Source organism: Anomaloglossus baeobatrachus, chromosome 4 (genome assembly GCF_048569485.1).
Source record: "Anomaloglossus baeobatrachus isolate aAnoBae1 chromosome 4, aAnoBae1.hap1, whole genome shotgun sequence".
NCBI classification, from domain to species: domain Eukaryota; kingdom Metazoa; phylum Chordata; class Amphibia; order Anura; family Aromobatidae; genus Anomaloglossus; species Anomaloglossus baeobatrachus.
Window position 1 is genome coordinate 395,572,974 of NC_134356.1, and position 72,089 is coordinate 395,645,062.

The 72,089-nt window shown below is 51.6% G+C and overlaps 1 protein-coding gene across 1 annotated transcript; it reads right to left on the reverse strand.

Annotated features, from left to right (window-relative positions):
• Positions 1 to 7,739: 7,739 nt before the first annotated feature.
• Positions 7,740 to 50,020, reverse strand: GNAI2 (G protein subunit alpha i2). Its single transcript, XM_075345280.1, has 9 exons — positions 49,717 to 50,020; positions 21,157 to 21,199; positions 20,042 to 20,183; positions 16,468 to 16,628; positions 12,050 to 12,178; positions 11,558 to 11,687; positions 10,352 to 10,505; positions 9,652 to 9,849; positions 7,740 to 9,239 (listed from the first exon to the last, which is right to left on the reverse strand). Exons 1-8 carry the CDS (start codon positions 49,832 to 49,834, stop codon positions 9,659 to 9,661), a joined length of 1,068 nt encoding a protein of 355 aa, XP_075201395.1. The 5' UTR covers positions 49,835 to 50,020; the 3' UTR covers positions 7,740 to 9,239; positions 9,652 to 9,658.
• Between the last annotated feature and the right edge of the window lie 22,069 nt (positions 50,021 to 72,089).

The following is a 72,089-nucleotide window of genomic DNA, read 5'->3' on the forward strand; positions in this document are numbered from 1 at the left end:
TGTATTTTTCAGTCTAGTATTCCCGTAGTTTAGCCTTTCATCATTCCCATATACATTGTGACTTGTGTTCAACTCTTATATACTCTACAATAGGATAAACAAGCCTCCTAGATTGTACAAAATGGGTTACAAATTATTTTAATTACAGATGTAAATCCCCCAGAATAGACATATACCAGGTTTTGTGAGACTGTCTTTGCCTGGGTGGGTTTTGGGCAGAGGCATTGGGCCTGGTCACAGCAGTTTTTGTAGTATTTCCACTGACACAGTTAGGGTTCATGCGCACGTTGCGGACTTATATGCATTTACGCTGCATATTGCACTGCAGCCTAAATGCATGTGTCCTCTGCACAATCTATGAAGATTGTGCATGAGACGTGCGCACATTGCTTTTATGAACGCAGCGATTTGGGTGCTAAAATTTTGACCCAAATCCGTGCGTTCATAAAAGCAGCATCCCGAGCGCATGAATTCAGCTTTTTTTTTTAACAAAAATACTGCAGTGTTTCTGCAGCGATTTGAAGCGCACATGTGCTGTCAAATCGCTGCAGAATATTATGCAGTTACGTGCACATGAGCCCTTACTTGTATATCATTAGTGATCTACACTTAAAAATATAAGCGCAACACTTTTATATTTACACTTATTTTTCATGAGCCCAGGGAGGGGGGGGGGTCAGAAAACCAGTCAGCAGCTGGTGTGACCACTATTTGCCAGTCTGCCATCTGCCCTGTACAGTAAAAACCGGGATTCATCCATGAAGAGAAGATTTCTCCAAATGTGCCAGACGCCATCGAATGTGAGCATTGGGCCACTCAGGTTGGTTATGACAATGAACAGCAGTCAGGTGGAGACTCCGATGAGGATGACCAGCATGGAGATTGTTGCAGCTGCTGTTCAGGTGGCCGGGCTCAGACGATTTTGGAGGTGAAGACGCTGGATGTGGAGGTCCCAGGCTAGGGTGAATACACACTTCTGCAAAAATCTCTGAAACGCCTTTGGAGACGCATATGGTAGAGAAATGAAGATTTAACTCACGGGAAACCGCTTTGGTGGACATTCCTGAAGTCAGCATGTCAATTACACGCTCCCTCAAAACTTGCAACTTCTGTGGCATTGTGCTGTGTGATAAAACTGCACATTTTAGAGTGGCCTTTTATTGTGGCCAGCATAAGGCACACCTATGCAATAAACATGCTGTCTAATCAGCATATTGATATTCTACAACTACATTGAGGTGGATGGATTATCTCAGCAAAGGAGAAGTGCTCACTAACACAGATTTAGACAAATTTGGGAACAATATTTGGGCACAAAAGGTCTCGTTTACATAGAAAGTCTTAGATGTTAGTGTTCAGCTCATGAAAAATAGCAGCAAAAACAAAAAAGTGTTAAGGGTGCTTTACACGCTGCGACATCGCTAGCGATCTCATTAGCAATGTTACACGCCAGATCGCAGATAAGATTCGCCAAGATCGCACATAGGTCATTTTGTAGCGCCGGTCACATGTGCGATCTCGGTAAATCGTATGTGCGATCTGGCTTCTTACATCGCTAACGAAATCGCTAGCGATGTCGCAGCGTGTAAAGCACCCTTTAGTCTTTTCTTAAGTGTACAAGGTGGGGTGAGGAGACGGTCATCTATTATTCTACAGCTGCTTTATCAGGCAAGGAAACATGTCTCTCCATTGGAAAGACGAAATGCCTTCTACAATAATTGAACTCATTCACAAAATTAATAAGATGCTTCATTTTGAAAAATACTTCTTTCAAAGGAGGACTACTGCACTTCGCTATGAAGGTCTATGGGTCCCGTGGCTGGATTTCCCCTGTCTGGTGACACTAACTTATCTTGTTATTTCTATGATGCCTCTGAGTGACTGTAGTGGGAGTCAAGTCGCTGTGCAGTACCAAGATGTCATCTACTACTGGTGTTACTTGTCTACCTCCTTATATAATGGCTTTGCTGCGTAATGCCTGGAAGCTGCAGGAACTTAAGGCCCCGTTACACGCTACGATTGATCTGACGATATGTCGTCGGGGTCACGGTTTCCGTGACGCACTTCCGTCATTGTTAGCGACGTCGTTGCGTGTAACACCTACATGCGACTCCAAACGATCGCAAATAGGTTGAAAATTGTTGACACGCCGTTCAGTTTCAAAATATTGTTCGATGGAACGCAGCAGACATATTGCTACGTTTGACACCCTGCCAACGACGAACATCCACACGACCGCCTTGGTCAAACAATGTATCACTGAACGATGTTGCGTCGTTTGTGAGATGTGTACGTGTGACCGCTAATAAACGACCTATGTGTGATCTCGGCAAATCGTAACTCCGATCTGGGCGTGTCACATCGCTACTGAGATCGTCAGATAAATCGTAGCGTGTGACGGGGTCTTTAGTCTTTAACGCTGATTACATGTAAATATAAGTTCAAAGTACATAGGTGTCCATATAGGCATCAACATTATCACAATGGCGGTCTCTAGCCTAAGGCTATGTGCGCACGTTGCGTACTAGCCTGCAGAAATTTCTGCAGCGATCTGAAGATCACACGTGCGCTTTAGATCGCTGCAGAAATGTCCGTAGTGAGCGCCGATTCCATGCGCTCTGCCTGCAGCTCCTGCCATAGACAGAGCAGGAGCTGCCGGCAAAGCGCAGGAAAGAAGTGACATGTCACTTCTTTTTGCGCAGCGCTTCGGCAGTAGCCGAAGCGCTGCGCTCTGAGACGCCACGTGCGCACGGCCCCTGCACAATCTCCATAGACTGTGCAGGGGACGCAGGACGCATGCAGTTACGCTGCGCTGCAAAGCGCAGCGTAACTGCATGAATTTACACAACGTGCGCACATAGCCTTAACCCCTTCACGACCGCGGGCCGTAAAATTACGTCCTATTTTAACGTGACTTAACGACCAGGGACGTAATTTTACGGCCTAAACTTCATTTGATTGCCGTGGCCATAGCAACGGCTTTCAAATGATGTCCCCTGCTGTTTCTTACAGCAGGGGACCTTTGCTTGACCCCAGGGGGGGCGGCATCGCCACCCCCTATCGACGATCGATGTGATTGGCTGTTCAAATCTGAACCGCCAACCACATCGATCGCACTAATTTCGGCAAAAATAATGCCCGAATTAGTGCGATCCTGTGAGATCCAGCTATGAGATACCGCAGCTGCAGCAGCATATCATAGGTGGACCTCAAACATGCCGCCCCCAGCCCCTGCAGCACTGATTGGAGCGATCGTGCTATGACGCGCAATCGCTCCAATCAGTGTGCAGTGGGGCGGTCTGATCTGCCGGTGGCCGCCCTCCCCAGGCCTGTGCTGGCCTGTGAGCCCTCCCCCAACATGTCTGCAGCGTGGAGTGGCTGGTACTTTTGGTACCACGCCACCGCTGCAGCTGCCGCCGCCGCCTCTGATGTCTCCGCCGCTGCAGCTCTAATGGTAAGTATTCCGCTCCCTGCGCGCTCCCGTGAAGGCCCCTGCGCGCTCCCGTGAAGGCCCCTGCGCGCTCCCGTGAAGGCCCCTGCCCGTGCCCCCCCCGATCTGCCCCCCTACGCCCCGATCTGCCCCCCCCGGCATCCCGATCTGCTACCACCGCTGCTGCTGCAAAGTGAGTACTGTGCTCGCTTTGCAGCCCGTGCGCGCTCCCGTGGTGCCCCTGCGCGCTGCCGTGATAGCCCCTGCCGTGCCCCCCCCGCGATCTGCTCCCCCCAACCACCCCCCCCCCCCCGACATCCCGATCCGCTCCCCCCCGCGATCTGACTGCCTCCCCCATTATTTCTATTCTGCTTCTGCAGCTCCCTCTCCGGTCTCCCCCTCTGCTCTCCCCCCCCTCCCCCTCTGCTCTCCCCCCCCTCCCCCTCTGCTCTCCCCCTCTGCTCTCCCCCCCCTCCCCCTCTGCTCTCCCCCTCTGCTCTCCCCCCTCCCCCTCTGCTCTCACCCCCCCCCCCCCCCTCTCCCCCTCTGCTCTCCCCCGACGTCCTCTTACCTGTCTTCACCGGCCTGATCACATCTGCGTCCATCGCTGGGTCCTTCCTGGGCATTCTGCTGATCTGCCTGCTGCTCCTGTAAAGCTGTCCATCTCTCTGCCATCTGTTCCTCTGCAGCTCTTCTGGTCAGTGATCCTCCTGCTAGTCCTGTGGGTACTGTGAGTATAACTTTTTTTTTTTTTTTTTCCGTATCCCCTGTCCATTTTTACACCTCATCCGTCCGTGCGTCCCGCCAAGCGCTGATCAGGGATGCAGATAACGGATCTGCATCCCTGCTCAATTTTTGTCGTGACTTTTTTTTCCGTATTCCCGACGCTTTTTGTATCGCATCCGTCCGTGCGTCCCGCCAAGCGCTGATCAGGGATGCAGATAACGGATCGGCATCCATGGTCAATTTTTGGCGTGACTTTTTTTTTCCGTATTCACGACGCTTTTTGTATCGCATCCGTCCGTGCGTCCCGCCGAGCGCTGATCAGGGATGCAGATAACGGATCGGCATCCCTGCTCAATTTTTGGCGTGACTTTTTTTTCCGTATCCCCGACGCTTTTTGTATCGCATCCGTCCGTGCGTCCCGCCAAGCGCTGATCAGGGATGCACATAACGGATCGGCATCCATGGTCAATTTTTGGCGTGACTTTTTTCCGTATTCACGACGCTTTTTGTATCGCATCCGTCCGTGCGTCCCGCCGAGCGCTGATTAGGGATGCAGATAACGGATCGGCATCCCTGCTCAATTTTTGGCGTGACTTTTTTCCGTATCTGCGACGCTTTTTGTATCGCATCCGTCCGTGCGTCCCGCCGAGCGCTGATTAGGGATGCAGATAACGGATCGGCATCCCTGCTCAATTTTTGGCGTGACTTTTTTCCGTATTTGCGACGCTTTTTGTATCGCATCCGTCCGTGCGTCCCGACAAGCGCTGATCAGGGATGCACATAACGTATCTGCATCCATGGTCAATTTTTGGCGTGACTTTTTTTTTTACGTATCCCCGACGCTTTTTTTTATCGCATCCGACCGTGCGTCCTGCAGCGGCCGATCAGTGCACTGCGTCTGTGCGTTTGAAAAGTCAAATGGCGCTCCTTCTCTTCTGAGCCCCGCCATGCGCTCAAACAATTACTTTCCACCACATATGAGGTATCTGCGTACTCAGGAGAAAATGCACAATACGTTTTATGGTGCATTTTTTCCTGTTACCCTTGTGAAAAAAAAAGCTACCTAGTTGAAGCAACCGTTTTGTGGTAAAAAAAAAAAAAATCTTTTCACGGCTCAACGCTATAAACTTCTGTGAAGCCCCCAGGTGTTCAAAGTGCTCACCAAACATCTAGAAAAAATATTTGAGGGCTCTAGTTTCCAAAATGGTGTCACTTGTGGGGGAGCTCCACTGTTTAGGCACCATAGGGGGTCTCCAAACGTGACATGGCGTCCGCTAATGATTCCAACCAATTTTGCTGTCAAATGGCGCTCCTTCTCTTCTTAGCCCCGCCATGCGCCCAAACAATTACTTTCCACCACATATGAGGTATCTGCGTACTCAGGAGAAAATGCACAATACATTTTATGGTGCATTTTTTCCTGATAGCCTTGTGAAAAAAAAAGCTACCTAGTTGAAGCAACCGTTTTGTGGTAAAAAATTTTTTTTTTCTTTTCACGGCTCAACGCTATAAACTTCTGTGAAGCCCCCAGGTGTTCAAAGTGCTCACCAAACATCTAGAAAAATTATTTGAGGCCTCTAGTTTCCAAAATGGGGTCACTTGTGGGGGAGCTCCATTGTTTAGGCACCTCAGGGGGTCTTCAAACCCGACATGGCGTCCGCTAACAGGTGCAGCTAATTTTGCACTCAAAAATTCAAATGGCGCTCCTTGCCTTCCGAGCACTGCTGTGTGTCCAAACATTTGATTTCCACCACATATGAGGTATCTGCGTACTCAGGAGAAAATGCACAATACATTTTATGGTGCATTTTTTCCTGTTACCCTTGTGAAAAAAAAAGCTACCTAGTTGAAGCAACCGTTTTGTGGTAAAAAAAAAATTTTTTCTTTTCACGGCTCAACGCTATAAACTTTTGTGAAGCCCCCAGGGGTTCAAAGTGCTCACCAAACATCTAGAAAAATTATTTGAGGCCTCTAGTTTCCAAAATGGGGTCACTTGTGGGGGAGCTCCATTGTTTAGGCACCTCAGGGGGTCTTCAAACCCGACATGGCGTCCGCTAACAGGTGCAGCTAATTTTGCACTCAAAAATTCAAATGGCGCTCCTTGCCTTCCGAGCACTGCTGTGTGTCCAAACATTTGATTTCCACCACATATGAGGTATCTGCGTACTCAGGAGAAAATGCACAATACATTTTATGGTGCATTTTTTCCTGTTACCCTTGTGAAAAAAAAAGCTACCTAGTTGAAGCAACCGTTTTGTGGTAAAAATTTTTTTTTTTCTTTTCACGGCTCAACGCTATAAACTTTTGTGAAGCCCCCAGGGGTTCAAAGTGCTCACCAAACATCTAGAAAAATTATTTGAGGCCTCTAGTTTCCAAAATGGGGTCACTTATGGGGGAGCTCCATTGTTTAGGCACCTCAGGGGGTCTTCAAACCCGACATGGCGTCCGCTAATGAGTGCAGCTAATTTTGCGTTCAAAAATTCAAATGGCGCTCCTTCCCTTCCGAGCTCTGCCGTGCGCCCAAACAATTGATTTTTACCACATATGGGGTATCAGCGTACTCAGGAGAACATGCACAATAAATTGTAGGGTGCACTTTCTCTTTTCTCCCTTGTGAAAATGAAAATTTTATGGCTAAAGTAACATTTTTGTGTTAAAAAGTAAAATTTTCATTTTTTCCTTCCACATTGCTTTGGTTCCTGTGAAGCACCTAAAGGGTTAATAATCTTATTGGATGTGGTTTTGAGCAGTGTGAGGGGTGTAGTTTTTAGAATGGGGTCACTTTTGGGTATTTTCTGTCACCTCGGCCTCTCAAAGTCACTTCAAATGTGATGTGGTCCCTAAAAAAATTATTTTGTAAATTTTGTTGGAAAAATGAGAATTTGCTGATGACCTTTGACCCCTTGTAACTTCCTAACGGAAAAAAAATTTGTTTCGAAAATTGCGCTGATGTAAAGTAGACAAGTGGGAAATGTTATTTAGTAACTATTTTGTGTGACATATCTCTCAGATTTATGGGCATAAATTTTCAAAGTTTGAAATTTGCGAAATTTTCAAAATTTTCGCCAAATTTCCTAAATTTTCACAAATAAACGCAAAAAATATCGGCCTAAATTTACCACTGACATGAAGCACAATATGTCACGAAAAAACAATCTCAGAATCGCCAGGATCCGTTGAAGCGTTCCAGAGTTATAACCTGTCAAAGTGACACTGGTCAGAATTGCAAAAAATGGCCCGGTCATTAGGGTGTTTTAGTGGCCGGGGGTGAAGGGGTTAAGGGCATGAAGATCGGGGGCTTGTTTGCTGATGACTGTTATATACACCTGTGTGCAGTGAAACTTTCCTCTGTGGTCTGAGTGTTGGCGTGTGAAGTCTTTGGTTGGGGTGAGTACCTTATTTTTTCTTCCGTTTTACACTATAGTTCTGAAAAAAAGCTATAAAGTGAATTAAAAAAAACATACCCCTGAAGGATCTGGAGGTCACGACAGCGGCGACCGTAAATCAAGAGTCCGGAAACCCTGAACTGTCACCTGAGCTGTGAGGGCACGACAGCCTGGACCGTAAATGAAGAGTCTGGGAACAGTTTCTACATTTTATTATTTAAAACTTTGTGAACAATTTCAGAGAAAAAAAACAAACTATTAAAAGACAGTTTAGTAGGGAAGCGGCAGGAATAAGTAATATACATCGCACTCGGTGTAAGGAACGACCGGCCATACATCAGTGATGGAGGCCACAAAACAGCACAACCGTTTAGTGGACACTATGCGGAGGATCCACGGACCTCACACCTCAACGGCTGCAATTGTCCACTGAACCGACGAGCCGTACGACGGTGCATCACGAGGGGACGTAGCTTTTGGTCCAAGTCTCATTAGTCACTTTCACCCCTCTGTTATGAGCCGCGGGGCCCACACGACCAAAGGAAAATAAATTAAGCTCAGGGAGGGTCTCCCATCTGATTAACCTCCTCATTGTCAGACTGGCCAGATACCATGATCCTGACCAATGAAGAGCTGAACCAGATGCCACTGGCCCGGAGATTGGGTCTGACGAAGGGGGTTCAGGTCTGGAAACGTGGGGAGGGAAAAGCAGGGTGTGGTGGGATTTCATTACAGCAAAGAATGCAAGATAAGGTGGAGGGGAGGGAAACCTCAAGATGGAGGCAGCTCTTATAATCTCCTGTTATGTGCTGAGCTACAGTTATAATATTAAGATACAACATAAAATATTAAAAAAATAAAAACCACACAGAACAGCTGAAGGCACAAAAGCTACAGATAATGATCTCCAAGGGCCCAAACACCAGCACCCCCGCGGGCGGAGGAGCGATGCTGCCGGCCCCACGTCTACAGCCTAGATTCTCTTACTTTTCTCTATTACACCCTTTTTCTTACAGGAATGCGAGTTTTGGCGGACAGGGTGAACCACCATTGATGAGGTGCGGCGCACACACAGTAACGAGCGGGGAGGGGAGACCACAGATTGGATGTTGCTCCTGATCCCCGTCAGGTAAGGAAATGATGATACAAGAATAAAAAAGGCAAAAAAAAAAATCTGCAAACCAGGAATCTGCGCAGGTTTAACCCACCCTTGGTCAAGGATGAGTTAAAGCTGCGGGCACTGCATGGTTCTGCACTTATGGCCGCCGTGTGCTTCCCCTTGCAATCAAGGAGTTAATAGTTGTCATGAAACCGTTACATGCACATATAACGCCCTGCAGCCGAGGACGAAAGTAATGAAGTCCGAGGCAATCCAGGAATAAGGCTGTGGGAAATTCAACCCCCTGCACCAAATCTGCCGCTCCGGGACACAGGCTGTGCTATTAACATATGCAAAAATAAAAAATGGCCACTGGTACAGGAGGCAGAAGGGGGGGAATGCAGGCAAAAGGGTTAATAATCCAATGCGGCCAAGATGGCAAAGCTCAGCCTTTCATAGAGTGCTGCTCCCCGCAGCAGACTCCATCCAGCAGAGGAAAGGTTAATTACAAAATGAGACACTCGGGATAAAAACTGTAAAATCCAGAGGAGGCGGCAAATATGTGCTCCCCCGTGTCCTGCTGACGTCACCACCGGCCCTGCAAGAAGAAGCGCAAGATGCAATCAGCCACCTGTAGAGGAGGAACAACCACCATCAGCCGAACACATAGGGATACAATAGGCCGGGCCACAACACCGGAGGAGGCACCGGCCGTCACATTTATTGAGGGGTTTCTTGCACCTCACTACACAGTTTTGACAATGAAGGGGCTTAATATTTGTCAAAATTCTGATGTAAAGTCATCCAATCAGGAGGAGGCATAAGATGCGCCAAATGCATCACTGCGAATGGCACTGAGAATTGTGGCGCATATTCTGCTCTCACCTGTACATAAGACCATAACAACCTCCCCAGTGTATAATACACGCGCACACATCACTTGCCGACTAGGGTGTATAAATCACAGAATATATTGGCCTTGGAACCAATGTAACCAGTAAGACCCTCACCCAGAGCTTAGAAAAGACCACAATCTTTCAGGTTATTCTTGATGATCACATCCGTCACCGCGTCAAACACAAACTGGACGTTTTTGGTGTCGGTGGCACAGGTGAAGTGCGTATAGATCTCCTTGGTGTCACGTCTCTTGTTCAGGTCCTCAAACTTGCTCTGGATGTAGCTGGCGGCTTCATCGTACTGGTTCGCTCCTGTGGGGAGACACGGACATTATGGGGAGGTAATGATAGAAGGGGACAGCGAAAGACAGTGATCCCCCAAACACTAATATGAACAAGCCCTGTGCTAGGTGCAGATTGTGTTAGTGTTAGGTGCCACATGTTATAACCTTTACTAGAGAACAAGGCTTTAATGTCATCACAGAGGGGGTGTCCCAGCTCACAACCCCCTTTATGGGCCTTAAATATACTCTCCAGGACCTGCTCCAACAGCAGAATGTTTGACAATTGTAACCAGCTCTGATGTGGGGATCCCTCAATAGTTTCCCTCCCATTATAACCAAATTCTCAAGAGGATGGGTCCCTGTAAACCAAGTCTGGGTGTCAAAGAGAATAAAAAGGAAAACAACGGGGGAAAAAAGATGAGTGTGATATCACAGTGGCACAGGACGTGGCACAGACAATGGAGGAAAGAAACAGGTTAGGAGGTGGCACTGATCGGGGATTGAGGTGCAGCAGTCAGGCGTCATCTCACCTGTGTATTCTGGGAAGCAGATAGTGAGCGGACTGTGGATGATCTTCTCCTCAAACAGATCCTTCTTATTGAGGAAGAGGATGATGGATGTCTCTGTGAACCATTTATTGTTACAGATGCTGTCAAAGAGTTTCATGCTTTCATGCATTCGGTTCTGCAGACAAGAGAAAAGATATCACAGATACACAATGGGGCATGAAGACGTGTGCTCCAGATGACATCACAGATACACAGCTGAGTGTGAAGACCTGTGCCCCGGGTGACATCACAGATACACAGCTGAGTGTGAAGACCTGTGCCCCGGGTGACATCACAGATACACAGCTGAGTGTGAAGACGTGTGCCCCGGGTGACATCACAGATACACAGCTGAGTGTGAAGACGTGTGCCCCGGGTGACATCACAGATACACAGCTGAGTGTGAAGACCTGTGCCCCGGGTGACATCACAGATACACAGCTAAGTGTGAAGACGTGTGCTCTGAGTGACATCACAGATACACAGTGGAGCGTGAAGACGTGTGCTCTGAGTGACATCACAGATACACAGTGGAGCGTGAAGATGTGTGCCCCGGTGACATCACAGATACACAGCTGAGTGTGAAGACGTGTGCTCTGAGTGACATCACAGATACACAGTGGAGCGTGAAGATGTGTGCTCTGAGTGACATAACAGATACACAGTGGAGCGTGAAGATGTGTGCTCTGAGTGACATAACAGATACACAGTGGAGCGTGAAGATGTGTGCCCCGGTGACATCACAGATACACAGCTGAGTGTGAAGACCTGTGCCCCAGGTGACATCACAGATACACAGCTGAGTGTGAAGACGTGTGCTCTGAGTGACATCACAGATACACAGTGGAGCGTGAAGATGTGTGCTCTGAGTGACATCACAGATACAGTGAGGTGTAAAGACGTGTGCTCTGGATGACATCACAGACAGTGGGAACATGAACACGTGTGCTCGGCATGACGTCACAACATCACAACAGGCACGTGACCTCACAGAGACAGCGGGAAGGTGAAGACGTGCTCCAGGTGACATAACAGGCACATATGAGCGGGAGATGGCTGCTTTCCAGCCATGGACACAACAGTAATGGCTGCCAGGATTTCATCTATTTCACTGTGCAGCCAGGGCTTGGATCTGTGTATTAGACGATACAATCCTGGGTCAGCACAGGTGATCACAGCGTTACTCACCATCTCCTCGTCTTCTGCCAGGACGAGGTCATAAGCACTGAGAGCGACACAGAAGATGATGGCCGTCACCCCCTCAAAGCAGTGAATCCACTTCTTTCTCTCAGACCGCTGTCCCCCGACATCAAACATTCTGCAGTAAAAGGAAGTTAAGAAACGTCTGAGAATCTGCTTCCTGAACTCGCTATCTTGGGTTGTGTCATTTCCATCTTGGACTGCGACATACAGTGTGATCGCAGACACTAAACAGAAGCCAAGCAGCACAGGCTGCTCCAATTGGGAAATTAAACTGTAGGCCGCAGTTACACAGTGACCACCAGGTGGCAGTCATTGTCACAGATGCAATTTTTATAGATGGATTATTTTTTTCTCTCTGTAGATATGGAGTAACGGATTAGTGGCAGCAGTAAACGCTATCTGGAACGAATCGCAGTGCGGGAGGAGACGCTGGGGCAGGACGGGCCACTGTCATGTGATCACCCGTCATATACGCACTTGAAGTGGAGATCTTTGAAGGTGAAATGCGTCTCCACAATCCCGGTGGTCTTCACTCTCGTCCTCAGCACGTCCTGCTGCGTGGGAACGTAGTCGGACCGGGCGATCCGCTCCAGATCATTCAGGTAACTGCGGAGAAAATTAAACAAAGCTGAAAGCCCTGGAATCTGCTGATTCAGCAATGTGAAGTGGACTCTCGCAATCCTCATGGTGGGATTTTATCACTTCTATAACTATATTTTACCCTCCCAACTCATTATCCCAGCAGTAAACAAGCTGTTAATTAATTAATTACACAGACTATCGCTAACACGCGGGCGCACAGCGCTGCGCCAAGTCTCAACTTGTTGCTTGCTCCCGGTGGGGATGACAGCACTTCCGAGCAATGACTCCCGGGGGAGACCCTCACTTACCACCCCGCTAATTAATATTGATTTGACCTCGTTAACGGCTCTAATGAGCCACTTACACAGCTGCCACAAAACCCAGAAATTCGGTTCATTATGGAGGACAGATACTTAGCAAGTTAAACCCCGAGGGGCCAAGCTGCAAACAAGACCCAGGGGACCTGCTGCAGAGCAAACACTTCATCCTGCTCCTTCTTGACGATAGCGGGTGTTGCGCAATGCCGCCCGTTATTAGCTGCCATGTTGTCATCCTATGACTTCGCAGATCGTATCCTAGGGTCTTGCAGATGGCCAGCACACTGTTAATGAGAATGCAGCCCCTCCCTCTGCTAGAGAGGAGAGGAGAGGAGAGGGTGCACAAACTTTGCATTTTTTTTTCTTCACAAGTTTCTATTTTGGAACTCTCGGCAGCCAGAAAACACGTCAGGATCCCCTTTCATGGAACTGCCAGGCCCAGCTCCTCATGTAAATCCTGCTTTACATAGCTATCATTTGCCTTTAACCACTTAATTGCTGGAGGGAAAACCACATTACGTCAGGACTGAAAGATGAAAACGTGTAAGGGAGAGACAGCAAAAAAAACAATTAGATTTAAAGGGCCGGCGCAGAGCTCTCTAAATGTAGACCCTTCACTGTAGAATGCAAAGATCTGGACTTTGTGTGACAATTACTCAGTCTTTAAAAGGAAACTGTCACCAGATTTGGCCCCTATAAGCTGCGACCACCACCACTGAGCTCTTATATACAGCATTCCAGAATACTGTATATAAGGGGCCAAGGCCGCGCTGTTTAATGTAAAAGACACGGTTATAATACTCACCTAGGGGGGGAGTGGGCCGGTCCGATGGTGGTCTCCTCTCCAGTCTGGCGTCTCCTCTCTTCTGCAATCTCCGCTCTCCTGCTATCCAGCCCAGGCCTCCATTTCGCTCCTGCGCTACTGAGGGCAGATCACAGTATATGTAATGCGCAGGATTGAGGAAAGGTTAAAGACCACCCGCGCATGCGCACTACAATACTTTCATCTGCCCTGAGCAGTGTAGAGAGAAGCGCTCCTGCGCAGGACCGCAATGCTAGCTACTGTGCATGACGTAGAACGCATCATGCACACTGGCCTCAGAGGAAAAAGGATGGCGATTGCCGCAAAGGCGCCAGATCGCAGAGAGGAGGCGCCGGACCAGAGAGCAGCGGCACCCATCAGACTGGACCGCTCCCCTAGGTGAGTATTATAAAAGTGTTTTTTATGTTATACAGCGCTCTTATATACAGTATTCTGGAATGCTGTATACAAGAGCTCAGTGGTTGTGGTCGCAGCTTATAGGGGCCAAATGTGGTGACAAGTTCCCTTTAAGATCTCTGCTTGCAGGCAGTGAACTCTTGTTTCTTGGTTCTGTTTGCACAGCTGCTGGGCCTGTTACAATATATAAGACGCAGTGCTCAGCTGGCACAGTATAAAACAAAGATGGAGCCATATTTACAGCGGGCCAGATGAGGGCTGGAGTCGTCGTATTCGGTCACATTTGCAAAAACGGTTCAGCCATTTTCTTGTTCTTGGAAAGCTGAGTGACAGCCAAAAGCTCTGCCATAAAAGCAGTCACCTGACCGGCCCAGATCCTGCTCGGATATACGGTGATGCGTCTCCTACTGCGGTGTTACCGTGTACAGAAAGCTGGGTGATCTGTCCTGGTGGACTTGTGACTGTCACCCAGCTTTCATAGCTAGAGGGAAACAATTCTGTCTTTCTTGGGCGATAATTAGCCCCGGATCATCATCCCAGACTATTAGGACACGTGCGCGGCTGCCTCAGCAGGAAAGGGTTAATCCTGCCGGTGCCAACACCCAGAAACTTACCGGGATGATTTGCCTCTTGGAACATATTACATGCAAATAGGTTTTCCGATACGTCAAACTCCGCCCCCCGACACCCCCCTCCGCACATTCACCTGCAAAGTCTAAAAATAACGCCTAGACGAAACCGCAAATCACGAAAAAAATTAATATGAGCCCGGTCCTCAGCGGAGAATGTAGGATCATTAGCTTAACTGAACTACAACCTCCAGCATCCCAGAGCCACAATCACTACTACTGCCCCCATCTACAGCCAGGATCACACAACACATGGAGAGCCCACCAGAAACTGTCCGCATTATCCAGAGCAATCAGAAGCCATGCAAAACGAGGTAACCAACGTCCTACTCAGATCTCGCACAATGAATCCCGACCGGCTGAACTGCCAACAGACGAGGGACGAGATGTACGACCACAGGACGACCGGAGAGTGGAGGCAAACTCATGGATGACAAAATCTTAGGCCGAGGGTCACAATTGCGACTCAATCCTCTCGCGGATGACTCGTATCACCCAGCATGGCCCGCCGCTCTACGGACAGGAGGGTGCAGCTGCACAGAAATACATGCAGCAGCAAACTCCAGTCCGGAGAGAGGAAGGCCATGCCAGGTGATGTGACTCAATCCTCTCTCGAGTCACTCACCAGTGTGACTCCGGTCTTAATAGAAGTCTGAACCCCCAAAATTCTCAGATGCCGTCCAGTCCGTTGGGAATATTAAGAATTCTGCAACTTTCTAACAGAGTTTGGCCACGATTCATCGATTTTACACCAAGACGGCAGCGGTGGTGGAGCGGGGTCACAGGAGGCAGGGGTGGAGTAGGGTGATGCTGCGGGCACTGCATGGCAGGAGGAGCATCCGGAAGCTGTTGGTAGTGGGGGCTTCATAGAAATGGCACCCGGAGGTGGCGCTTGCTGATGGAGCTCTTGGCTCAATGACAAGCAGAGATCTCATCTGCGCTCGCGCCACCTCCAGGTTCCATTTTCCTTGAGTCCACTGCAGGGAATCCGTGCATGTGCAGATGAGAACTTGAGCCGCGAGCTCCATGTGTGCACGCGCTGACTCCGGGCGCCATTATTTGACGCCCGCACCGCCGATAGCAGCCCTTCCTTCACTGCCAGCAGCACAGCACCCAGCCCACAGCATCTCCCCTGCCTCCTGTAACCCCCTCCCCACCACCCCCCGTAAGCTACATTCGGATAAGACGCACCCCTCATTTTCCTCCCAAATTTTTATGTGGAAAAGTGAGCCTTCTAATCCGAAACATACGGTACACAAAAATGTGACTTTTGGCATTTTTACAACATTTCTGGTGGCTTTCTGAAACATGAGTGAAGCTTTGTGTGGTGAAGGGCACAGCTGAGCACAGACAATAAATTTGTCAGATATGCCACAAGTGCACGGCAGCTCCTGACTGGCGCAGGTCTGGCCCTGGCACACGGCAGCTCCTGACTGGCGCAGGTCTGGCCCTGGCACACGGCAGCTCCTGACTGGCGCAGGTCTGGCCCTGGCACACGGCAGCTCCTGACTGGCGCAGGTCTGGCCCTGGCACACGGCAGCTCCTGACTGGCGCAGGTCTGGCCCTGGCACACGGCAGCTCCTGACTGGCGCAGGTCTGGCCCTGGCACACGGCAGCTCCTGACTGGCGCAGGTCTGGCCCTGGCACACGGCAGCTCCTGACTGGCGCAGGTCTGGCCCTGGCACACGGCAGCTCCTGACTGGCGCAGGTCTGGCCCTGGCACACGGCAGCTCCTGACTGGCGCAGGTCTGGCCCTGGCACACGGCAGCTCCTGACTGGCGCAGGTCTGGCCCTGGCACACGGCAGCTCCTGACTGGCGCAGGTCTGGCCCTGGCACACGGCAGCTCCTGACTGGTGCAGGTCTGGCCCTGGCACACGGCAGCTCCTGACTGGCGCAGGTCTGGGCCTGGCACACGGCAGCTCCTGACTGGCGCAGGTCTGGCTTCTGACACAGCTGGCTCAACACAGCTAAAAGGGTCACCAAAGTTAAGAGGCACTTGCTCCTCAATGAATTTGGCGCACCTCACTCAGTGATCCCCAACAGTCTTGAGGAATCAGGACCTTTTGTTTCTATTCCTCACCATTTCCAAGATCTCTGCTTGCTGTCATGAATGGAACATTTGTTTGCATCCACCTGACAACACTTACTAGGCAGCGGAGTCGTTCAGCTGGTACTCGCGGGAGCGGTTGAAGCAGGCCTGCACCCCTTGATCTGCCCACAGTCTGCGGATCACTCCCGCCAGGTCGTCCGGCATTATCCCCTGCTCCTCCGCTGTGCACGACAATGCAAAGAGCTGCCGGGCGTCATCCTGTGAACGGAGAGGAGACAAAAGAGTCAAGACATGAACGGGTGACTGCTGCCAACAATGAACCCACATGCTAATACAGGGTCCGCCTGCTGGAGACGGGGGGAGTAAGACACCAGTGACAGAAGTAGTAATCTGGGCCTGATTTGGCCAAGTGTTCGTTCATGGGGAGAGGGGAATAAACTGCCAACAGAAGCCAATGGCGGCTTATTTCCCAGGAGGATAAGAGTCAGCATTCAGCACCCGATCCTTCCTGACATAAGCCAAACATCACAGCCTGGCTAGGTGACCTACGTAGATCTAATGTACATGGTGGCTTTAGCTACATAGGAATGCAATGTAATCAGCATGCACAGGCTGCGAGAGCTCAGAGGCCCAACCGAAAGTGCACATCCCCAGAAAACACAGTCCTGCACCTTCTGTGATGGCTCCTCAGTTGGACATGTCACCATGGGGGCCGCACTCAGGTGGAGACACCAATTCAGCCAAGATTAATAATGAAGGCCTCGTCCAGCGGTGAAGATGGCGCAGCGACGTGCGACTCTTCGCCATTCGCTGTATGGGCCGATACCATTGCGTGCAGTGAAGGTACCCGCAGGGTCACAGCTTTCCCCCCGTCTCCTCACGGCTGTGAGTGGTTTATGTATCATGGAGATAATTAGTAGGAGGAGGCGCAGTCACCGGGGACAGGGTAATCTAATTAGGAGTGGGTCCTGGGAGTCTGTGCCCTGGTAAAGCCGTGTCCTCATTATTCTCTGCACTGCGGCGCGCTGGGTTTGTGGCTGTCATGATAACTGTTCTTTCCCATTGTGATTTTTAACTCTTTTCTGCCCGACACTAGGAAGCTCAAGGCTCATTATCAATAGACACTCCGGTTGTCCCAGCCGATAATATGAGGACTGGATAATTCAGGGCACTTAACAGTTTTATACCATTGAAAATCCCAGCATGGATCATCAGTGCAGAGAAGGATTATACCTCTGTCCTTTTATCTAATACTAGCTGTACTACCCGGCTTCGCCCGGGTTAATAACTGCTGTTAACAAAATAGAATGTATTAACAAAAATGTATTCTGCACACAAAAACCACAGAACAGATAGAAATGTAATTATAATGTCTGTCTCCCCCTCTGTATATATCTCTGACTCCGTCTCGCTCCCTGCCCGTCTCGCTCCCTGCCCGTCTCGCTCCCTGCCCGTCTCGCTCCCTGCCCGTCTCGCTCCCTGCCCGTCTCGCTCCCTGCCCGTCTCGCTCCCTGCCCGTCTCGCTCCCTGCCCGTCTCGCTCCCTGCCCGTCTCGTTCCCTGTCCGTCTCGTTCCCCGTCTCTTTGTGCCTGTGCCTGTCTCTTTGTGCCTGTGCCTGTCTCTTTGTGCCTGTGCCTGTCTCTTTGTGCCTGTGCCTGTCTCTTTGTGCCTGTGCCTGTCTCTTTGTGCCTGTGCCTGTCTCTTTGTGCCTGTCTCTTTGTGCCTGTGCCTGTCTCTTTGTGCCTGTCTCTTTGTGCCTGTGTCTGTCTCTTTGTGCCTGTGTCTGTCTCTTTGTGCCTGTGTCTGTCTCTTTGTGCCTGTGTCTGTCTCTTTGTGCCTGTGTCTGTCTCTTTGTGCCTGTGTCTGTCTCTTTGTGCCTGTGTCTGTCTCTTTGTGCCTGTGTCTGTCTCTTTGTGCCTGTGTCTGTCTCTTTCCCTGCGTGCCTCTTTCCCTGCGTGCCTCTTTCCCTGCGTGCCTCTTTCCCTGCGTGCCTCTTTCCCTGCGTGCCTCTTTCCCTGCGTGCCTCTTTCCCTGCGTGCCTCTTTCCCTGCGTGCCTCTTTCCCTGCGTGCCTCTTTCCCTGCGTGCCTCTTTCCCTGCGTGCCTCTTTCCCTGCGTGCCTCTTTCCCTGCGTGCCTCTTTCCCTGCGTGCCTCTTTCCCTGCGTGCCTCTTTCCCTGCGTGCCTCTTTCCCTGCGTGCCTCTTTCCCTGCGTGCCTCTTTCCCTGCGTGCCTCTTTCCCTGCGTGCCTCTTTCCCTGCGTGCCTCTTTCCCTGCGTGCCTCTTTCCCTGCGTGCCTCTTTCCCTGCGTGCCTCTTTCCCTGCGTGCCTCTTTCCCTGCGTGCCTCTTTCCCTGCGTGCCTCTTTCCCTGCGTGCCTCTTTCCCTGCGTGCCTCTTTCCCTGCGTGCCTCTTTCCCTGCGTGCCTCTTTCCCTGCGTGCCTCTTTCCCTGCGTGCCTCTTTCCCTGCGTGCCTCTTTCCCTGCGTGCCTCTTTCCCTGCGTGCCTCTTTCCCTGCGTGCCTCTTTCCCTGCGTGCCTCTTTCCCTGCGTGCCTCTTTCCCTGCGTGCCTCTTTCCCTGCGTGCCTCTTTCCCTGCGTGCCTCTTTCCCTGCGTGCCTCTTTCCCTGCGTGCCTCTTTCCCTGCGTGCCTCTTTCCCTGCGTGCCTCTTTCCCTGCGTGCCTCTTTCCCTGCGTGCCTCTTTCCCTGCGTGCCTCTTTCCCTGCGTGCCTCTTTCCCTGCGTGCCTCTTTCCCTGCGTGCCTCTTTCCCTGCGTGCCTCTTTCCCTGCGTGCCTCTTTCCCTGCGTGCCTCTTTCCCTGCGTGCCTCTTTCCCTGCGTGCCTCTTTCCCTGCGTGCCTCTTTCCCTGCGTGCCTCTTTCCCTGCGTGCCTCTTTCCCTGCGTGCCTCTTTCCCTGCGTGCCTCTTTCCCTGCGTGCCTCTTTCCCTGCGTGCCTCTTTCCCTGCGTGCCTCTTTCCCTGCGTGCCTGTCTCTTTGTGCTGCCTCTTTCCCTGCGTGCCTGTCTCTTTGTGCCTGTCTCTTTGTGCCTGTCTCTTTGTGCCTGTCTCTTTGTGCCTGTCTCTTTGTGCCTGTCTCTTTGTGCCTGTCTCTTTGTGCCTGTCTCTTTGTGCCTGTCTCTTTGTGCCTGTCTCTTTGTGCCTGTGTCTGCCTCTTTCCCTGTCTGTGTCTGCCTCTTTCCCTGTCTGTGTCTGCCTCTTGCCCTTGCTGCATTGTGACACGCCAACATTACATATAAGGGCGTGGCTGCGTATTCTTCTGAAGTTCTGGCTGCACTGTGGCTCCCAGCTCCATTCGCTTTAATGGAGGCAGGTTTTTTGGCGAATAACTGTAAAGAGCAGGGTTAAAAATTTCCCCACAAAATATAGCCTATGACGCTCTCGGGGTCCAGAAGTGTGAGTGTGCAAGATTTTGTGGCTGTAGTTGCGACGGTGCGGATGCTAATCCCGGACATACACATACACACACATACACACACATTCAGCTTTATATATTAGATGGTGGCAGGGTTCCAGCCCAATAGGGTCCACGGGCCGTAAGGTCCCACGTGAGCCTCGAGTTTTCACTTCTGGTGAAGCACAGGATTGGGATGCCAGAGGCTGCAGGGACAGGACTGATGGCGATTCGAAACATATGGCACACTGGTGGATACTCACCGCCCTGGCTGTGTCTCCAAAGTCTATCTTGAGGTTCCCCATTGCCTTTATTATGGCCATTATGGACTGGATGGTGTTACTGTAAACCACAGCTCGGTACTGCCGGCATTCCTCCTCCGAGTAACCGTCCTCATGGATAATCCTGGAAGATTACACTGCATAAATATACAGAATACAAGGCACCCTGCGAGCCAGACAAGATTATCTGTAACGGCTAATTTAACATCCGACCCCAAATATCTGGTACTATAGGCACCCCGCATCCCAGTACAGATTATCTTGTGCTATAGGCTCCCCACATCCCAGTACAGATTATCTTGTGCTATAGGCTCCCCACATCCCAGTACAGATGATCTGGTACTACAGGCACAATGCATTCCAGTACAGATTATCTGGTACTAGGCCACTTGGTACAAATTATCTGGTACTATAGGCACCCTGCATCCCAGTACAGATTATCTGGTACTATAGGCACCCTGCATCCCGGTACAGATTATCTGGTCCTATAGGCACCCCGGTACGGATTATCTGGTACTATAGGTATCCCGGTACAGATTATCTTGTGCTATAGGCTCCCCCCATCCACATCCCAGTACAGATGATCTGGTACTACAGGTACAATGCATCCCAGTACAGATTATCTGGTACTAGGCCACTTGGTACAAACTATCTGGTACTATAGGCACCCCAGTAGAGATTATCTGGTACTATAGGCACCCCAGTAGAGATTATCTGGTACTATAGGCACCCCAGTAGAGATTATCTGGTACTATAGGCACTCCAGTAGAGATTATCTGGTACTATAGGCACTCTGCATCTCGGTACAGATTATCTGGTACTAGGCACCTCTGTACAGATTATCTGGTACTATAAGAACCCCAAATCCCAGTACAGATTATCTGGTACTAAAAGCACCCCCCATCCTAGTACAGATTATCTGATATTATAGGCAGCCCACTTCCCAGTACAAATCATCTGGTGCATGGCAGTAGTCATCCTGATATTTGGTTCTGACATTAGACCGTCCCTCCACAAAAGCATCAAGAACACAATAAAACCCTCATATCTATGGAAAATTGGAGATACATTTTCAGCGTGGCGGATCGGAGCCTTACTTCATCTGTTTGACGATTGTGCTTTTCCCAGATTCTCCAGCACCTAAAGAAACAAAATGAGACCAGGTTAGAGGAGGATTCACGTGAGGGTGACACTACATGCTGCTCCACCTGCGACTGGCGGAACATTGTACAGATGTGGAACCCACAAAGTACTGGGGGGCAGACGACCATTTTTATATTTGCGGCGTCACCGTCCTTGGTACCTGGATTCTTATATTAGCATTTTTACAGCCATCTCTGCAGTTTCCTTACGAGTACCTGTCACGTGACATCATCCTTATAGTAGTTTTCCTTTCCTGAAGCTTTAAATAATCGTTCAGCCGCATCCAGAGCATGTGTGGGTACAGCGGGCAGCCATGTGTGAAAATATCAAAGCAGCGGAGACCGATATGAGCCGAGACGCAGAGCGAAGGTCTCCTCGTTATCAATGCGCAGAATTAATGAGACTCAGCTGACCGTCCAGAGGAATGTGACTGCGGCCGGGCACTGACCGCCGGGTATGAGACTGGCAGGGATCTGTATGCCATGCCGCTGAGGAGTTAAACCCACAAGATATTAGAAATGTAAAGATCCAGCGATCAGGATCGGGGCGGATAATCAGGGACGCCAGCGGGGGCTTTATTGCTATATCTCGCCGCACACGCACAGTGACAGCTGGCCCGGCCTGATACCAACATGTGTCCCGGGCAGCAGACAAGAAACGCTTTGTTTCTCTGCTGCAGCCCTGGCAGCGATGCCAACTGTCCCCTCACACAGCACCATGGCACCAGTGCACACATGGCCACGTCACCCCGCAGGAGGCAGCCGTTCTCAGCAGCGGGTATCATGGGCGCATTAACCCTGTGAGCACAATGATTAGCAGATAAGAGGTGTTAATCTGATGGTAGCTGAGCTCCTAATCCTCAGGATATTATCTCACCCGACACCTAATAAGTGGATCTCGTCCTCCAGCCATTTAGTGCCATCTTAGCAATGACAAGAAATAATACTTACGAGGTATACATGTATGTGCTTAATTAATGAAATTAATTTTCATGTTCAAAACAACCCGAATCTTAAAGTGACCAGTAATGCGAGGAATCAAGGCCTTGTGACTACACCGATGCACAGAGGCCGAAACTGTGAATCAGATCTCCAGATATAGAAATCCAGATCAAAAAACGCAATTTATTAACACTACTACACCCGCAATCTAGAGGTCAGTAGCTGCATATCTCCAAACTATGTGACAATAGCTTCACATGGTACGGAGATATCTTTCATGTTGGCTCATAACGATTGTTACCCATCACCCACAGTCCGCAATATTGACAGCCGAATCAATAGAGCCACACACCGTGTGCAGAATTATCAGCAGTGAGTACATAGCATACACTGTGTGCAGAATTATCAGCAGTGAGTACATAGCATACACTGTGTGCAGAATGATCAGCAGTGAGTATATAGCATACACTGTGTGAAGAATTATCAGCAGTGAGTATATAGTATACACTGTGTGCAGAATTATCAGCAGTGAATATATAGTATACAGCGTGTCCAGAATTATCAGCAGTGAGTATATAGTATACACCGAGTGCAGAATTATCAGCAGTGAGTATATAGTATACACTGTGTGAAGAATTATCAGCAGTGAGTATATAGTATACACCGAGTGCAGAATTATCAGCAGTGAGTATATAGTATACACTGTGTGAAGAATTATCAGCAGTGAGTATATAGTATACACTGTGTGCAGAATTATCAGCAGTGAGTACATAGCATACACTGTGTGCAGAATTATCAGCAGTGAGTACATAGCATACACTGTGTGAAGAATTATCAGCAGTGAGTATATAGCATACACTGTGTGCAGAATCATCAGCTTTGAGTATATAGCATACACTGTGTGCAGATTCATCAGCAGTGAGTATATAGCATGCACTGTGTGCAGAATTATCAGCAGTGAGTATATAGCATACACTGTGTGCAGAATCATCAGCTTTGAGTATATAGCATACACTGTGTGCAGATTCATCAGCAGTGAGTATATAGCATGCACTGTGTGCAGAATTATCAGCAGTGAGTATATAGCACACAGTGTGCAGAATTATCAGCAGTGAGTATATAGCACACAGTGTGCAGAATTATCAGGCAGTGAGGATTATGACCAGATTGTCATTTTCTGCAAATTTCCCACCTCTGACCAGTATAAAGCTGAATTTTGATTGGATGGAGCAGGTCAGGTGATGCATATTTGTGTAATAAGCGGGTGCAGCCTGAGGATACTATGCCCTTTATCAGGATGTGCAGAATTATTAGGAGTTTGTTCTCTTCAGACAAAATGGACCAAAAAAGGATTTCCCGGAGTCTGAGAAGTCACAGATAGTTACACGTCTTACAGAGGAGGCCGCGCTCCTGACACTGCTCAGATATTGGGGCGATGACACTGCCAGCAAAGGTTTTGTTGTAAACAGTCACCAAGGAGCAAAATACGTGAGAGAAACAAAGACGTCATTAACGGCCAAAGATACGAGAAGAATCAGAAGTGAAGCAACCAGGAAGCCATTGTCCTCCAGTGCCGTCATATTCCAGAACTGCAGCCTCCCTGGAGGCCCAGACGTACAAAGTGTTCAGAGACACGGCTGAGGTGGAGAGGCCGAGCCCGACCACCACTGAGCAAGACACAGAAGTGGACACATCAGGACTGGGGCATCTGAGGACGGATTGTTTTCAGGATTTATGGACTGATGAGATAAAAGGCTTCAAATGGAGCAGATGGATGGGCCGTGGCTGGATCAGCATCGGGCACAGACCTCCAGCTTTTCAGGTGGAAGTTGGACTCAAAATCACATTAGAAACCTCCTACCAGTGTTTAGAAGACACTTTGTGGCGCAGGAAAAAGTCTGCAGCTCTCAGGAAAGCCCACGTTGCTCTCTATAGGATCGAAGTCTCCACTGCTCGGTGCCTGTAAAGGCCTTAAAGGGAACCAACCAGCAGGTTTTTCACCTATAGAGTACAGACACTGCCATACTGGCGTTAGGATGAGGATTCAAATCATATCTTTACTTTAGAGACTTGATGCTTGATTGCTGAAAAATCCTTTATCAAACCTTCAGAAATAATGTCATTGGTGCGGTGGCTCGAGCATCGGGGCAGGACTTTATAGGCCATGTCCTCAGGAATGGTTCCTCCTCCTGGCTTGCCTCTATTTAAATAGTGCATAACCATTGCTATTGTTGGTGGCGCATGCGCATTGCTAGTGTGAAGTGGCTTCAATAAAATGGCGCCGAATCAGCGCTTGCATGTAGCGCGATCCCCGGCTCTATTTTATTGGAGAGGAATATCAGCGGGGGCACATGCGCAGATTGAATTTTTTTCTTTTTTACATCAGCACATGCGCCGCCACTGCTCATAGTTTTCTCCACAGAGTCCTCAGTAAAATAGCGCTAGAGATTGTGTTACGCGCATGCACCAATCCCAGTGCCATTTTATTGAAGAAAACGTCACTAGCAATGCGCCGCCAACATCAGCGGTGGCGGTGCATAATTTAAATAAGAGGAGGCAAGCATGGAGGAGGAGGAGGATTACAGCGGACGCGACCCACAAAGTCCTGCCCCGATGCTCAAACCACTGCACCAATGACGTCATTTCTGAAGGTTTGTTAAAGGATTTTTCAGCAATCGAGCATCAGATCTCTAAAGTGAAGATGTCATTGGAATCAGGATCCTAGCGCCAGTATGGCAGTGCCTGTACTTTATATGTGAAAATCCTGCTGGTCATGCTGGTTCCCTTTAAGGGTATGTGCACATGCTGCAAAAGTTGTCTGCATGAAATCTGCATTCTGGCAGAAAATGCACCGCAAAAAACACTTGCAACACTCCAGATTATCATCATTTACTGATTTTTATATAGATACGAGACACAGGAGTACAGTCCCAGGCACTGTGGATGACGTGGGCATGACACAAACGATGAGAATATGCCTTCATTATTATATCTGCACGCTGGAAGAAGGGATGAGCAGATGGCAAACCTGACCCAACATGGCAACCAAGGAGTGGAAAGCGCTGCAATCACTGAACATGTGCAGCATAGGCTACATTACTGCCGGAGCCCACCCGCCTCTCCCATGGAGAATCTAGCGGATAGCAATGATCAGGATCCCATAGGAGAAAAGGTCACCTTGTGCTGGCTGGTGGGCTCACACAGGTAAGGTCTATACGACAGTAATGCGGCCTATAATTCTGATGTTCAGTGATTGCAGATCTCTTTACACATGACGGCTGCTTCTCTCTGGTGATAGAATACAGCAGCTTGTATCTGTTCACATGTATAGCATTCAGTAAAAGATGGTCAGATCTTTGTTCCTTTGAAAATGGAGGCCGACTACTAGTGCCCTTATAAGCCGCTGCCAAGTACAAGGACCGACCACCATGACAAACACTGCTGCCATCTGCAAACACACTGCCCGGCACTGCCCTATACAGACTGGTCACAACTTGATATACATACAGCCGCCCTGTATTCTGACCGGTCACCACTCTACATACTGTACATTCGGCCGCCCTGTATTTGGATTGGTCACTACTAGAGTTGAGCGAGTACCTATTCGTACTCTCTTTACTCATAACAAATACTGACTAATACTCGTGTATTCTTTCCGAATAGCGTGTGCAATGCAAGCCAATGGGGGAAAACTCGCAATGTAATGAGTAACCCGCACTATTCGCAACTCGTACGAATAGTACAGCATTCGGGTTACTAGTTACTTTGCGAGTTTTCCCCCATTGGCTTGCATTGCACACACTATTTGGAATGAATACACGAGTATTAGACAGTATTTGTTATGAGTAAAGCGAGTACAAATAGTTAGCTACTCACTCAACTCTAGTCACTACTACACTATATATTCAGCCAGCTTGTATTCGGACTGGTCACTACTCTATATATACAGCTGCCACATTCAGACTGGTCACTACTCATATATATATATATATATATAGCTGTACCACATTCAGACTGGTCACTCTTCTATATATATGGCTGCACCGCATTCAGACTGGTCACTCTTCTATATATATATGGCTGCACCGCATTCAGACTGGTCACTCTTCTATATATTTGGCTGCACCGCATTCAGACTGGTCACTCTTCTATATATATGGCTGCACCGCATTCAGACTGGTCACTCTTCTATATATTTGGCTGCATCGCATTCAGACTGGTCACTACTCTATATATATGGCTGCACCGCATTCAGACTGGTCACTACTCTCTATATATGGCTGCACCGCATTCAGAGTGGTCACTCTTCTATATATGGCTGCACCGCATTCAGACTGGTCACTACTCTCTATATATGGCTGCACCGCATTCAGACTGGTCACTACTCTCTATATATGGCTGCACCGCATTCAGAGTGGTCACTCTTCTATATATGGCTGCACCGCATTCAGACTGGTCACTACTCTCTATATATGGCTGCAGCGCATTCAGACAGGTCACTACTCTATATATATATATATATATATATATATATATATATATATATATATATGGCTGCACCGCATTCAGACTGGTCACTACTCTCTATATATGGCTGCAGCGCATTCAGACAGGTCACTACTCTATATATATATATATATATATGGCTGCACCGCATTCAGACTGGTCACTACTCTATATATATATATGGCTGCACCGCATTCAGACTGGTCACTACTCTATATATATATGGCTGCACCGCATTCAGACTGGCCACTCTTCTATATATATGGCTGCACCGCATTCAGACTGGCCACTCTTCTATATATATGGCTGCACCGCATTCAGACTGGTCACTCTTCTATATATTTGGCTGCACCGCATTCAGACTGGTCACTCTTCTATATATTTGGCTGCACCGCATTCAGACTGGTCACTACTCTATATATATGGCTGCACCGCATTCAGACTGGTCACTCTTCTATATATATGGCTGCACCGCATTCAGACTGGTCACTACTCTATATATATGGCTGCACCACATTCAGACTCGTCACTACCCTATATATACAGCTGCACTGCATTCGGACTAGTCACAAACATATATACATATATATATATATATATATATATATATATATATATAATCTATATCTCTCTATATACAGTACAAACCAAAAGTTTGGACACACCTCATTTCTAGAACAACTGTTAAGAGGAGACTTTGTGCAGCAGGCCTTCATGGCAAAATAGCTGCTAGGAAACCCCTGCTAAGGACAGGCAACAAGCAGAAGAGACTTGTTTGGGCTAAAGAACACAAGGAATGGACATTAGACCAGTGGAAATCTGTGCTTTGGTCTGATGAGTCCAAATTTGAGATCTTTGGATCCAACCACCGTGTCTTTGTAGAAAAGGTGAACGGATGGACTCTACATGGCTGGTTCCCACCGTGAAGCATGGAGGAGGAGGTGTGATGGTGTGGGGGGCTTTGCTGGTGACACTGTTGGGGATTTATTCAAAATTGAAGGCATACTGAACCAGCATGGCTACCACAGCATCTTGCAGCGGCATGCTATTCCATCCGGTTTGCGTTTAGTTGGACCATCATTTATTTTTAAACAGGACATTGATCCCAAACACACCTCCAGGCTGTGTAAGGGCTATTTGACTAAGAAGGAGAGTGATGGGGTGCTACGCCAGATGACCTGGTCTCCACAGTCACCAGACCTGAACCCAATCGAGATGGTTTGGGGTGAACTGGACCGCCAAGTGAAGGCAAAAGGGCCAACAAGTGCTAAGCATCTCTGGGAACTCCTTCAAGACTGTTGGAAGACCATTTCTGGTGACTACCTCTTGAAGCTCATCAAGAGAATGCCAAGAGTGTGCAAAGCCGTAATCAAAGCAAAAGGTGGCTACTTTGAAGAACCTAGAATATAAGACATATTTTCAGATGTTTCACACTTTAAGTATTTCATTCCACATGTTTTAATTTATAGTTTTGATACCTTCAATGTGAATCTACAATTTTCAGAGTGCTGAAAATAAAGAAAACTCTTTGAATGAGAAGGTGTGTCCAAACCTCTGGATATATTATATTATATATATATATATATATATATATATATATATATATATATATATATATATATATATATATATATATTATACAGTATCTCCGCACCGTATTGAGACTGGTCACTACCCTATATGTACGGCTGCACTGCATTCAGACTGGTCACTAATATTACACACACACACATATATACACACACCTGCATACACACACAGTATGTACCGTTTATAGATATTATACAGTGTCTGCGCACCGTATTCAGACTGGTTACTACTCTATATATACATAGGCACTGTATTCGGACTGTTCACTACTCTATACACTCACATATGGCAGCACTGTATTCGTACTGGTCACTACTCTATACACTCGCATACGGCAGCACTGTATTCGGACTGGTCACTACTCTATACACTCACATATGGCAGCACTGTATTCAGACTGGTCACTACTCTGTACACTCGCATATGGCAGTACTGTATTCGGACTGGTCACTACTCTATACACTCGCATACGGCAGCACTGTATTCGGACTGGTCACTACTCTATACACTCGCATACGGCAGCACTGTATTCGGACTGGTCACTACTCTATACACTCGCATATGGCAGTACTGTATTCGGACTGGTCACTACTCTATACACTCGCATATGGCAGCACTGTATTCGGACTGGTCACTACTCTATACACTCGCATATGGCAGCACTGTATTCGGACTGGTCACTACTCTATACACTCGCATATGGCAGCACTGTATTCGGACTGGTCACTACTCTATACACTCGCATATGGCAGCACTGTATTCGGACTGGTCACTACTCTATACACTCGCATATGGCAGCACTGTATACGGACTGGTCACTACTCTATACACTCGCATATGGCAGCACTGTATACGGACTGGTCACTACTCTATACACTCGCATATGGCAGCACTGTATTCAGACTGGTCACTACTCTATACACTCGCATATGGCAGCACTGTATTCGGACTGGTCACTACTCTATACACTCGCATACGGCAGCACTGTATTCGGACTGGTCACTACTCTATACACTCGCATATGGCAGTACTGTATTCGGACTGGTCACTACTCTATACACTCGCATATGGCAGTACTGTATTCGGACTGGTCACTACTCTATACACTCGCATATGGCAGCACTGTATTCGGACTGGTCACTATATATATACGGCCGCCACAGATTCAGACTGGTACAATATCAAACTGTAAAACAGGGATCTGAACTCTTCGTTCTATTTGGAGACTTGTGATTGGTCGATTTTCTGATTGTGTCCATTTAAAACCAGAGATTTGTTCCTCCGATGTCATCAGCTGCACTTCCTGTGCCCGTCCCTTCCTGTCTCTGTGGTGGGAGCTTATTATTAAGCATATGGGGGGAGGGAGTGAATATGTTGATGTCTGCCCTGATGCCATGTGATATATAATGTTGTCAGAGGCAGCAGCCCTGGACCCCCAGCTCTATGTTGGGGTGCAGGACGCTTGCAGCTTCTCTGGATCACTGCAGACGCTTAGTTCCTCTTGCAGCTGACAAGAAAGTAGAAGACGAGGGCAGGAAGCGGAGGTCCTTCCTGAGCCGCACCCAGCACACAGCATCAGCCACCGCAAGCTCTTATTATGGAGTCAAGGCCAAGAGTCACACGTACCGAGGACCCCGAAACATTAGACGACTGATGTTTTGGGAGGTGGAGGAGATCTGAAAGCTGAAGTGAGATCAGTCAGAAGCTGGGCTTTCACCACCCCTCGCCCGACAAGGCCTCATGTCCTATAAACTCCGGTTTAGGAAAGAGTCATCTCTTGGGGGCACCTGAACTGTACTTTGTGCAGGACACACAGGGCGATCCAGACTAGAAGATCAAGGATAAGAAAAGGTTCTGCAAAACAGGATTTGTGTCCGCTTCTCACATGACACGAGCTAGAAAAATACTATATAAGAGCAGGACATAAGGTGGGATACCCAGCGAGATTGGAGGAGGCGGCGGACCCTCCATCCAGTGCTACCCCAGCACCAATAATGAGGGATAACATCACAGCAGCAGTATGGTCTCAACAAGTCTGGTAAATTTACACTGAACAAAACTAAAACACTTGTTTTTGCTCCCATTTAAGATCTAAGACTTTTTCTCTCAAATATTGTTCACAAACTTGTCTAAGGGTGGCTTTACATGCTGCGATATCCGGCCCGATATCGCTAGCATGACACCCGCCCCAATCGTTTGTGCGCGACGGGCATATCGCTGCCTGTCGCACACGAAATCGCGCACCCCCGTCACACATACTTACCTGTCCTTCGACGTCGCTGTGACCGGCGAACCGCTTCCTTTCTAAGGGGGCGGTCCGTTTGGCGTCACAGTGACGTCACTAAGCGGCTGCCCAATGTAAGCGGAGGGGCGGAGATGAGCGGGACGTAACATCCCGCCCACCTCCTTCCTTCCGCATTGTGGCCAGAGGCAGGTAAGGAGATGATCCTCATTCCTGCGGCGTCACACATAGCAATGTGTGCTGCCGCAGGGACGAGGATCAACTTCGCCCCAGCGACAGCAGCGACAACTGGCAGCGGACCCCCAGGTCAACGAGGAGCGATTTTGGATGTTTTTGCAACGATCCAAAATCGCTCCTAGGAGTCACACGCTACAACATCGCTACAGCGGCCGGATGTGCGTCACAAAATCCGTGACCCCAACGAGATCGCTGTAGCGAAATCGTAGCGTGTAAAGCCCGCTTAAGTCTGTGTTCGTGAGCATCTCCCCCTTTGCCGAGATTACCCATCTACTCACAGGTGTGGCATATCAAGATGCTGATTAGCCAGCATGAGTATTGCACAGGTGTGCCGTAGGCTGGCCACAATAAAAGACCACTGTAAGGCCTAAGCCACATGGCGAGAAAATCGGTGCGAGTGGAGTGCGATAAAACATTGCATTCCACTCAGACCAATTCTAGCCTGTGTGTCAGCGCACATGAGCGATTATTTTCTTAGCTCTAATCTGCCCGAGAAAACAATGGCAGCATGCTGCGGGTGTAATGCGAGACTCTTTTCTCTCGCACCCATTCAAGTGAATGGGGCGAGAGAAAAATCGCACTGCACTCGCAGTACACCGGTGTACCGCACGCGTGCAGAGCGAAAATGGCAATAGCCCGCTACGGACGAGAGCGGGAGAGAAATCCCTCCCTCCCCTCCTCAGCGCCGGCCCGCTCCCCGCAGCTGAGGTCCGCTCGCATGATCGGACTGCAGTCGCAGGGACACTAGCATGACACTCGGCCTCTGCTGTGCTACCAGCGCGAGCCGAGTGTCATGCGAGCATCGCAGTAGTGCCCCGTGTGGCCCCAGCCTAATATGTGAAGTTTTATCACACAGCACAATGCGATGGGTGTCACAAGTCTTGAGGGAGCGTGCTATTGGCATGCTGACTGCAGCAATGTCCTCCAGAGCTGTTTCCCATGAATTGAATGTTCATTTCTCTACCATAAGCCACCTCCAAAGTAGTTTCAGAGAATTTGGCAGCACATCCACCCAGCCTCAAATGCAAACCCCATGTATCCAAACCAGCCCAGGACCTCCACATCCGGCATCTTCACCCCCAAGATTGTCTGAGACCGGCCCCCCGGACAGCTCCTGCAACAATCGGGGCAAAATCAAAGAATTTCTGCACAAACTATCAGAAGCCGTCTCAGGGAAGCTCCTCTGCTGCTCGTCCTCCTCATCGGCATCTTCACCTGACTGCAGTTAGGCTGCGTGCCCACAATCAGTGTTTGCTGCGTTTTGGACTCATAGTGGATGGATTTTTAAAAATCCCATGCCCACTGTGCTTGTTTTTTCCGCAGCAAACACTGACCTGTGGTGCATCTTTCCAGCCCGCAGCATGTCAATAGTTAGCTGCGGAATTACATGGGTCCTCCGTAGGGAGACAACAAGCGAGAGATCGCAGTACACCGAACCCTGATCGCGAGTACAAGCAGCTGCGGTCTCCTGCGGAGGAGACGTGCGGCCCCGCAGGTCAGGACCCGCTGCGTCCAAGACGCAGTGAGTCCTGATCGTGGTCACGGACCCTTAGTCGTCGTAACTGACTTTAGTGGCCAAATTGCTCATATTCGATGGCGTCTGGCACGTTGGAGGTTTCTCTTCACAGATGAATCCCGGTTTTCACAGTACAGGGCAGATGGCAGACTGTGTGTATACTGACTGGTTTTCTGATCCCCTCCCTGGACACCCCCCACCCAATATTGTAAAACTGCACATTTTAGGGCTCATGCACACGTAACTGCTGAATATTCTGCAGCGATTTGACAGCACATGTGCGCTTCAAATCGCTGCAGAAACACTGCATAGTGGATGCAGTTTTTTTGTAGAAAAAAGCCGATAGCGGGAGCTGCATCCATAGCGCACGGAATAATTGACATGCTGCTTTTATGAACGCACGGATTTGGGTCAAAATTTTGGCATCCAAATCGCTGCGTTCATAAAAGCATCATACGCACGTATCATGCACAATCTACATAGATTGTGCATGGGACGCAGGATGCATGCATTTACGCTATACGCAGCATAAATGCATGCTATTACGCAAAGTGCGCATGAGCTCTTAGAGTGGCCTTTTATTGTGGCCAGCCTAAGGCACACCTGTGCAATAATCATGCTGTCTAATCAGCATCTTATTATGCTACACCTGTGAGGTGGATGGATCTCAGCAAAGGAGAAGTGCTCACAAACATAGATTTCAACAAATATGTGAATATTTGAGAGGAAAAGGCCTTTTGTGTATACAGAAAAAGTTTTAGATCTTTGATTTCAGCTCACAAAAAATGAGAGAAAAAAACAAGAGTTGCAATTATATTTTTGGACAGTACATAGAATAAAGAGCCTATGTCCCCTCCGGCAATGATTAGACCTGCCTCCATTAACAGACAAATTTCTTTTCTTACATTAAAAAAAAACACTTTTTTTTGATGTTTTGCATATCAAAATGGCCAATATCATACCTGCCCAGTAGCCACGTCACGGCAATCTCATTGTACTGGCTCCTACTCTATTTTACTACCTCTCTTTGTGTTTTAAAACCTACATAAAACCCAGAGAGGTAGTAAAATAGAGTAGGACCCAGTACAATGAGATTGCCGTGATGTGGCTACTGGGCAGGTATGATATTGGACATTTTGATATGCAAAACATCTAAAAAAAAAATTCTTATGCTTTTGTTTTTTAATAGTTTAAAGCTCTGGCATATAAGTCTCTTTTTTGTGTATTTCTTTTCTTACATACAGATTGACAATGGGTTCAATCTTGCTCCAGAAAATCTCCCAAATAATCACAATGTGTAAATGGCTGCTCATGTCGGATGCCGGTGGATAATTTGGGTGAGGCCAACAAGTGATGGAGGATGATGGCATCGGCTTGGGGTCTGGACATGATCCCACATCTGTGACTCTGGGATGTGACTGCAATGCTGAGCAGCTCCGACCCGAGGCCTCTGCAATGAGACGGTGGCCGGAGTGACGCGAGAACAAGGGAAAGAAACCCGACTTTCTGCCAAATAAATCCAACAGCCGCCGAGCTCTGGATAAACTGTTTACTGCTGACGCGGAGACACCAGGCTGCCCCCCGCATGATTTATCCAGGGATACACTGCTGCTGTTTACATCGGCCTGAGCCCAAGTCTCCTGCACCCACCACCCCCATTTATTACATAAACCCCCAGCAGTATACATGTCCTGCATCCACCCCAACCAAGACACGAGCAGCAACGACACCGGCGTCAAAGGGACAGTACCCCTTCAGCCTGTCATCACTCCCTGTTATCAGCCACCTCACCATTGCCAATGGAAGTCCCCTTCAAACTATAATGGCTACTAGCACACATAGAGAAGAGTATGCCCCCTCCTCCCCACCCACCTTCAGGGGCTTCTGAGCTCTCGCTCTTCTGGGAAGAATTTCTATTTGTCTCTGTGGGAATTTTTGCCCCTTTATCCAGAAGAGCATTTGTGAGGTTGGGGAGAGGCCCGGTCACAACCTCCATTATAGCTGTTGGATGGGGTTGTGGTTCGGGCCCTGTGCAGCTGGTCATGTGCTACAAGCCAAATCCCCCTCTATGGCTGGATTCAGACGTCCGGGTTTAATCAGGTACCAGTCACACGCATGGTTATGGTCATAGGTGTGTGTCACACGTGTGACAGGTACCGGAGAAAACACAGGTCTGTGAAATAAAAAGATAATTCATATTTACCTGCTTTCTCCGGCTCTGCTGCCTCCCGCTCCTGACCCCCGCTCATTATATTCGATTATTCACCGCACTCAAGACCTGGAAGCCGGAGCATCACGGGGACAGAGCTGGATACAGCACCGCCGAGGACAGGCAAGTATTCTTCAGCACAGTGACATCCAGGAGGTCATCGGAGTTCCCAATGAACTCTGACATCCTGATGACACCCGCGCTACAGCTTCATCAGAGTTCACTGGGAACTGTGATGAGTCCCCGCGATGTTCCGGCTTCTAGGTTCTCACCACACACACACACACACACACACACACAGTGAGCACATATACACATAGCGCACATGCATGTGTACACACACGCACACTCTGCTGTACACTCACCCAGCAATGCGGTCCCCGGCACTAAAGTCTCCAGCGCTGCTCCACAGGGCACTGAATATTCAGTGAGTATAATGAGTGGCGATAAGGAGCGGGAGGCAGCAGAGCTGGAGAGAAGTAAATATAGAAAATCTTCTTATTAAAAAAGACCCATATTTTCTCCGATATGTTTTACACTGATGTCACAAGGATCACATCAGTGTGTGATCCGTGTGACATCCGTGCTGCCGGAGATGCCTGCGTGTGTGCGTGCGTGCGGGGTCATGAAAGGTCACACAGTCCATGTGCAAACACGGACATGTGAGGCACATCAGAGAATAACATGGGTATGTGTGACATTCGTGTTATAAACAGATGTCACACGTACCTAAAATACGGACGTCTGAAACCAGCCTATGTCTGTATGGACCTTCAGCACTGGACACAGTCATGGGAACAGAAAAGGGTTTTCCCCAAATTTCCCACAAAGCTGAACCTACAATGGTCCACAATTTCTTGTAATAAAGCATTAAGATTCCTCATGACTGAGGCCGACCCCTGGTAACATCCCCAGAGAATTATCCTCCTCCACCAAACTGTAAGCGGGCACAATGCAGTCAGGTGGGGAACGTTCCCCATTCCCCAAATTTACACTCGTCCATCGTACGCTAGATAGAGCAGTGTGACCCGTCACTGCACAGGACACGTTTCTTCCAGAGTCCGTTGGTGGCAGCTTTACACCACTCCATCCAACGGTCGGCATTGTGCTAGGTGATGTATGGCTGGGCGGCCATGATGCTCCCAGCAGGGTGTGGTATTTGTGCTGAAATTACGGCAGGCATGGACTTGCTACTCCTGTGGCTCCTACTGCAGGGCCGTGCTGGTCTCCGTGAGATCTGCACCACTGGCAGTTCTGCCACATGGTAGTAAAGGCAGACAGCACAGCAAGGCCAAGATCATAAGCTGGGGGGAGGTCTGGAATCATGGGGCCGAAATTCATACGCCAAGAGGGACAACGCAAGGGCCGGGGGTGGGTGGGAGTGGTTGAGAAGCCCCGCAGGCAGGGGCCGGGGAGGGAGAAGCCCCGCAGGCAGGGGCCGGGGAGGGAGAAGCCCCGCAGGCAGGGGCCGGGGAGGGAGAAGCCCCGCAGGCAGGGGCCGGGGAGGGAGAAGCCCCGCAGGCAGGGGCCGGGGAGGGAGAAGCCCCGCAGGCAGGGGCCGGGGAGGGAGAAGCCCCGCAGGCAGGGGCCGGGGAGGGAGAAGCCCCGCAGGCAGGGGCCGGGGAGGGAGAAGCCCCGCAGGCAGGGGCCGGGGAGGGAGAAGCCCCGCAGGCAGGGGCCGGGGAGGGAGAAGCCCCGCAGGCAGGGGCCGGGGAGGGAGAAGCCCCGCAGGCAGGGGCCGGGGAGGGAGAAGCCCCGCAGGCAGGGGCCGGGGAGGGAGAAGCCCCGCAGGCAGGGGCCGGGGAGGGAGAAGCCCCGCAGGCAGGGGCCGGGGAGGGAGAAGCCCCGCAGGCAGGGGCCGGGGAGGGAGAAGCCCCGCAGGCAGGGGCCGGGGAGGGAGAAGCCCCGCAGGCAGGGGCCGGGGAGGGAGAAGCCCCGCAGGCAGGGGCCGGGGAGGGAGAAGCCCCGCAGGCAGGGGCCGGGGAGGGAGAAGCCCCGCAGGCAGGGGCCGGGGAGGGAGAAGCCCCGCAGGCAGGGGCCGGGGAGGGAGAAGCCCCGCAGGCAGGGGCCGGGGAGGGAGAAGCCCCGCAGGCAGGGTCGGAACTCATATGCCGGGGGGGGTTATTGAGAGGTCAGACATCATATGCTGGGGATGATGAAGGGCCCGGAAGTCAGATGCCAAGAGGGTTGGCGGCAGTGGGGTGATGTAGGGTCCAAAGGTCGTATGCCGGGGGGAGAGAGGTGGCATCATGGAGGGTCTGGAAGTCATAAGCTGGGGGAAGATGGGTGGTGGAGGAGCCTGAAGTCACGTGCCAGGGGGGCGAGAATCTGAAGGAAAAAACAATTCAGTGATTAAGATGTGCAGCCCGAAACTCCACCAGCAGAATAGTGAGTGCAGCTCTGGAGTATAATACAGGATGTAACTCAGGATCGGTAACGTGTACAATGCTGTCACATATGATACATGATCCTCTAGCATTAGATATGCAGCGTTCTCATATTATAGAGATTGAGCTTTTGCGATTTTCCCTCCACTCTGAGACAGAACGGCCATTGATGCTGCAGAGGATCTCACCACAGCAGACGCGCTGCAGAGGATCTCACCACAGCAGACGCGCTGCAGAGGATCTCACCACAGCAGACGCGCTGCAGAGGATCTCACCACAGCAGACGCGCTGCAGAGGATCTCACCACAGCAGACGCGCTGCAGAGGATCTCACCACAGCAGACGCGCTCAGAGGATCTCACCACAGCAGACGCGCTCAGAGGATCTCACCACAGCAGACGCGCTGCAGGAGGCGCCTTTAGTAATGAGGGTCCCTGTGGCAGATAAGGACACAGATGAACGTGCAGGCTCCTGGCACACTGCGCAGATCCTCTCTGTGGACACATCATGCATGGGGACAGGAAGCTGCTGTTTACAGCGCCTGCCATGTGCACGTACGCCCAGCACGCAACCATGGGGCGGCGGTAGGGTGTATGTGACAGACGCAGTAAACACAAGACCCCCACCCCAAGACCTCCAGCTGCTGAGACACTACAACTCTCAGCATGTCCTTCTGAGCACCCGATGTGACTTCACTGTTTAATGATATCAGTTTCTGGGAAAGTTGGGTGCCAAGTAATATGAGCGAGCAGAAGTCGACACGGGGTCGGTGGTGATCACCCAGCTTTCCCAGGAGCGGAAGAGGAGGAATCCACGGCTCTCGAGTCCTCGGTGGTCGCCCCGCTGCCCCCCTTGTCGGCAGTGAATGGCCAGTGGCCCCCTCCCCCGCTGCGGCTCCATTTCCTGCCTTTCTGCTGTGAATCTCATAAAGGGAAGTGTCCGGCGGGTGCAGGAGGGGAGCGCCGTCACCTGATAACTGTGCCGGACAGGACTGGGGAAAGGCGGCGATAACGGAGAACGAGGCGCACACAGACCGCGTCATCTGTCGCACGCAGGACCCAGATACGCGGCGGCAGGGAAAGCACTGCTCATTCTACACCTGCAGTCCAGGTGATTGCGCTCTACTGTCCTCTGTTATCAGCCATATCTGCGAGACGATTGCAAAATTTAATTGTGCAAAACACACAACACAAAATCAACCCGCCGCAGAGGACGCAATCACGTGGGACTGTAACCACAGAAACCAGCGGAGCAGTATAAGAGACGAATGTCAGTCATGTATAGAGGGTGAAGCTACAATAGGCTCCAATATGGCTGATAATAGAGAGCAGTAGAGTGCATTCCTCTGTACTATGTGCAGTGTGATGGTGGATCTCTGGTATGTGGTGGGTGCTGTGATATTTATTAGATAACCCACTGCTCCACCCTGCTGTTTGGGGTGGCAGCTGCGCGGTGGTCGGGCACCTGTTGTCTCATTTCTTCTTTCAGTTTAGTACTAGGCTTTTGGGGTGGCTATGTGCCCACGCTGCGGATTTACCGCGGATTTGCCGAAAATCTGCAGCAGCGGCACTTCCAAGCCATTTCAATGGCATTTTGGAAATGCTGTGTCCATGCTGCGGATTTTTCCGCTGCGGATTTGCCGCGGATTTTGATCCGGAAAAATCTGCAGCATGTCAATTGTTTGTTGCGGATTTGGGTATAGAATGGGAAAAAAAAAAATCCGCGGCAAATCCGCGGGTGCGGATTTGCCGCGAAAGTCGCGGATTTTCAGGCAGAAAAGTCCGCAGGTACATTCTACCGTGGACACATAGCCTTGGGGTTTTCGTTCCCTCCCAATATGTATGCACTGTCATCCGCAGCCGCTCGCACCTCCCACCCATCAGCACTGGCGGGTGCCCTGTAATTACACCAGCCATATAACTACAGGTGGACGCACACTGGTCCGGGTTAACCCTTCCCAGCTCACTGGACAGTTATGCTGGGGGCAGAACATTCACATCCCAAACCGCAGACCATTACTTCCTAACACATCACGTGCGAAAGTGGCAGGGACACGGCCCCCTAACTGTACACAATGCTACAGTGCATCGTGCCACGGGGGCAGAGACCATGCCCCACACTGCAGTGCCACGCACCGTAGAGGGACAAGACCCTACCCCACACTGTAGTGCATTGTACTGCAGGGGCCGAGACCCTATCCTACAGTGCAGTGCAATGAACCGCAGTAGGCCGAGACCCTGCCCCAGAACGCAGTGCGATATACTGCAGGGGCCGAGACCCTGCCCCAGAATGCAGCGCCACGTACCGCAGGGGCCGAGACCCTGCCCCAGAATGCAGCACCACGTACCGCAGGGGCCGAGACCCTGCCCCAGACCGCAGTGCGATATACTGCAGGGGCCGAGACCTTGTCCCACAGTGAAGCCCAACATGTTGCAGAGAGGTGAGACCCTGCCCTACAGTGCAACGCGTTGATCCACAAAAGGCAGAGACCCTGCCCCAGAATGCAGCGCCACGTACAGCAGGGGCCGAGACCCTGCCCCAGAATGCAGCGCCACATACAGCAGGGGCCGAGACCCTGCCCGAGAATGCAGCGCCACATACAGCAGGGGCCGAGACCCTGCCCCAGAATGCAGCGCCAGGTACCGCAGGGGCCGAGACCCTTCCCCAGAATGCAGCGCCACATACAGCAGGGGCCGAGACCCTGCCCCAGAATGCAGCGCCAGGTACCGCAGGGGCCGAGACCCTGCCCCAGAATGCAGCGCCACATACAGCAGGGGCCGAGACCCTGCCCGAGAATGCAGCGCCACATACAGCAGGGGCCGAGACCCTGCCCCAGAATGCAGCGCCAGGTACCGCAGGGGCCGAGACCCTTCCCCAGAATGCAGCGCCACATACAGCAGGGGCCGAGACCCTGCCCGAGAATGCAGCACCAGGTACCGCAGGGGCCGAGACCCTGCCCCAGAATGCAGCGCGACGTACAGCGGGGACCGAGACCCTGCCCCAGAATGCAGCGCCACGTACATCGGGGGCCGAGACCCTGCCCCAGAATGCAGCACCAGGTACCGCAGGGGCAGAGACCCTGCCCCAGAATGCAGCACCACGTACCGCAGGGGCCGAGACCCTGCCCCAGAATGCAGCGCCACGTACCGCAGGGGCCGAGACCCTGCCCCAGAATGCAGCGCCAGGTACCGCAGGGGCCGAGACCCTGCCCCAGAATGCAGCGCCAGGTACCGCAGGGGCCGAGACCCTGCCCCAGAATGCAGCGCGACGTACAGCGGGGACCGAGACCCTGCCCCAGAATGCAGCGCCAGGTACCGCAGGGGCCGAGACCCTGCCCCAGAATGCAGCGCGACGTACAGCGGGGACCGAGACCCTGCCCGAGAATGCAGCGCCACATACCGCAGGGGCCGAGACCCTGCCCCAGAATGCAGCGCCACATACCGCAGGGGCCGAGACCCTGCCCCAGAATGCAGTGCCACGTACAGCGGGGGCCGAGACCCTGCCCCAGAATTCAGCGCCACGTACAGCGGGGGCCGAGACCCTGCCCCAAAATGCAGCACCAGGTACCGCAGGGGCAGAGACCCTGCCCCAGAATGCAGTGCCACGTACCACAGGGGCAGAGACCCTACCCCAGAATGCAGCGCCAGGTACCGCAGGGGCCTAGACCCTGCCCCAGAATGCAGCGCCACGTACAGCAGGGGCCGAGACCCTGCCCCAGAATGCAGTGCCACATACCGCAGGGGCCGAGACCCTGCCCCAGAATATAGTGTGAAGTCCTGCAGGGGAAGAGACCCTGCCCCAGAATGCAGTGCCACGTACCGCAGGGGCCGAGACCCTGCCCCAGAATGCAGCACCAGGTGCCGCAGGGGCCGAGACCCTGCCGCAGGGGCCGAGACCCTGCCCCAGAATGCAGTGCCACGTACAGCGGGGGCCGAGACCCTGCCCCAAAATGCAGCACTAGGTACCGCAGGGGCCGAGACCCTGCCCCAGAATGCAGTGCCACGTACCACAGGGGCAGAGACCCTACCCCAGAATGCAGCGCCACGTACAGCAGGGGTCGAGACCCTGCCCCAGAATGCAGCGCCACGTACAGCGGGGGCCGAGACCCTGCCCCAGAATGAAGCGCCAGGTACCGCAGGGGCAGAGACCTTGCCCCAGAATGCAGTGCCACGTACCGCAGGGGCCGAGACCTTGACCCAGAATGCAGCGCCGCGTACCGCAGGGGCAGAGACCTTGCCCCAGAATCCAGTGCCACGTACTGCAGGGGCCGAGACCTTGACCCAAAATGCAGCACCACATACAGCCGGGGCCGAGACTCTACCCCAGAATGCACAGATGAGCCACACCCCATCACCTCTGTGCAATGTCCAGCAACCTCAAGTTACTCTCCCATCATAAGGGTGCAACAATTTGCAGACCACCACCAATATAATGATCCCCGCCATCCCATTACCATGGAAATGATCTGCAGAACACCAGCGAGTTGCACTGGAGACCGGATGAATGAGTTTCGTCCTTCCAGATTTCATTGGCGCTGGCATAGCGCTTTTCTCACCCACATCATGTCACGTACGGCGGCCGCACCACTAATTTCTAGTAGTGACTCATTACAAGACTTTATAGGGTGCTACAGAATCACAACAGGCAGAGCTGCCAGGAGTAGTAGTGAGAGGGACATCTATAGTGCCCAAAAAACGCTAAACGTTAACAGCAGTCCCCGAAATCACCAGGGACCCCCAGGGCCCCTCTCCTCGATTTGAGGGTCTTGATTCATAAAGAGTTGGAAGGTGTCAAAGTGGGAACTATAGGAAGGAGCCCATCAGACAACAGCAATACAACATGTCTGCCCTCAGGGGTCGGGCCATCACCTGCCAAAAAGCAAGATGAATGCCCCGTGATAAACTCCTGGTCCTCAACGTTGTCCAAATCTCAGCTCTTTGTAACGAGCAACAGGAACCTCCCTGACCCCATGATAACTACTACTGTTACGGGCTCCAGACTGTTGGGTTCTCAGAGCTGCGGCCGCACTGTTGCAGCCGCGGTGGTTGGTGCTGGCGGAGCCCGGCCCGTGTGTGTGCGGGTCCGTGGTCCACGTCTGCTGAATGTATCTGGTAAAATTACAGCTCCGGCCTCTCAACCACACGGCGCCACAAATAGAAATGGCGCTCATTAACTCCCTCACTGCCAGAACAAGAGGAGGAGAAGCTGAGACATCAGGGGTCTCAGCTCTGGAAACTTAGAGACTTGGTGGAACAACTCGTCAGCGTTTTCTAGATCTCTGCTTGCTGTCAGTGACTCAGGATATCGTCGTCTGAACACACGTCACATCTGAGAGTTTGTGACAATTGTGTCCAGGCCGGACAATACTCTGTGGACTCCTCCTGCACTGACACATTGTAACAAACTGTCTGCCCTCACACTGGGGTTCTTATGGGGTACAGCTCTGAAGGTGACCCCCATGGGAAGCTGCAGCGGTGACGTGGGGTGGTGGGATTCCTTGGATCATAAACTACAGGTGTTTCCCACAGACGATGAGGGACAAGCGGAGATGAGGCGATTATGTGGAAGCTTTCATGTGAATCCCATAAAGTGCGACAGCCATGACAGCAGGGAGGGTCCGGCGCAGAAATCTCACACAGCCAACAATCCCGGACCACCAACTACAGGTTTTTAATAATGGCCCCAGATGCTGCGGCCCGGGCCCCAAAGGACTTTGTCCTAAGGCAGAATCTGGTTGCCAAGTACAGAGTAAAAGAAGCTGACCGGCTGCTAAGAGATCAGTAAACAGCGCGCGTCAGACGTTGTGTTACCAGGAGCGCCTGCAGGCTGCAGCCCCACATCCTGCAAGTCACGGCCACCTCAGGAGCCAACCCACCCGTCTGCCCGACACCCCTCCCTTCCTATGCCTCTGAGACCCTAGAAACAAATACCACCCACCACCACTTCTCCCCACAGACCCAAAGAGCACCCCTCCCTTCCTATGCCCAAGACCCCGGGAGCAAATACCAAACCCTTACCACTTCTCCCCACAAACCTCATGGAGCACCCCTATGTCCCCGAGACCCCAGAAGCAAATACCACCCACCACTTCTCCCCAGAGACCCCAGGAGCACCTCCCCTATGCCCATGAGACCCCAGAAGCAAATACCACTTCCCCCCCAGAGACACCCAAGGAGCACTCCTCCCCTCCTATGCCGCCAAGACCCCAGAAGTAAATACCACCCTTAGACCCCCTTTTCCCCTCATATGCTCCAGTCCCCCCTCCAATGACGTCAACCCACAAGGATGCCCCCGCCCCCAACCTTGAAGGCCCCACAAACTGTAGGTCCCCCCAACCCCGTTGGAGCAAATCCCCCCTCTGCGCAGGCACCAGAAGCAATCCCCCCCCCCTCAGGAGGCAGGAGCCCCCACCTCCGCACAGTGACTCCAGGAGCCCCCCCCCTTCCCGAAATCCAGTTCGGGCCTACATAGAATAAAGTGTCCCCTTCTCCGGCCGCTGCGTGACGCTAGGGGGGGTAATGGTCATGTGATCCTTGTTTTTTTCCGCCAATGACCTCAGGACTAGAGGTCACTGCCCCCGATCAGGTGAACGCCGCGCAATTCAAAGATGCCCTGATTATATCCCCGGCACGTTTACAGGAACACGCCGGACGCTGATCTCCGGACATCGCCACAGGGAATAAAGGGTTAACAGACGTGTGGCCCCCTTCCCCGGAAGGCGGGGTCAGCGTGGGAAGAAACGGCAAATAAAAATAGAGTGTCCGAATGTGAATGACGAGACCCCGGAGGAGGAGATGGGAGGCCGATGGCGCAGCCCTGGCGTCTCTACATTCCTCACCATTATCGGGCTGCTTGCTGTCAGTGGATGGAGACATACTGGCGCTGATCACACAGCTGGTGGACTTTATACAATGTCTCCAGTCTATGCATATTACAAACCTCGCTTCTGTTCTGAAGGTTCGCTATAATGTTGATTGTTTGAACTTGATACAACTATAACAAACCCTCAGCTGTGTGACCGCATCCAGACCAGGAGTCTGTCATTGTAAACAATTGTTCTCGTTCACTGACAGCAAGCAAAGATTTTGATAAACAGTGAAGAAGTGAAGGCAGGGTGTGTAGAGGCTGGGCGCCGCGGACCACTCCTTCCCGGATCGTAACGTCTGCGGCCGGATAAACAGGACAATAAATTCTGCTGCAACGTCACAAGTCTGATGGACACATCAATAAACGGACGGACCACCCTGCGATCACCGGGGAAAAAGAAGGAACACCCCCGGCAGGAGAAGGGTCACTCCGGGCGCCGTTTATTTATTCCTGGATCGCGCCATGTTGTGGAGCGCGGCAGAGTCCGGCGGTCGCAGCGCTGCAGAGAAATAGGCGCTAATGTAAACATCATCCCAGGACGCTGCGTAAACAGGAAGTGGCAGGCTATTAACCCTCGCCTGCTCCTAAAGAGCGGAGAACTACAAGGCTCAGCAGACAGCAAGGAGACATCTTCTGATATTTGCAGCTACAATGGTCTCGGAGCCGTCACTAGCATCAGACTATAAACCAACAATTAAAGGGCACTTCGGACAACACCGCTGATCTTGGTTCTTGCGTACGATCGTTTTGTTTTTTTTACCAATCCTCGTATTTCTGTATGTAGAAATCAGTGAGAAAAATGCAGCAAAAACATCAGAACCGCCACGGCGTAAGCAAAAGTCAGCGATAGCGATGGCGCCCCTCCCCCACACCAGAGGCCCTGAAAAAAGCAGAAGTGAGTAAATCATGGCGACGTATAAGATGTTCCTGGGGAAGGGGAAGTAACCGAGGAAGAGTCCGGGGATGGCGGCAGCGGTATAAACTCCGGTACCTGTAATCATGGCCGCCGCGCAACATCACAGACGGCAGGATGTGGCCCTGTGGCCGCCCATGCCTTCCTGCCATCTTCTCACACCACAAGTCACAGGAAGCAGTGGCGGGTGCAGGCGAGGACCGTCAGCTGCACAGGCACGAAGGAGACCGAAGAAGACCAGCCCCCCACAATCAGATATAAGAAATGGCCAAACATCAGCAGCGGCAACACAGGATAAGCCCCCGACATCCATAATCCAGTCACATGACCAACACACAAACGTCTACAGCCCGAGAGCAAATGAGATATATATAAATACATATGAGAGAAAGAGAATATACAGCAACATGGAGAGGGCTATAGAGCCAGGCAGCGCGGGGGACGCAGAGAGGGCTATAGAGCCGGGCAGCGCGGGGGACGCAGAGAGGGCTATAGAGCCGGGCAGCGCGGGGGACGCAGAGAGGGCTATAGAGCCGGGCAGCGCGGGGGACGCAGAGAGGGCTATAGAGCCGGGCAGCGCGGGGGACGCAGAGAGGGCTATAGAGCCGGGCAGCGCGGGGGACGCAGAGAGGGCTATAGAGCCGGGCAGCGCGGGGGACGCAGAGAGGGCTATAGAGCCGGGCAGATTCACGGGGAAGCAGAGAAGGGTAGTGACTGGAAGCGCAGGGGACATAGAAAGGGGTATAGGGCCAGACAGCGCAGGGGGTGTCGTAGAGAGGGGTATAGAGCCAGGCAGCGCAGGGGCGTCAGAGAGGGGTATAGAGCCAGGCAGCGCAGGGGCGTCAGAGAGGGGTATAGAGCCAGGCAGCGCAGGGGCGTCAGAGAGGGGTATAGAGCCAGGCAGCGCAGGGGCGTCAGAGAGGGGTATAGAGCCAGGCAGCGCAGGGGCGTCAGAGAGGGGTATAGAGCCAGGCAGCGCAGGGGCGTCAGAGAGGGGTATAGAGCCAGGCAGCGCAGGGGCGTCAGAGAGGGGTATAGAGCCGGGCAGCGCAGGGGCGTCATAGAGAGGGGTATAGAGCCAGGCAGCGCAGGGGCGTCATAGAGAGGGGTATAGAGCCAGGCAGCGCAGGGGCGTCATAGAGAGGGGTATAGAGCCAGGCAGCGCAGGGGCGTCATAGAGAGGGGTATAGAGCCAGGCAGCGCAGGGGCGTCAGAGAGGGGTATAGGGCCAGACAGCGCAGGGGCGTCAGAGAGAGGGGTATAGGGCCAGACAGCGCAGGGGCGTCAGAGAGGGGTATAGAGCCAGGCAGCGCAGGGGCGTCAGAGAGGGGTATAGGGCCAGACAGCGCAGGGGCGTCAGAGAGAGGGGTATAGGGCCAGACAGCGCAGGGGCGTCAGAGAGGGGTATAGAGCCAGGCAGCGCAGGGGCGTCGTAGAGAGGGGTATAGAGCCGGGCAGCGCAGGGGCGTCGTAGAGAGGGGTATAGAGCCAGGCAGCGCAGGGGCGTCGTAGAGAGGGGTATAGAGCCAGGCAGCGCAGGGGCGTCATAGAGAGGGGTATAGAGCCAGGCAGCGCAGGGGCGTCATAGAGAGGGGTATAGAGCCGGGCAGCGCAGGGGCGTCATAGAGAGGGGTATAGAGCCGGGCAGCGCAGGGGCGTCGGAGAGAGGGGTATAGAGCCGGGCAGCACAGGGGCGTCATAGAGAGGGGTATAGAGCCAGGCAGCGCAGGGGCGTCATAGAGAGGGGTATAGAGCCAGGCAGCGCAGGGGCGTCATAGAGAGGGGTATAGAGCCAGGCAGCGCAGGGGCGTCATAGAGAGGGTTATAGAGCCAGGCAGCGCAGGGGCGTCGTAGAGAGGGGTATAGAGCCGGGCAGCGCGGGGGACGCAGACAGGGGTATAGAGCGAGCAGCGCGGGGGACGAAGGGAGAGGTATAGAGCCAAGCAGTGTGGGGGAGTCATAGAGCGGGGTACAGAGCTGGGTAGCATGGGGACGTCGTAGAGAGGGATATAGAGCCAAGATCGGGTGACGTAAAGAGGAGTATAGAGCCAGGCAGCGCGGGGGACAGAACAGGGTATAGAGCTGGGCAGCGCAGGCGGAGTCATAGAGAGGGGTACAGAGCCGGCCAGCGCGGGGTTGTCGTAGAGAAGGGTACAGAGCCGGCCAGCATGGGGGAGTCATACAGAGGGGTACAGAGCAGGCCAGCACAGGGGAGTCGTAGAGGGGGCTACAGAGCCGGGCAACGTGGGTGATGCAGTGAGAGCTATTGAGCCAGGCAGCGTGGGTGACGCAGAGAGGGCTATAGAGCCAGGAAGCGCGGGGGACGTAGAGAGGGCTATAGAGCTAGGCAGCGCGAAGGACGTAGAGAGGGCTATAGAGCTAGGCAGCGCGAAGGACGTAGAGAGGGGTATAGAGCCGGGCAGCGTGGGAGACGTAGAGAGGGGTAAAGGGCTAGGCAGCGCGGGGGACGTAGCGAGAGGTATAGAGCTAGGCAGCGCGAAGGACGTAGAGAGGGCTATAGAGCTAGGCATCGCGGGGGACGTAGAGAGGGGTAAAGGGCTAGGCAGCGCGGGGGACGTAGCGAGGGGTATAGAGCCGGGCCGCGTGGGAGACGTAGAGAGGGGTATAGAGCCGGGCCGCGTGGGAGACGTAGAGATGGTGTATAGAGCATAAAAAAAATATATATATACTGGGGAGCAGAGAAATGACATGATGACGTGAGCACATCCACACATGTACAGGGGTGTATACACATATACATGCATAGATGGCAGCTGTGTGTACATAGGGGATGAATATATATATCTACACACTAGGTGTACATGGGTTTCCTTCTGTGTATGCAGCATATATAACCAAACACCCACCCTATACACAGCACACATACCCTATATACACGTATATTATATCCACACCCCGTACACACAGCACACATACCCTATATACACCTATATTATATCCACACCCCCTATACACAGCACACATACCCTATATACACGTATATTATATCCACACCCCCTATACACAGCACATACCCTATATATATGTATATTATACACACACCCCCTGTACACAGCACACATACCCTATATACACACCCCCTATACACAGCACACATACCCTATACACACGTATATTATATACACACCCCCTGTACACAGCACACATACCCTATATACACGTATATTATATACACCCCCCCTATACACAGCACACATACCCTATACACACGTATATTATATACACACCCCGTGTACACAGCACACATACCCTATATACACGTATATTATATACACCCCCCCTATACACAGCACACATACCCTATACACACGTATATTATATACACACCCCGTGTACACAGCACACATACCCTATATACACGTATATTATATACATCCCCCGTACACAGCACACATACCCTATATACACGTATATTATATACACCCCCCCTATACACAGCACACATATCATATATATATATATATATATATATATATGTATATTATATACACACCCCCTATACACAGCAGACATACCCTATATATACGTATATTATATACACACCCCCTATACACAGCACACATACCCTGTATACACGTATATTATATACACACCCCCTATACACAGCACACATACCCTGTATACACGTATATTATATACACACCCCCTATACACAGCACACATACCCTGTATACACGTATATTATATACACACCCCCTATACACAGCACACATACCCTGTATACACGTATATTATATACACACCCCCTATACACAGCACACATACCCTGTATACACGTATATTATATACACACCCCCTATACACCGCACACATACCCTATATACACGTATATTATATACACACCCCCTATACACAGCACACATACCCTGTATACACGTATATTATATACACACCCCCTATACACAGCACACATACCCTATATATATGTATATTATATACACACCCCCTATACACAGCACACATACCCTATATACACGTATATTATATACACACCCCCTATACACAGCACACATACCCTGTATACACGTATATTATATACACACCCCCTATACACAGCACACATACCCTGTATACACGTATATTATATACACACCCCCTATACACAGCACACATACCCTGTATACACGTATATTATATACACACCCCCTATACACAGCACACATACCCTGTATACACGTATATTATATACACACCCCCTATACACAGCACACATACCCTGTATACACGTATATTATATACACACCCCCTATACACAGCACACATACCCTATATACACGTATATTATATACACACCCCCTATACACCGCACATATACCCTGTATACACGTATATTATATACACACCCCCTATACACAGCACACATACCCTATATACACGTATATTATATACACACCCCCTATACACCGCACATATACCCTATATACACGTATATTATATACACACCCCCTATACACAGCACACATACCCTATATACACGTATATTATATACACACCCCCTATACACAGCACACATACCCTGTATACACGTATATTATATACACACCCCCTATACACAGCACACATACCCTGTATACACGTATATTATATACACACCCCCTATACACAGCACACATACCCTATATACACGTATATTATATACACACCCCCTATACACAGCACACATACCCTGTATACACGTATATTATATACACACCCCCTATACACAGCACACATACCCTGTATACACGTATATTATATACACACCCCCTATACACAGCACACATACCCTGTATACACGTATATTATATACACACCCCCTATACACAGCACACATACCCTATATACACGTATATTATATACACACCCCCTATACACAGCACACATACCCTGTATACAGGTATATTATATACACACCCCCTATACACAGCACACATACCCTGTATACAGGTATATTATATACACACCCCCTATACACAGCACACATACCCTGTATACACGTATATTATATACACACCCCCTATACACAGCACACATACCCTGTATACACGTATATTATATACACCCCCCCTATACACAGCACACACGGCTCTCCAGACCCCGCACTCACCCAGCAGCAGCAGCTTCACCTCCCGCGCCGCCTTCTCTCCGTCCTCCCGCAGGTTTTTGTCGATGTTCTTGGATCTCTCGGCCGCCGCTTTGTCCTCGGCGCTCACCGTGCAGCCCATGGCGGCGATATGTCGCGACAACGCCAAGCGACCCGATAGAGCGTTAGACCGAGAGCCCCGGGCTCCGCCGCGAGTCCCGTGCACCTCCACCCCCGCGATAGCCGCGATATCCGCTGCGACAGAGAGGGATGAAAGCGCTGCCGCCCCGACACCCGAGCCAGACACAAGTGAGGGGACGCCCTGCGGGAGAGCGCGGCCGCCCCAAGCTCCGCCCACACCACGCCCGGAAGCACCGCCCCTGTCACACCCCTCCTAAAGCCCCGCCCACGAGAGAGCCGTTATGTGAGGACCGGAGCGGCGGCGGGAGGAGCGAGGCGGCACCGGGTGTTACCGGAGCAACAGCGGGAGGAGCAGGGGGCACCGCATGTTATTGGAGCAACTGCGGGAGGAGGAACAGAGGGGCACCGGGTGTTACCGGAGCAGCGGGAGTAGGAGGGGGCATTACCGGATGTTACCGGACTGGCGACGGGAGGAGGAGCTGGGCGTTACCGGAACAATGATGGAAGGCGGGTCGGGGCGTTACTGAAGCAATGATGGAAGGCGGACCGGGGCATTACCGGAACGACGATGGAAGGAGGAGCGGGGCATTACCGGAACGTCGATGGAAGGAGGAACGGGGCATTACAGGATCGACGATGGAAGGAGGAGCGGGGCATTACCGAAACGACGATGGAAGGAGGAGCGGGGCATTACCGGAACGGCGATGGAAGGAGGAGCGGGGCATTACCGGAACGACGATGGAAGGAGGAGCGGGGCATTACCGGAACGACGATGGAAGGAGGAGCGGGGCATTACCGGAACGACGATGGAAGGAGGAGCGGGGCATTACCGGAACGACGATGGAAGGAGGAGCGGGGCATTACCGGAACAATGATGGAAGGAGGAGCGGGGCATTACCGGAACAATGATGGAAGGAAGGAGCGGGGCATTACCGGAACGATGATGGAAGGAAGGAGGAGCGGGGCATTACCGGAACGATGATGGAAGGAAGGAGGAGCGGGGCATTACCGGAACGATGATGGAAGGAAGGAGGAGCGGGGAATTATTGGAGCAATGATGGAAAGAGGCGCGAGGCATTACCGAAACGATGATAGGAGGAGAGGGGCATTACCAGAACAGTGATGGAAGGAAGGAAAGAGGAGCGGGGAATTATCGGAGCAATGATGGAAGGAGGAGCGGGGCATTACCGGAACGATGATGAAAGGAGGAGCGGGGCATTTCTAGAACGACGATGGAAGGAGGAGCGGGGCATTACCGGAACGACGATGGAAGGAGGAGCGGGGCATTACCAGAACGATGATGGAAGGAGGAGCGGGGCATTTCTAGAACGATGATGGAAGGAGGAGCGGGGCATTACCGGAACGATGATGGAAGGAGGAGCGGGGCATTACCGGAACGATGATGGAAGGAGGAGCGGGGCATTACCGGAACGATGATGGAAGGAGGAGCGGGGCATTACCGCAACGATGATGGAAGGAGGAGCAGGGAATTACCGGAACATTGATGGAAAAAGGAGCCGGGTGTTACCGGAGCGGCGGCAGGAGGGGTAGAGGTGTGTTATCGGAGTGGCGGCGGGCTGTTACTGGAGTGATGTTGGAAGGAGGAACGGTGGCGGGAGGAGGAGCGGTGCAGCATCAGATGTTACCAGAACGGCGACGGGAAGAGAAGCGGTGCAGAACTGCGTGTTACCGTATCGGTGGGGGGAGGTGGAGCTGGGCAGTATCAGGTGTTACTGGAGAGATGATGGAAGGAAGACCAGGGCGTTACAAGAGCAACGGCGGGAGGAGGACCTGGGCAACATCAAGTGTTACCAAATCGGCGGCGGGAATAGAAGTGGGATTGCACCGTGTATTGCCGGAGCGATGATGAGAGGTGTAGCAGGGTGTTTCCGGAGCAATGATTGAAGGAAGAGTGGGGTTTCACTAGGTGTTACTGGAATGGCAGCAGGAGGAGAAGCGGGGTAGCACTGAGTGTTGCCAGGGTGGTGGTGGGAGAAGCAGCGGGTGTTCCCTGTTGTTATAAGAACACCTGGAGAAGAAGAGGGGCATTGCCAGGTGTTACTGTAGTAATGATGGGAGGAGTAGCGGGGCGGCATCGGGTGTTATCGGAGAAATGATGGAAGGAGCGAGGCGTCATTAAGCATTACCGGAGTGATGATGGGAGGAAAGCGGCATATTACAGCAGCCGCGGGAGGTGGAGCACGTCGTTCCCTAGTGTTACCAGAACAACAGGAGAAGGTGTGTGGTATTTCTGGGTGTTACCAGAGTAACGGCAGAAGGCGAATCGGGTTGGCACCAGGTGTTACCAGAGTGACAGCGGGAGGAGAAGCGGGGTGTTCCCTGTTGTTACCAGAACAACGATGGGAGAAGTAGTGAGGCGTTGCCGGGTGTTAATAGGTGCGATGATGGGAGGAGAAGCGGGGTGTTATCAGACCGATGATGGGAGAAGGACTGAGGTATTTCTGGATGTTACCAGCCCGGTGATGTGAGGAGGAGCGGGGCGTTCCCTGATGTTACCAGAACACAATGGCAGAAGGAGTGGGGTGCTACCAGAGCAATGATGGGAGAAGGAGCGGGGCAGCACATGGTGTTACTGATGATGAGCGGGGAAGTGGGACGGCATTAGGGGTTACTGGAGCAGTGATGGAATCAGGCACGTGGCGGCACCGTGTGTTACCGGAGCAATCATGGTAGGAGGAGTGAGGCGTTCCCAGGTGTTGCTGGTGTGATGATGGGAGGAGGAGCGGGCCGTTCCCTGCCGTTACCAGAATAACGGCTGAAGAAGCACTTGTGCAATACCGGGTGTTACTGGAGCAATGTTGGGAGGAGGAGTGGGGTGACATCAGGTGTTGCCAGAGCAATGATGAGAGGAGAAGCAGGGTGGCGCTGGGTGTTACTAGAGCGAAGATGAAAGGAGGAGCAGGCGGCACCAAGTGTTACTGGAGCGATGATCTGAGTAGGTGCGGGGCATACCCAGAGCAACGGTGGCGCGGAAAGGAGTGGGGCGTTACTAGTTGTTTCCTAAGAGATGATGGAAGGAGGAGCTAGTTGTTATCAGTACAATGATGGGAGGAGGAGTGGGGTGGCATCGGGTGTTACCGGAGCGGTGATGTAATCAGGCACAGGGCGATACCGTGGGTTACGGGAGCAATCATGGTAGGAGGAGCGAGGCGTTCCCAGGTGTTACCGGAGTGATGATAGAAGGAAGAGTGAGGCGTTCCCGAGTATTACCAGTGCAATAGTGGGAGGAGGAGCGGGGTGTTACCGGAGCAACGGTAGAAGGAGGAGCGCGGTGTTACCAGAACGATGATGGGAGGGGTAGCGGGTTGTTACCAGTGGTAACCGTAACAATGATAGGAGGAGAAGCGGGGTATTCCGGGTGTTACAGGTCATTACTGGTTGTTATCGGAGGTTATTGGGTTTTACCAGTGCGATGATTGAAGGAGAAGCGGGGCGACATCAGGTACTGCCAAAGCAATAATGGGAGGAGGAACAGGGCGTTAGCGGGTGTTACTGGAGTGATGATGGGAGGAGGAGCAGGGCGTTACCAGAGAGCTGGGAAGAGGAGCAGGGCACTACCGGGTGTTACCGGAGCGGTGGCAGGAGAAGGAGTGGGCCGTTCCCCGCTGTTACCAGAACAACGGCTGAAGAAGCAGTTGTGCATTACCGAGTGTTACCGGAGCAATGTTGGGAGGAGGAGTGGGGTGACATCAGGTGTTACCGGAGTAATGAGAGGAGGAGCTGGGCGGCATCGGGTGTTACCGGAGCAGTGATGGGAGGAGAAGCGGGGTGGCACTGGGTGTTACTGGAGCGATAATGGGAGGAGGAGCGGGGCAGCACTGTGTGTTACCGGAGCGATGATCTGAGGAGGTGCGGGGCATACCCGGAGCGACGGTGGTGGGAGGAGGTGTGGGGCATTACTAGTTTCCTGAGAGATGATGGAAGCTGGGTGTTACCAGTGCCATGATGGGAGGACTGGGGCGGCATCGGGTGTTACCGGAGCAATGATGGGAGGAGGAGCCGGGCGGCATCGGGTGTTACCGGAGCAATGATGGGAGGAGGAGCCGGGCGGCATCGGGTGTTACCGGAGCGATGATAGCAGGGGAAGCTGAGTGTTACTGGGTGTTACCAAAGGTTGGACAGCCAGAGTATAATGTTTACATCTGGTGTGTGGCGCTTGCGTGTCATTTCCATTTGTGGTGTAACCGGACAGAATCAGCCGCCATGAAAGACGCATCAAATCTGTCTGCAGTCCGCATTGCACGTTGGAGGAGTTTCTGCAATCCCGGAATCTGCACAAAAAAATTAGTATTGGCCGCATTGAACGACATTAGAGCCGATCGTTATGTGCCTCCGCAGCAGTGACGTTTCCCTTGAGGTTTGAAGGCATAAACCACCCCTGCCCAGAGAAAGTGGAGATTCATGATGAGTCCGAATGTTACCAGAACTGCCATCCTGCGAAGATGCCGCCTCCATTTTGCATGTGGTGCTGCAGGGAAAGTACAATGATGCAGGGAGTTCCTCCAGATTTGTGGGATGCTTTAGATCAGCACAAATTGTGCCTCATGAGGGCTGCAACTACATGGTCAGAAGGTTTTTGGCCATTGGGGGGTTCTGCGATTCAGTACCATTGACTGCTTCCCCGTCATTGTGCTGCCAAGAGACAAAAACGTCCATTAGCCTTTCAGTTAACACTTTTCACTTTTTTCTATTGTGATGCGGGAAAAGATGCCGGAGAGTAGATGTCAAGGGGTTTTTTTCACATGAAAACTCTGTGTGAACAGATTTTTATTTTTCTTAACTTGAGTGTAAAAATAGTGGCGCATGGCACACAAAAAAGTGCAGAACAAACCTCCCCGATCACTCTAGAACAGGAGGCCCGGCAAGGGTGTGGGGAAAATAGTCGTCTATGGAGACGCCTTCTTGTTCCCAGCTGCCACCCTATTCACCGACATTCTCAGTATAGGTCTGTAACTACGATGAAGGGGCACATATTCCCCCATAAACCTCCACGTCCAAAGCGGCAGTTGACACGGAAACATTTTCATGGACAAACTTGGCTGATCACTCCAGAACAGGAGGCTCGGCAAGGGTCGGGGATAGACGCCTATGGAGAGACCTTGTTCCCAGCTGACACCCTATTCACCGACACCCTCTATGACTACGATGAAGTGCTCTCTCCGCCAAGTTCACAAGGCGCCATTATTGTGCCGCTGACAAGACTAAGTAGGAACCGGTTACTGTGACCTTACATCTAAACATCAGCAGACCAGGACAGGTCCTCTCGGAGGTCACCATTTTAGAGCATGCAGAACATGGCCAAGATCTTCCATCATCCATTGGAGAATCCTCCTACCAGATAGGCTCAGAGATGCTACCGTGTGACCGTGCAGAGACTTCCCAGCCGCCTCAATCACTAATCCCTCACATCAATGACTTATCGTCTCGTCACCCAGCCACCGCCCTCGCCTTTGATGCAACATTTTTTATTATTTCTACTCGCATTTTACAGGATGAACCTCAGCCCCAAATAAATATCCACAGCGTCACTTTATAGGAGGACGGCGGACACACTCTGTCACCTGAGGCACAATCAACCCCTTATGAGAGATCCATATATTATAAGACGCAGTCATTGAAGAAATAAAGTAACAAGACACGTCCAGGACCGACCCGGAAACATTCTTCCGCGTAATACAAGTGTTTCTCAATAAATTAGAATATCATCAAAAAGTTAATTTATTTCAATAATTCAATACAAAAAGTGAAACACATATATTATATAGAGTCATTACAAAGAGAGTGATCTATTCCTATATATTATATAGAGTCATTACAAAGAGAGTGATCTATTCCTATATATTATATAGAGTCATTACACACAGAGGGATCTATTCCTATATATTATATAGAGTCATAACACACAGAGGGATCTATTCTTATACAGTGTGTCCACCCATAGCCTGTCCACTGCCATAAACTTGAGAACGGTGGAAGATATAGGCTTAGAAGTGGTGTCTAGGTATAGTAAAGTAGCGATGTGCTACGCAATGAAACCACCTATAGCGCCACCTAGTGGAAAACAACGGAGTTAGCATTTTTATCTTGAAAAGAGAACGAGATAGAGAAAAAAGTGAATTAAAAAATTGTAGAGCATCATCAATTCAATACGAATCGACTCCTTGCATACAGAAATGCTATGATGTGAAACCCATGAACCCCCCCAAAACATTGAATGCTGGTCACGCATATGGCACTCTGTTAACTTTGATGCTCAAAGTGGCCCCCGTCAGCTGCAATACACATCTGGACTCTGCACAGCATACTGTATCTTGCTGCACGTTGTGCAATATGGTGGGTGACACGTTTGCACAAGCATTTGTGATACGGCGTCGTAGGTCCTGCAATGTTGGTGGAGGGGTCGCATACACCTGCTGTTTGATGTGACCTCACAGAAAGAAGTCCAATGGGGTCAGGTCAGGTGAGCGGAGGCCACTCCACGCAGCCACCATACCCAATGACTTGTAGGAAGGTCTCCATGAGGTATCGCTTCATGTCCGCAGCCTTGTGAGTTTTACACGTTCTAATCATAGCATTTCTGTATACTTTGTAATTCACTTTTTTTTCTCTATCTCGTTCTATTTTCAAGATAAAAATGCCAACTCCGTTGTTTTCCATCCGGTGGCACTATAGGTGGTTTTATTGCATAGTGCATGGCTACTTTACTATACCTAGACACCACTTCTATGCCTATAGCTGCTGCTGCTCTCAAGTTAATGGCGGTGGACAGGATATGGATGGACACACTGTATATTATATAGAGTCATTACACACAGTGGGATCTATTTCACATGTTTATTTCTGCTAATGTTGATGATTATGGCTTACAGCCAATGAAAACCCAAAAGTCATTATCTTAGAAAATTAGAATATTATATAAGACCAACTGAAAAAATGATTTTACACTCAAAAATGTTGGCGCCTACTGAAATGTACAGTAAATGTCCTGTGGCATGGAGGCGATCAGCCTGAGGCACTGCTGAGGTGTTATGGAGGCCCAGGTTGCTTTGATAGCAGCCTTCAGCTCGTCTGCATTCTTGGATCTGGTGTCTCTCATAGATTCTCTATGGATAAAAAGAAATGTTGGCTTTTACTGAAAAGTCTTTACAGTAAATTACTCAACACTTGTTCTGGGCTCCTTTTACATGAATTTCTGCATCAATGCGGCGTGGCATGGAGGCGATCGGCCTGTGGCACTGCTGTGGTGTTATGGAAGCCCAGGTTGCTTTGATAGCAGCCTTCAGCTTGTCTGCATTGTTAGGTCTGGTGTCTCTCATCTTCCTCTTGACAATACTCCATAGTCTCTCTATGGGGTTTAGGTCAGGCGAGTTTGCTGGCCAATCAAGCACAGTGATACTGTGGTTAGTAAACCAGGTATTGGTACTTTTGCCAGTGTGGACAGGTGCCAAGTCCTGCTGGAAAATGAAATTTCAATCTCCAAAAATCTTGTTGGCAGAGGGAAGCATGAAGTGCTCTAAACATTTCCTGGTAGACGGCTGCACTGACTTTGGTCTTGATAAAACACAGTGGAGCTACACCAGCAGATGACATGGCTCCCCAAACCATCACTGATTGTGGAGGCTTCACACTAGACCTCATCAGCTTGGATTGTGGCCTCTCCACTCTTCCTCCAGACTCTGGGACCTCGATTTCCAAATGAAATGCAAAATATACTTTCATCTGAAAACAATACCTTGGACCACTGAGAACAGTCCAGTTCTTTTTTTCCTTGGCCCAGGTAAGACGCTTCTAACGTTGTCATGAGTGGCATGACACATTGAATGTGACACTTGTAGTCCATGTCCTGGATACGTCTGTGTGTGGTGGCTCTTGAAGCACTGACTCCAGCAGCGTCCACTCCTTGTGAATCTCCCCCAAATTTTTGATTGACCTTTACTGAACAATCCTATCAAGGCTGTGGTTATCACAGTTGCTTGTGCACCTTTTTCTACCACACTTTTTCCTTCCTCTCAATATTCCATTAATATGCTTGGATACAGAACTCTGTGAACAGCCAACTTCTTTAGCAATGACCTTTTATGGCTTACCCTTCTCGCGGAGTGTGTCAATGACTGCCATCTTTACATCTGTCAAGTCAGCAGTCTTCCCCATGATTGTGTAGCCTACTGAACCAGACTAAGGGACCATTTTAAATGCTTAGGAAGCCTTTGCAGGTGTTTTGTAGTAATGATTCTAATTTTGTAAGTTAATGACATTTGGGTTTTCATTGGCTGCAAGCCATAATCCTCAACATTAACATTAATAAACACTTGAAATAGATCCCTCTGTGTATAATGACTCTATATAAAATATGGGAATAGATCCCTCTGTGTGTAATGACTCTATATAAAATATGGGAATAGATCCCTCTGTATAATGACTATATAAAATATGGGAATAGATCCCTCTGTGTGTAATGACTCTATATAATATATAGGAATAGGTCAATCTGTGTGTAATGACTCTATATAATATATAGGAATAGAGCCCTCTGTGTGTAATGACTCTATAATATATAGGAATAGATCCCTCTGTGTGTAATGACTATATTGTCACGGCCGGGCGGTCGGGCAGACCCAGGAGGTGGATCCACTGGACCGAACTCTCTGAGATGGTGGTAGGGAGTCCGGCAGCTGAAGCACTGATGGGCAGTAGAACAGTCCGTGCAAGTGAAGGCAGCGGAGGAGTCCCAGGGACCACGGAGTCACAGAAGGTGGTCTTGGTGACGTAGCTCAGGTTCGGAGGCCGAGGTGATATCAGGCGGGGTCCGGAACCTCTGGAGCAAGATGACGGGTCACCGCAGGGATCCGGGATGGTACGGACTGTCAGATGGCAGACGGACAGCGTGCGGGGATCAGGACACGGCAGACTGGATGGCGAGGCAGGTACGGCTCTACAAAGACAGATAGGTGAGTACAGGCACATAAACACCAAGAGACCTGACTCCTAGCTCAGGGAACACGAAGATCAGGCCCCGCCCCCTTGGACAATGACCCCCTATATACCCTGTACCTGTGCAACCTCATTTCCTGTTAATGGACGCTGGCCCTTTAAGAAAGGGTCAGTGACCGCGCGCGCGCCCTAATGCGCATGCGCGCCGCCCGGGTGCCAGAAGCCAGGGAAGGAGGCTGCGAGGAGGACGCAGGGGAGCCGGCCAGGTCCAGGGAAGCTGTCGGGCGCCGGGATCGGGGGCCCGGAGCCCTGGGACGGACGGAATCCGGTGACTGGGGAGCGGAGAGCGTGGCAGGTGAGCCGGGGAACGGGGGTGAGGACCCGGGGAGCGTGACAGTACCCCCCCCCCACGCCCCCCTCCCCGCAACCGGGACATGAAGGCACGGATAAGAGGAGTGCCCACGTTCTCCCTGGGCTCCCAAGACCTATCCTCAGGACCATACCCTTCCCAGTCCACCAGGAAGAACTGTCGACCTCGTACGGTCTTCATGGCCACGATATCCCTTACCGCATAGATGTCATCATCGGCAATAGGAGGAGGGGCCGGACTGGCAGCAGCGGAGAAGGGACCAAGGACAACCGGCTTGAGCAGAGAGACGTGGAAGGAGTTGGGTATCCTCATCGTGGCCGGGAGCTGTAGCTTGTAGGATACCTCATTGATCTTGCTGAGGACCTTAAACGGCCCGATGTAGCGAGGACCCAGCTTGTAGGAAGGTATCTTCAATCGGATGTACTGGGAAGCAAGCCAGACCAGGTCACCAGGAGAGAAACACGGAGGATCCAGACGTCTCTTGTCAGCGTGTTTCTTCATCCGCTGGGAAGCGCGCCCAAGGGACGCTTTGACAGAGTCCCAAATGGTAGCAAAGTCACGAACTGCAGTATCAGCAGCCGGGACATCCGATGAAGGGGATATAGGCAATGGGACGGCGGGCTGGAGTCCGTAAACAACATGGAAGGGAGATTCGGAGGATGACTCACTGACGTGGTGGTTATGGGAGAATTCAGCCCAAGGCAGAAGCGAGGACCAGTCGTCGTGATGGGCGTTGACATAGTGACGTAGGTATGAGGTCACGATTTGATTGACCCTCTCCACTTGGCCGTTAGACTGAGGATGGTAAGAAGAAGAAAAGTCCAGAGTCACTCCCAGATGTTTGCATAGAGCCCTCCAGAAGCGGGAGGTGAACTGAGTTCCTCTGTCGGACACTATGTGGGATGGAAAGCCATGCAAGCGGAAGATGTGATGTATATAGGCTTCCGCGAGTTCCTGAGCAGAGGGCAGTCCGGCCATAGGAACGAAGTGGGCCATTTTGGAGAATCGATCAACCACGACCCATATGACTGTGTGCCCGGAGGATAATGGCAAGTCCGTAATAAAGTCCATTGCTATGTGTTGCCACGGGACTGAGGGTATCGGTAAAGGCAGAAGACGGCCATGGGGCAAGTGTTTGGGCGTCTTGTTCCTGGCACAGGAGGAGCAGGCAGAGACAAAAGCAGCGACGTCCGTGCGAAGGGATGGCCACCAGTAATGGCGTACAATCGCACCCCATGTTCTCTTCTGACCAGCATGCCCGGCTGTTTTTGAGGCATGACCCCAGTGTAACACTTTTTGCCTGTCGGTATCGGAGACATAGGTCTTCCCGGGCGGTATCTGGGCTAGGGTGACAGGGGCCACCGGAATGATGTTGCTAGGACAGATGATGGGTTGGGTAGTCTCTTCCTCCTGCTCCATGGGCATGAAAGACCTGGACAAGGCATCAGCGCGTACATTCTTGTCCGCGGGTCGGAAGTGAAGCTGAAAGTCGAACCTGGCAAAGAATAAGGACCACCTGGCTTGCCGTGGGTTCAGTCGCTGAGCGGACCGCAGGTATTCTAGGTTCTTGTGGTCCGTGTAGATGATCACGGGATACACTGCACCTTCCAGGAGGTAGCGCCATTCCTCCAGTGCCAGTTTGACTGCCAAGAGCTCTCGGTCCCCGATGGTATAGTTGCGTTCAGGCGCTGAGAAGCCCTTGGAGAAGAATCCGCAAGTCACCATCTTCCCGGAGGAGGACTTCTGCATGAGCACTGCTCCGGCTCCTGAGGAGGAGGCATCCACCTCCAAGGTGAACTGGCGGTTCAACTCCGGACGGTGAAGTACAGGCGAGGAAGCAAAAGCCCGCTTCAAAGAGCCAAACGCGGCGTCGGCCGCAGGCGACCAGTCCTTTGGATTTGCCTCTTTCTTAGTCAAAGCGGAAAGTGGAGCAGTCAGAGCAGAGAAGTGAGGGACGAATTGGCGGTAGTAGTTGGCGAATCCCAGGAAGCGTTGGATTGCCTTCAGTCCAGAAGGGGGAGGCCAGTTGAGAATGGCGGAGACCTTCTTGGGATCCATCTGCAGTCCAGTCTCAGAGATGATGTACCCCAGAAAGGGGAGAGAAGACTGCTCAAAGACACACTTCTCATACTTTGCGTACAGACGGTTCTCTCTTAGTCGTCGTAGAACCAGCTGTACGTGCTCTCTGTGGGTTGGGAGGTCCGGAGAGAAGACAAGGATGTCATCTAGATATACTACCACACAGGTGTAGAGGAGGTCTCGGAACACGTCGTTCACCAGTTCTTGGAAGACGGCAGGGGCGTTACACAGGCCGAAGGGCATCACGCAGTACTCATAATGTCCATCGCGCGTATTAAACGCGGTCTTCCATTCGTCACCAGAGCGGATGCGCACCAGATTGTAAGCACCCCGAAGATCCAGCTTGGTGAACAGACGAGCTCCTCTAAGCCGGTCAAACAATTCGGGGATGAGCGGCAGAGGGTACTTGTTCTTAACAGTGATCTGATTCAGACCCCGGTAGTCGATGCAGGGACGTAAATCGCCCTCTTTTTTCTTGACAAAGAAGAAACCTGCTCCAGCAGGAGAGGAGGATCTCCGAATGAATCCCCTAGCCAGGCTCTCTGAGATGTAAGTCGACATAGCCCTTGTTTCGGCTGGAGATAAAGGATATATCCGTCCTCGTGGTGGCGTTGTTCCAGGGAGCAGGTCGATGGCACAATCGTAGGGGCGATGTGGCGGCAGTACCTCGGATTCTTTTTTATCAAAGACATCAGCAAAGGACCAATAAGCCGAGGGCAGCCCCGGTAGGTTCTCAGGAACCGGAGGTCGTCGGATGGGTTGTGTGGATTTTAGGCATCTCTCATGACACGAAGCACCCCAGCGGGTGATTTCGCCAGTGCCCCAGCTGACTGATGGTTCGTGAGTCCGTAACCATGGAAGGCCCAGCAGGATCTGATGGGACATGTGCGGAAGGACGTAGAAGGCGATGTTCTCGGTGTGAAGAGCACCGATGCGCAGTTCAACCGGCCTGGTGGTCCAGGAGATGGTGTCAGAAAGGGGTCTCCCATCCACAGAGGCAATCACCAGGGGCTTGTTGAGTGGGATAACAGGCACCTGGTATTTGTCCACGGTGGCTTGCTGGATGAAATTGCCTGCTGCCCCGGAATCAAGATAGGCCTCAGCCGTGAACCGCGTCTCTCCCGTTGTCACTTGCACGGTCCATGTGACCGGATCAGAGAGAGTCCCAGCACCTAGGGTGGCCTCTCCTACCAACCCTAGGCTTTGGAGTTTCCCGGCCTTTCCGGACAGGAACGGAGGAGGTGTGTGCCCTCACCGCAGTAAAAGCAGAGACCCTTGGCAAGCCGCTCTGCTCTACGTTGTGCAGACTGACGCACTCGGTCAATCTGCATGGGCTCGTGGACGGGACTCCCAGCTGTTGATGACTGAGGTACGGAGGGCTTCTGAGGAGGAGATGAATGCCGTAACGGGCGTCTCTCACGAGATAGCTCTTTGGAGCGCTCCTGAAAACGTATGTCCACACGAGTTGCTAGGGCAATCAGGGCATCTAGGGTGGAGGGCACGTCCCGACCCGCCAACTCATCCTTGATGCGACTCGAGAGTCCCTCCCAGAAGGCGGCTGTTAGGGCCTCATTATTCCACCCGAGTTCTGAAGCCAAAGTGCGAAAACGGATGGCGTATTGGCCCACCGTCAGTGTTCCTTGACGTAGGCGGAGGAGTGATGAAGCAGAGGCAGAAGCGCGTCCCGGCTCGTCAAAGGTGCTGCGGAATGCCTGCAGGAACTGTTGAAGATCCTTGGTCATGGGGTCCTCCTTCTCCCACAAGGGGTTCATCCACGCCAGCGCCTCGCCCTCTAGGTGGGACATTATAAAGGCGACCTTGGCTTGGTCGGAGGCGAACAGATGTGGCAGCTGCGTGAAATGAAGGGAACATTGATTTATGAAGCCCCTGCAGGTCTTGGGATCTCCAGCATAACGAGGAGGTGACGCCAAACGGAGTCGGGAAGCATCTGACGAGGTTGCCACTGGTGCGGGGGCCATGGCTTGCCTGGCGGGGGACCTGGGTGCCGCAGGCGTCATTGATGCTTGTAATGTGTACAGGCGGGTGTCCACGGAGGTCATGAATTGCAGCATGCGGGTCTGGACTTCACGCTGGCGTTGGAGTTCCTCTTGCAGAGCCATTAGTGCTGCAGCGGGATCCATGGCCTGATCTTACTGTCACGGCCGGGCGGTCGGGCAGACCCAGGAGGTGGATCCACTGGACCGAACTCTCTGAGATGGTGGTAGGGAGTCCGGCAGCTGAAGCACTGATGGGCAGTAGAACAGTCCGTGCAAGTGAAGGCAGCGGAGGAGTCCCAGGGACCACGGAGTCACAGAAGGTGGTCTTGGTGACGTAGCTCAGGTTCGGAGGCCGAGGTGATATCAGGCGGGGTCCGGAACCTCTGGAGCAAGATGACGGGTCACCGCAGGGATCCGGGATGGTACGGACTGTCAGATGGCAGACGGACAGCGTGCGGGGATCAGGACACGGCAGACTGGATGGCGAGGCAGGTACGGCTCTACAAAGACAGATAGGTGAGTACAGGCACATAAACACCAAGAGACCTGACTCCTAGCTCAGGGAACACGAAGATCAGGCCCCGCCCCCTTGGACAATGACCCCCTATATACCCTGTACCTGTGCAACCTCATTTCCTGTTAATGGACGCTGGCCCTTTAAGAAAGGGTCAGTGACCGCGCGCGCGCCCTAATGCGCATGCGCGCCGCCCGGGTGCCAGAAGCCAGGGAAGGAGGCTGCGAGGAGGACGCAGGGGAGCCGGCCAGGTCCAGGGAAGCTGTCGGGCGCCGGGATCGGGGGCCCGGAGCCCTGGGACGGACGGAATCCGGTGACTGGGGAGCGGAGAGCGTGGCAGGTGAGCCGGGGAACGGGGGTGAGGACCCGGGGAGCGTGACATATATAATATATAGGAATAGATCCCTCTGTGTGTAATGACTCTATATAATATATAGGAATAGGTCAATCTGTGTGTAATGACTCTATATAATATATAGGAAAAGATCCCTCTGTGTGTAATGACTCTATATAATATATAGGAATAGAGCCCTCTGTGTGTAATGACTCTATAATATATAGGAATAGATCACTGTGTAATGACTATATAATACAGTATATAGGAATAGGTCACTCTGTGTGTAATGACTATATAATATATAGGAATAGCTCACTGTGTGTAATGACTCTATAGAATATATAGGAATATATCCCTCTGTGTGTAATGACTCTATATAATATATAGGAATAGATCCCTCTGTGTGTAATGACTCTATATAATATATAGGAAAAAATCCCTCTGTGTGTAAAGACTCTATATAATATATAGGAATAGATCCCTCTGTGTGTAATGATTCTATATAATATATGTGTTGTCCTTTTTGTATTGAATTACTGAAATAAATTAACTTTTTGATGATATTCTAATTTATTGAGATGCACCTGTAATAGTGATTCACTGTGAGTTATGCACAGAAATAACAGGGCCAAAAAAAAACCCAACTCGTCATATGGGCGATGAAGGCTATGAGATGGAAGTTGAAGGATTGTTTCAATCTAGAGCACGTGACAGGTTCGAGCTGCTGCATTTTTCTCCGTGCTGATACATTGTAGCAAACGTTCAGCTATGTTAGGATTATGTCACTAGATTTTTGACCTCTGCATGTAAACAGTGGTATCATAATGCAGTTCTTTGTTCTTCCTCGGGCTGCCGCCTCTTCTTTTCTTTTGTGGTAGCATTATTGCTTGCTTTGCACACATGAGCGGCCGGGCTGTACGGAGCTCCATCCTCTTCTTGGCTTTCTTTTCCATTTCATTTACATGATTATTGATCATCTTCATGAGAACAAACACAACGAGTACAAAGTGCGTTATTCCCAATAGACCCAGCGCAGACCTGAGTGTCTGCAACGAAGGAGGATGTGTGAGTCGTGCGAAACCACAGTATAAGTACTGTCAGGCCAATGGCCAACACCAGCGAAAAGCTCATCGACCGCTATAATCGGAAGAGACAACAGAGGTCCCCCATGCTTGAACTGGCTGATAACAGGGAGTAATAGATTTGTAGTCACCTCTCCCCAGTAATGGCTGATAACAGGGAGTGATAGTGTACTCACCTGCCCTAGTCGCCTCTCCCCAGTAATGGCTGATAACAGAAAGTAATAGATTGTGGTCACCTGTCCTCCAGTCAACTCTCCCCAGTAATGGCTGATAACAGGGAGTGATAGGCTGTACTCACCTGCCCTACAGTTATGGCTGATAACAGAGAGTAATAGATTGTAGTCACCAGTCCTACAGGCACCTCTCCCCAGTTATGGCTGATAACAGAGAGTGGTAGTGTACTCACCTGCCCTGGTCACCTCTCCCCAGTAATGGCTGATAACAGAAAGTAATAGATTGAACTCACCTGTCCTGCAGTCATCTCTCCCCAGTAATGGCTGATAACAGAGAGTAATAGATTGTGGTCACCTGTCCTCCAATCAACTCTCCCCAGTTATGGCTGATAACAGAGCGTAAGGGGTGCTTCACACACAGCGAGCTCGCTGCCGAGATCGCTGCTGAGTGACGTTTTTTGTGACGCAGCAGTGACCTCATTAGCGATCTCGCTGTGTGTGACACTGAGCAGCGATCTGGCCCCTGCTGCGAGATCGCTGCTCGTTACACACAGCCCTGGTTCGTTTTCTTCAAAGGCGCTCTCCCACTGTGACACACAGATCGCTGTGTGTGACAGCGAAAGAGTGACAAATGAAGCGAGCAGGGAGCAGGAGCCGGCGTCTGGCAGCTGCGGTAAGCTGTAACCAGGGTAAACATCGGGTAACCAAGATGCTTACCCGATATTTACCTTAGTTACCAGCCTCCGCCGCTCTCACGCTGCCTGTGCTGCCGGCTCCTGCTCTCTGCACATGTAGCTGCATTACACATCGGGTTAATTAACCCGATGTGTACTGTAGCTAGGAGAGCAAGGAGCCAGCGCTAAGCAGTGTGCGCGGCTCCCTGCTCCCTGCACACACAGCTAAGCGGTGTGCGCTGGTAACTAATGTAAACATCGGGTAACCATACCCGATGTTTACCTTAGTTACCAGTGTCCGCAGCTTCCAGACGCCGTCTCCGTGCAAGCGCACGACGCTGCTGGCTGGGGGCTGGTCGCTGGTGAGATCTGCCTGTTTGACAGCTCACCAGCGACCATGTAGCGATGCAGTAGCGATCCTGACCAGGTCAGATCGCTGGCCGGATCGCTGCTGCATCGCTAAAGTGTGAAGGTACCCTAATAGATTGTAGTCACTAGTCCTACAGGCACCTCTCCCCAGTTATGGCTGATAACAGGGAGTAAAGGTACCGTCACACTAAGCAACTTACCAGCGATCCCAACAACGATAGGGATCGCTGGTAAGTTGCTAGGAGGTTGCTGGTGAGATGTCACACTGCGACGCTCCAGCGATCCCACCAGCAACCTGACCTGGCAGGGATCGCTGGAGCGTCGCTACACAAGTTGCTGCTGAGCTCACCAGCAACCAGTGAGCAGCCCCCAGCGCCGCGTGGAAGATGCTGCGCTTGGTAACTAAGGTAAATATCGGGTAACCAACCCGATATTTACCTTGGTTACCACCGCACGGAGCTACACGTGCAGAGAGCAGGGAGCAGCGCACACTGCTTAGCGCTGGCTCCTTGCTCTCCTAGTTACAGCACACATCGGGTTAATTACCCGATGTGTGCTGCAGCTAAATGTGCACAGAGCAGGAGCCGGCACTGACAGTGAGAGCGGAGGAGGCTGATAACAAAGGTAAATATCGGGTAACCAAGGACAGGGCTTCTTGGTTACCCGATGTTTACATTGGTTACCAGCCTCCGCAGAAGCCGGCTCCTGCTGCCTGCACATTTAGTTGTTGCTGTCTCGCTGTCACACACAGCGATCTGTGCTTCACAGCGGGACAGCAACAACTAAAAAATGGCCCAGGACATTCAGCAACAACCAACGACCTCACAGCAGGGGCCAGGTTGTTGCTGGATGTCACACACAGCAACATCGCTAGCAACGTCACAAAAGTTGTTCGTTAGCAGCGATGTTGCTAGCGATGTTGCTTAGTGTGACGGGGCCATAATAGATTGTTTTCATCTGTCCTTCAATCGCCTCTCCCCAGTAATGGCTGATAACAGAGAGTAATAGATTGTAGTCTCCTGTCCCACAGTCACATCCCCCCCCCCCCCCCCCCCGTAATGACTGATAACAGGAAGTAATAGATTGCAGTCAACTGTCCTACAGTCGCCTCCCCATAGTAATGGCTGATAACAGGGAGTAATAGATTGTAGTCACCTTCCCCCAGTAATGGCTGATAACAGATTTCACTTGTCGCATACAGGACTGGTGGCTTTTTATGTGGTTTTCAGGGACTCGTGATTCTTTTCCTGATATTACAAGACGTCTTGTTCCTCCATAAAGACGTGATGCCGTAAACGTCAGAAAATAATGATTTGCTTCCTGATTTAATTCCTCTTGCTCACCCGGCTGCAGGTTTGTTACAATGTGTCAGGCAGACCATCTTCCATGAGCTTCTGTGTGGTGACCGGGTCTCATTCGTTCTGCCGCGCCCTGGTTTTGGTGCTGCGTGGGGCTCATTCACCTGCCCACGGCCCTTCCTTCCGTACACTCTGTGTGTGTATATATCAGATACGCAACTCATTTCCTGTTTATACCTCTTATTGTATTGACTTCCACCCTCCACGATAATCATACATCCACCCCTAACAATCAGTGCTCCGACACAGTGCCACTCCGCAGTGACCCGGACTATGATCCGCACCGCTCCCAACTGCTGCATTAATGGGACGCACTCAGTGGCGTAACTAGAGTTCAATGGGCTCTGGTGCAAAATTTGGACCTGCCCCCCCCCCCTTATGTTGGTCATTTGTATGTATATGTATTTTATACATTTAACATAATATTCTAAATCCTATAAAGACATATGAGTTTCCCCCCCCTCCCCATTATGTAGTAATGTCCCCCACCCTGTTCTAATGTCCCCCATGCTGAGCTCCCTCCCCATCTTAATATAAATGTTCCCCATTCTAGCCCACATCTTGGTGTATATATAACCCCATCCTGGTAAAAATGTCCCCATCCTGTCATATATGTTATCATTATGGTATATTGGGCCCCTCCTGGTATATACTGTCCCCCACCTGGGACCCTCCTGGTGTATACTGTCCCCCTCCTGGTATATACTGTCCCCCTCCTGGTATCTACTGTCCATCTTCTGGGCCCCTCCTGGTATATATGTCCCCATCCTGGTAAATATATTTCTGTTCTATGCCAAAAACAATTGTACTCCCTGTCTCTGGGTTCCATGTCATGCAGCGTACTCCTGTGTAGCCAGGCACAGTGGACGGCAGCTTTCATCGGTGTCGGTGCTATTGTATGACGTAATGCTCATTTGCTGCTCTCAGTCACAGATGAAAGCTGCTGGCCTCTCTTTGGCTGGCAGCGTCTATTGCAGAACAGGGACCCGACAAGTCTCTGCACCATGATGCATTTTAGCTGGATGTGGACCCACGACGGCACATCCAGCTGAAGCTGGGGCCGGTGGACCCCCTGCACCCCCGGTCGAGGTTGCGATCCCTGCGACCGCGATTGTTCCGCTCCTGCACTGGATTTAAGATTCATTCTTTTCTTGCTCATCCTGAAATGTTTTCAATTGTTTCTGCATAATTTTTCTTTACCTTCAATAGCTCTGATTGCCATAATAGAACAGAAATATTCTTGATTGTGTTCAAAGTCTAAGGGGCCCTTTGCCCACTACGACATCGCAAGCCGATGCTGCGATGCCGAGCGCGATAGTCCCCGCCCCCGTCGCAGGTGCGATATTATGGTGATAGCTGGCGTAGCAAAAATTATCACTATGCCAGCTTCACATGCACTCACCTGCCCTGCGACGTCGCTCTGGCTGGCCACCCGCCTCATTATTAAGGGGGCAGGTCGTGCGGCGTCATAGCGACGTCACACGGCAGGCGGCCAATAGAAACGGAGGGCCGGAGATGAGCGGGACGTAAACATCCCGCCCCCCCTCCTTCCTCCCGCAGAGGCGGCGTGAGCCGCAGGACGCAGGTAGGAGATGTTCCTCGCTCCTGCGGCTTCTCACACAGCGATGTGTGCTGCCGCAGGAACGAGGAACAACATCGTACCTGTCGCTGCTGCCAAATAATGGAAATGTCGGACCCTACACCAATGTTACGATAACGACGCTTTTGCGCTCGTTCATCGTATCAAAAAGGATTTACACACTACGATATCGACTGCGACGCCGGATGTGCGTCACTTTCGATTTGACCCCACCGATATCGCACCTGTGATGTCATAGTGTGCAAAGCCCGCCTAAAACTTGTGAGCTGGCCCCTCTCACCAGAGGCGGTCATGGCTGTTCCATCTCTCACTAGAGGCGGTCACAGCTGTTCCATCTCTCACCAGTGAGGCGGTCACGGCTGTTTGATCCCTCTCACCCGTGAAGCGGTCACGGCTGTTTCATCCCTCTCACCCATGAGGCGATCACGGCTATTTCATCCCTCTCACCCGTGAGGCGGTCATGACGGTTTCATTCCTCTCACCAGGGAGGCGGTCACGACTGTTTCATCCCTCTCACCAGTGAGGCGGTCACGGCTGTTTCATCCCTCTCACCAGTGAGGCGGTCACGACGGTTTCATCCCTCTCACCAGTGAGACGGTCATGACAGTTTCATCACTCTCACCAGTGAGGCGGTCACGACGGTTTCATCCCTCTCACCCGTGAAGCGGTCACGGCTGTTTCATCCCTCTCACCCATGAGGCGATCACGGCTATTTCATCCCTCTCACCCGTGAGGCGGTCATGACGGTTTCATTCCTCTCACCAGGGAGGCAGTCACGACGGTTTCATCCCTCTCACCAGTGAGGCGGTCACGGCTGTTTCATCACTCTCACCAGTGAGGCGGTCACGACGGTTTCATCCCTCTCACCTGTGAAGCGGTCACGGCTGTTTCATCCCTCTCACCCATGAGGCGATCACGGCTATTTCATCCCTCTCACCCGTGAGGCGGTCATGACGGTTTCATTCCTCTCACCAGGGAGGCAGTCACGACGGTTTCATCCCTCTCACCAGTGAGGTGGTCACGACTGTTTCATCCCTCTCACCAGTGAGACGGTCACGACGGTTTCATCCCTCTCACCAGTGAGGCGGTCACGACGGTTTCATCCCTCTCACCAGTGAGGCGGTCACGGCTGTTTCATCCCTCTCACCAGTGAGGCGGTCACGACGGTTTCATCCCTCTCACCCGTGAAGCGGTCACGGCTGTTTCATCCCTCTCACCCATGAGGCGATCACGGCTATTTCATCCCTCTCACCCGTGAGGCGGTCATGACGGTTTCATTCCTCTCACCAGGGAGGCAGTCACGACGGTTTCATCCCTCTCACCAGTGAGGCGGTCACGACTGTTTCATCCCTCTCACCAGTGAGACGGTCACGACGGTTTCATCCCTCTCACCAGTGAGGCGGTCACGACGGTTTCATCCCTCTCACCAGTGAGGCGGTCACGACGGTTTCATCCCTCTCACCAAAGAGACGGTCACGGTTGTTTCATCTCTCTCACCAGTGAGGCGGTCGCAACTGTTTCATCCCTCTCACCAGTGAGGCGGTCACGACGGTTTCATCCCTCTCACCAGTGAGGCGGTCATGGCTGTTTCATTCCTCTCACCAGTGAGCCGGTCATGACGGTTTCATTCCTCTCACCAGGGAGGCAGTCACGACGGTTTCATCCCTCTCACCAGTGAGGCGGTCACGACTGTTTCATCCTTCTCACCAGTGAGACGGTCACGACGGTTTCATCCCTCTCACCAGTGAGGCGGTCACGACGGTTTCATCCCTCTCACCAGTGAGGCGGTCACGGCTGTTTCATCACTCTCACCAGTGAGGCGGTCACGACGGTTTCATCCCTCTCACCCGTGAAGCGGTCACGGCTGTTTCATCCCTCTCACCCATGAGGCGATCACGGCTATTTCATCCCTCTCACCCGTGAGGCGGTCATGACGGTTTCATTCCTCTCACCAGGGAGGCAGTCACGACGGTTTCATCCCTCTCACCAGTGAGGCGGTCACGACTGTTTCATCCCTCTCACCAGTGAGACGGTCACGACGGTTGCATCCCTCTCACCAGTGAGGCGGTCACGGCTGTTTCATCCCTCTCACCAGTGAGGCGGTCACGACGGTTTCATCCCTCTCACCAGTGAGACGGTCATGACAGTTTCATCACTCTCACCAGTGAGGCGGTCACGACGGTTTCATCCCTCTCACCAAAGAGACGGTCACGGTTGTTTCATCTCTCTCACCAGTGAGGCGGTCGCAACTGTTTCATCCCTCTCACCAGTGAGGCGGTCACGACGGTTTCATCCCTCTCACCAGTGAGGCGGTCATGGCTGTTTCATTCCTCTCACCAGTGAGGCGGTCATGACGGTTTCATTCCTCTCACCAGGGAGGCAGTCACGACGGTTTCATCCCTCTCACCAGTGAGACGGTTTACCACGGTTTCATCCCTCTCACCAGAGAGGCGGTCACGGCTGTTTCACCTCTCTTACCAGTGAGGTGGTCGCGGCTGTTTCATTCCTCTCACCAGTGAGGCGGTCACGACCGTTTCATTCCTCTCACCAGTGAGGCGGTCACGACCGTTTCATCCCTCTCACCAGTGAGGCGGTCACGGCTGTGTTATCCCTCTCACCAGTGAGGTGGTCACGGCTGTTTCATCGCTCTCATCAGTGAGGTGCTCGCGTTTGTTTCATCCCTCTCACCAGAGGCGGTCGCGGCTGTTTCATCCCTCTCACTAATGGGGACACCAAGGATGTTTCATTCTT

What these genes read in the sequence shown, in the direction of transcription:
- GNAI2 (XM_075345280.1), bottom strand. Translation starts at nt 49,834, where the DNA reads ATGGGCTGCACGGTGAGCGCCGAGGACAAAGCGGCGGCCGAGAGATCC. An exon ending in CTGAACGACTCCGCTGCCTA is followed by an intron (nt 12,179 to 16,467) that starts GTAAGTGTTGTC and finishes TTTTCTCCGCAG; the next exon opens with TTACCTGAATGATCTGGAGC. An exon ending in TGGCAGAAGACGAGGAGATG is followed by an intron (nt 10,506 to 11,557) that starts GTGAGTAACGCT and finishes TCTTGTCTGCAG; the next exon opens with AACCGAATGCATGAAAGCAT.